This window comes from Nerophis ophidion, linkage group LG01 (genome assembly GCF_033978795.1).
Source record: "Nerophis ophidion isolate RoL-2023_Sa linkage group LG01, RoL_Noph_v1.0, whole genome shotgun sequence".
Classification (NCBI taxonomy): Eukaryota; Metazoa; Chordata; class Actinopteri; order Syngnathiformes; family Syngnathidae; genus Nerophis; species Nerophis ophidion.
Window position 1 is genome coordinate 29,181,624 of NC_084611.1, and position 72,089 is coordinate 29,253,712.

At 38.9% G+C, this 72,089-nt stretch overlaps 2 protein-coding genes and 1 long non-coding RNA gene across 5 annotated transcripts; 1 reads left to right on the plus strand and 2 right to left on the minus strand.

Moving 5' to 3' along the window:
- Positions 1–3,969: 3,969 nt before the first annotated feature.
- On the minus strand, positions 3,970–33,801 carry rnf180a (ring finger protein 180a). Its single transcript, XM_061900406.1, has 4 exons — positions 31,505–33,801; positions 10,551–10,800; positions 7,681–7,806; positions 3,970–5,100 (listed from the first exon to the last, which is right to left on the minus strand). The coding sequence occupies exons 1-4, from the start codon at positions 32,096–32,098 to the stop codon at positions 4,895–4,897; spliced, it is 1,176 nt and encodes a 391-aa protein (XP_061756390.1). The 5' UTR covers positions 32,099–33,801; the 3' UTR covers positions 3,970–4,894.
- Positions 33,802–34,454: 653 nt separating this feature from the next.
- htr1aa (5-hydroxytryptamine (serotonin) receptor 1A a) lies at positions 34,455–36,745 on the plus strand. The gene has a single exon (XM_061919813.1). It carries the CDS (start codon positions 34,715–34,717, stop codon positions 35,939–35,941), a length of 1,227 nt encoding a protein of 408 aa, XP_061775797.1. The 5' UTR covers positions 34,455–34,714; the 3' UTR covers positions 35,942–36,745.
- A 4,157-nt stretch (positions 36,746–40,902) lies between these two features.
- On the minus strand, positions 40,903–44,659 carry LOC133552864 (uncharacterized). Of its 3 annotated transcripts, none has more exons than XR_009806781.1 (3): positions 44,498–44,659; positions 41,544–41,759; positions 40,903–41,469 (listed from the first exon to the last, which is right to left on the minus strand). It is a non-coding gene; the product is annotated as an uncharacterized LOC133552864 (long non-coding RNA). The 3 variants fall into 3 exon arrangements; XR_009806780.1 differs by having other exon boundaries at positions 44,494–44,659; XR_009806783.1 differs by lacking the exon at positions 44,498–44,659 and adding an exon at positions 41,895–42,322.
- Positions 44,660–72,089: the final 27,430 nt, after the last annotated feature.

Below are 72,089 nucleotides of genomic sequence, written 5' to 3' on the forward strand. Positions count from 1 at the left end.
ATGTTCTTTTTTTTGCTAGTATTAGCTCATTTTAAATTTGATGCCTGCAACATGTTTAAAAAAAGCTGGCACAAGTGGCAAAAAGGACTGAGGGGTCACCACTTTGTGAACAAATGCGTGAGCAAATTTTCGAACAGTTTAAGAACAACATTTGTCAATGAGCTTTTGCAGGGAATTTTGGGATTTCGCCATCTATGGTTCGTAATATCATGAAAAGGTTCAGAGAATCTGGAGAAATCACTGCACGTATAAGCGGCAATGCCGAAAACCAACATTGAATGCCCGTGACCTTCGATCACTCAGGCAGTGCTGCATCACAAAACTGACATCAGTGTGTAAAGGATGTTTTTTTTTTTGCTAATATTAGCTCATTTAGAACTCGATGCCTGCAACATATTTCAAAAAAGGTAGCATAAGTGTCAAAAAGACTGAGTAAGTTGAGGAATGCTCATCAAACACTTATTTGGAACATCCCACAGACTAATTTGGAAAAGGTGGGTGCCATGATTGAGTATAAAAGCATCTTCCTTGAACGGCTCGTCATTCACGGATGAGGCGAGGGTCACCACTTTGTAAATAAAAACAGAATACAATTATTTGCATTCTGTCAATTTAGGTTTAAAAACCTTTTCAACCTGAATAGACTGCAGAGACAAGATACTTTATGTTGAAACTGGAATACTTTGTTATATTTCTACAAATATTAGGATCGATCCCTCAGGGGTTGCTGCATCAAAAACCGACATCAGTGTGTAAAGGATATCACCACAAGGGCACAAGAACACTTAAAAAAAACACTGTCAGTAACTACAGTTGGTCGCTACATCTGTAAGTGCAAGTTAAAGCTCTACTATGCAAAGTGAAAGCCATTTTATCAACAACACCCAGAAACGCAGCTGGCTTTGCTGGGCCCGATGGACTTATGCACAGTGTAAAAGTGTTCTGTGGTCTGACGAGTCCACATTTTAAATTTGTTTTGGAAACTGTGGACGTCTTGTCCTCCAGACCAAAGAGGAAAAGAACCATCCGGAGTGTCAGAGGAGCAAAGTTCAAAAGCCAGCATCTGTGATGGTATAGGAGGTGCATTAGTGCCCAAGGTATGTTTAACTTACACATCTGTGAAGGCACCATTAAAGCTGAAAGGTACATACAGGTTTTGGAGCAAATATGTTGTCATCCAAGCAACATCACACACACACACACACACACACACACACACACACACACGCACACACATGCACGCACACACACACACACACACACACACACACACACACACACACACACACACACACACACACACACACACACACACACACACACACACACACACACACACACACACACATCTTCCTTATCCTTCTCGATTTAGTTCCTACTATTAGGTACAGTTGCAGCAGGACAACACAAGCAGTGGACCCCCCAAAGGGCTGAAATACTTTAATGAAGCACTATGTCCTATAAGCACAATGCTTAAAAATCAATTTTTTTTTTTTTTGTGTGTTTATGTTATGCATTTCACAATGGACACGTCATTAGGTACACCTGCACGCAATAGTATACAAACAGCTCTCAGCATCATGCCGTGCAGTTTTACACCCCTTCATCGTTTGTGAATGCCAGGAAAATAAATAACAAAAATGTAAACTAATAATTATTGTGAAATAAGAAAACAGCACGTATAATTAGCACATGTCATAAAAGTATGAAATATTAAAAGTAACATTTTTTTCCCGACTTTTACCTGCTACTTTTAAGAGTGTCACTAAAACAGCCTTCTTTCATCTCGGTAATATCGCTTAAATGTGTCCCATTTGGTCCACCACAGACGCTGAGATCATTATTCATGCGTTCGTTACGTCTCATCTCAATTACTGTGATGTATTATTTTTCTAGCATTAACAGATTTGAGTTGGAACAAGAAAGTTTGATCATAGTAAGCCTTGACTGGCTCTCCTGCACTGGCTTCTTGTGCAGTTAAGTTGCAACTTTAAGGTTTTATTTAGAGATGACCGATAATGGCATTTTTTGCCGATATTCGATATTGTCCAACTCTTAGTTACCAATTCCGATATCAACCGATACCGATATATACAGCCGGGGAATTAACACATTATTATGCCTAATTTTGTTGTGATGCCCTGTAACAAAGTTTTCCAAAATAAATCAACTCAAGTGATGGAAAAAAATGCCAACATGGCACTGCCATATTTATTATTGAAGTCACAAAGTGCATTATTTTTTTTAACATGCTTCAAAACAGCAGCTTGGAATTTGGGACATGCTCTCCCTGAGAGAGCATGAGGAGGTTGAGATGGGCTGGGTTGGGGTGTGGGAGGGAGGTAAGGGGTATCAGGGGTGTATATTGTAGCGTCCCGGGAGAGTTAGTGCTGCAAGGGTTTCTGGGTATTTGTTTTGTGGTGTTTATGTTGTGTTTCGGTTCGTATGTTCTCCAGAAATGTGTTTGTCATTCTTGTTTGGTGTGGATTCACATTGTGGCGCATAATTGTAACAGTGTTAAAGTTGTTTATACGGCCACCCTCAGTGTGACCTGTATGGCTATTGACCAAGTATGCATTACATTCATTTGTGTGTGTGAAAAGCCGTAGATATTTTGTGATTGGGGTGGCATGCAAAGGCAGTGCCTTCAAAGTTTATTGGCGCTTCGTACTTCTCCCTACTTCCATGTACCACTCCGTAAAGCGCCGTTTTAAAAAGTCATATATTTCATTTTTTGAAACCGATACCGATAATTTCCGATATTACATTTTGAAAAGCATTTATCGGCCGATAATATCGGCAGTCCGATATTATTGGACATCTCTAGTTTTATTACTTACGTATAAAATACTAAAGGGTCTATATCAGGAGTCCCCAACGCAGTGCCCGCAGGCACCAGGTAGCCTGTAAGGACCAGATGAGTAGTCTGCTGGCCTGTTCTAAAAATAGCTCAAATAGCAGCACTTACCAGTGAGCTGCCTCTATTTTTTAAATTGTATTTATTTACTAGCAAGCTGGTCACGCTTTGCTCGACATTTTTAATTCTAAGAGAGACAAAACTCAAATAGAATTTGAAAATTCAAGAAAGTATTTTAAAAACTTGGTCTTCACATGTTTAAATAATTTCATTTATCTTTTTACTTTGCTTCTTCTAACTTTCAGAAAGACAATTTTAGAGAAAAAATACAACCTTAAAAATGATTTTAGGATTTTTAAACACATATTCCTTATTGCCTTTTAAATTCCTTCCTCTGCTTTCCTGAAATTTAAATCAATGTTCAAGTAATTTTTTTTCATATTTTATTGTAAAGAATAATAAATACATTTTAATTTAATTATTCATCTTAGCTTCTGTTTTTTTGACGAAGAATATTTGTGAATTATTTCTTCAAATTTATTATGATTAAAATTCAAAGGAATTATTCTGGCAAATCTAGAAAATCTTTAGAATCAAATTTAAATCGTATTTCAAAGTTTTTTGAATTTCTTTTGAAATTTTTGTTCTGGAAAATCCAGAAGAAATAATGATTTGTCTTTGTTAGAAATATAGCTTGGTCCAATTTGTTATATATTCAAACAAAATGCAGATTGGATTTTAACCTATTTAAAACATGTCATCAAAATTCTAAAATTAATATTAATCAGGAAATATTACTAATAATGTTCCATAAATTATTTTTTTTATTTTTTTTAAAAAGATTCGAATTAGCTAGTTTTTCTTTTCTTTTTTTTCGGTTGAATTTTGAATTTTAAAGACTGAAAATTTAAGATAAACTATGTTTCAAAATTTAATTTTCATTTTTCTCCTGTTTTCTCCTCTTTTAAACCGTTCAATTAAGTGTTTTTGTCATCATTTATTCTCTACAAAAAACCTTCCGTAAAAAAAAAAAAAAAATGTACCACGGAATGACAGACAGAAATACCCATGATATATACATATATATATATACTGTGTATATATATATATATATATATATATATATATATATATATATATATATTAAAGGTAAATTGAGCAAATTGGCTATTTCTGGCAATTTATTTATGTGTGTATCAAACTGGTAGCCTTTCGCATTAATCAGTACCCAAGAAGTAGCTCTTGGTTTCAAAAAGGTTGGTGACCCGTGGTCTATATCATATATATAAAATATAATATTTATTATATATAACAGCTGTTCGTTCGAAAATGCAGTTATATTTTGGAACTATATATATTTTATTTGCCGATCAAATGTTCAATAGTGAAGAAATTCACACGACCTCATTCTGGTTGGATCTCCCGTATTAATCATTTTGTAATGCGGTCTGCCGAAAAAGGTGGAAAGCGCCACTTTACGCTGTGGTCAAAATTGGTATTGCCACAAAACACATTTTAAGATATTCAACACTCTATTGCCATGCGGATAGTGGGTTGTGCATCCCCCCAACCCCCCCAATTCTTCCCGTTTCATGTCTTAGGTAAACTGACAACAAATAGGGCCTTTTGTATCCCCTTCCTTAATGCAGACGAAAGGGTTATTATGAAGCACCAACACAGCATCACTGCAGTGTCAATACAGCCAGTGAGTGTGCCACACACACACTGAGGCCTTGATTATTTATCACTAGACATTCAAGCAATAATGGCGGTATTTATTAGCATTAGGCTGGCACATGCTAAAGTAAAAATAATATTGATGATAACAACATGCTGCTTGAGTGGTCTAGCATGGCCATTTCTCGTAATCTCCACACATAAAAGCGTTATTATTCATTTTTGTTAACGCTCTTCTATTGAATGGACTGTAATTCAATTGTGCAGATGTACCTAATGTTTGTTGTTCTATGACATTGTTGTTGCTATGGTCACACAATTCCGTTCAAATATCCATCTCTCATTATTCATTCCATGTTTTCAAAAAGAGGGGAAAAAGAGGTAACACAGAATGCAGAAGATGAAGAAGCCAACGATCCAGTTGACCGAGTAAATGTAGATGATGACCATGTCCATGTCAAAGTGCCACCCTTGGGTGTCGTTGTCAAAGTCCAAAGCGTCCAGACGGTAGGCTCCCCCGCGGGGCAACTGGCGCCACGCTCCTGGACTGGAAGGTCTCCTGAAACCTGAATGAGACACTTTGATGTATCATAGTGTCATGTTTTGTGATCATGTTTTGTTTAGTTATGTTCTGTCTGGTTAAAATTCCATTAGTTGCTGTTTTTACGCATCCTTGTTTGTTTTGTCACCATGACGACCCACTAGTATCACCTGCCTCATTCAGGCACCAGTTTCAATCATGTCATTATTATTTAAGCCTGATTTTTCAGTTGGTCGTGCTGGCCTCATCACTCTGTTTATGCTCATTTCATGCTTGGCCAAGTATGTTTTTGTTTATTCGTGTCACAGTAAGTGTTTATTTGTTTCATGCCCATAGTTTACGTCTTAGTGTTCGTTTTGCTCCATAGACAAGTTTGTGTCTCTGCCTTGTGCGCACCTTTTGTTTGCACCTTTTTATAGTAAGAATTAAAGGTCTACTGAAACCCACTGCTACCGACCACGCAGTCTGATAGTTTATATATCAATGATGAAATATTAACATTGCAACACATGCCAATACGGCCGGGGTAGTTTACTAAATTGCAATTTTAAATTTTGCGCAAAGTATCCTGTTGAAAACGTTGCGGTATGATGACTCATATGCCTGTCCCCAGACCTCCGAGCCTGCCTGGCCCTTTTTGGACTTCCGCAGCTATCTCGACAGGCACCTTCAATATCTCCCGGTAACACTCAACATATAATCGCTTCACATAGTCGCACTACAAATATTTGGATTAATTACACAAATCATTGTTTTGTATAAATAAATACTCTGCAAGCTAAGCGACGTCCCTGTGTCCGTGTCGTCTCCTTCTCTACTGTACCGTTACAGTAATTGGAATTATACTTACTTACTGGATACTTTCTAATATGCTTTTGTAATATGCTTATGCTTTGTATCTATTAGTAATATGCAACTATTTCTTACCTGTTTATGTTGACAAATGTCATGTTTCCGACTACAATATTGTTTTAATTGAGGACACGTATTACATGCTGTATGTCCAGCACATGAGCTATTGTTTGCTTAGCTGTTGTGTAGCTGCAAGCTGTTTAACTTTTGTGTAAATGACTTCACTAAAATACAAGAAAATTGACATCCCACTGGGTTGTGAGTTTTTCCTTGCCCTTATGTAGGCTCTGAACCGAGGATGTTGTTGTGGCTTATGCAGCCCTTTGAGACACTTGTGATTTATGGCTATGTAAATAAACATTGATTGATTGAGTGACTGAAGAAAATATCAAACCTGGTATTTATTTGAGGACATTTGAATGTTAACTCACTATCGAGCTACGCACAAATAAAGGTGGTGTGGGAATGCTGGCACCGGAGCTTACAGTACATGGAACATTTTGGTTGCAAGAAGATATCATCCGATACTTTGATTACGGATCATATATCAATGTCAGATCAAGACACCTCAACTTGCAAATAAATAACCATGACATACAGTAGCTATGTTTTGCTTTGCACTTTATCATGCACTCCAAATCAATGGTAAATCAATGTCATTTTTTTTCAACATAATCCAAGGGTTAAAAAAGTAACATGTTACTTGTCGGAAATAATACATTTGTCGCCCATTTCCAAATAACACAGCATCCATTCTGTAGTTTGGATCAATAGTACATTTATAGCTTTTACATTAGAGGGAACATTTTATGTACCACACCCAAGGAAATGTTTTTGGCCTGTGTTTTTTCTTGTAGATTTAAAAACAAAACAAAAAACAAGGCACCACTGTGTATCCAACATAGAATACTCGGGTAAAAAAGTGCCCCGAGTAGCCGAAAAAGTTCCAAAGCCACTAGAGCAGTGGTTCTCAACCTTTTTTCAGTGATGTACCCCCTGTGAAGATTTTTTTAATTCAAGTACCCCCTAATCAGAGCAAAGCATTTTTGATACAAAAAAGAGATAAAGAAGTAAAATACAGCACTATTTCATCAGTTTCTGATTTATTATATTGTATAACAGTAAAAAATATTGCTCATTTGTAGTGGTCTTTCTTGAACCATTTGGAAAACAGATATAAAAATAACTAAAAACTTGTTGAAAAATAAACAAGTAATTCAGTTATAAATAAAGATTTATACACATAGAAGAAATCATCAACTTAAAGTGCCCTCTTTGGGGATTGTAATAGAGATCCATCTGGATTCATGAACTTAATTTCTTCACAAAAAAAACAAATCTTTAACATCAATATTTATGGAACATCTTCACAAAAAAATCTAGCTGTCAACACTGATTATTGCATTGTTGCATTTCTTTTCATAGTTTATGAACTTGCATTTGTATTTTGTTGAAGTATTATTCAATAAATATATTTATAAATAATTTTTGAATTGTTGCTATTTTTAGAATATTTTTGAAAAATCTCACGTACCCCTTGGCATACCTTCAAGTGCCCCCAGGGGTACGCGTACCCCCATTTGAGAACAATTGCACTAGAGTGTAGTTTTCTTTACTGTTGCCACCTACAGGACTGGGGTGGAACTGTAATTTTAAGCTTTTTCAGATGACCTTTGCAACAATATTGTGCACCTTTTGCGAAGGTTTGCTCTTCACTATGGTTTCTTTTTAATTAATGAGTTGAACAAATTACCTCCAAATATTCTGAAGAGCTTTCTGCAGCTCGGAAGAGGCCATTTCGCACAACTCGCCTTCTGGAAGTTCTGCTTCCGACACAGGTATTCCTTTGGGAAGAAGGTCCTCGCCATATTGTTTAACTCTGTGAGGAAAAACAAAACAAAATGGCGTTTGGGTTTGATTTTCACATGAAACTTGACAAGACTCTCGTCTTGTTGTGTCGGCATGACCTTGGTTTAGCTAATCAACGTAAGAAGCAAATTACCACCGCCATAATCACCATTGAGAGCTCTCGTCTCCTTCTGCGTTCGTCATCATGACCGCATTCCGCTCTGCCTTTTTGCGGCACACTTTCTCCAACACACATTATAATGTGACCCATCTCATGAATTAATCATACAAAAGGGGTCGAATCAGGCAACATCCACAATATTGACAACCACAATATTAAGTACAAATGCAATCAAAGACCATAATGCTCAGTTTTGATTGTCATCGACAGAATTAAGCAATATTACCTCAGCTAAGTGCAATCAAAAGTGTCACACAGGGATGTCTTGTCTTGTTTTGTTTTTTGTCTTGTGAATTGCATGTTTTATTTTGAAAAACAACTCGTCTTTTTTCAGATCACCAGTCTGACGTCATCCCTGACCCCTGATTGTTTCCACCTGTTTCCCACTACCCTCATGTGTCATATAAACCCATGCCTCCCCTTGTTCTGTGCCGGATTGTCTCGAGCTTTCGTGCCCGTCTGGCTTCCATGTGTATGTTCATGCCTTGCCTCGCCCCACACTTATTTTCCTAGATCCTGAGTTCCCACGCCGCTATTTTGAGTTTGAGCTTTTCTCTTCGTCAGAGTGAATTAAGTTATTTAGCTTTTGTTCAACTGAAGTGGTTAGTTATTTTTTCCTACTAATATTTCCTTCCTCAAATTTCTTGAGTGATTTCTGTTTAACTTAATTAGATTAAGATTAAGACTAGAAATGTTTACAGTCATTGTTTTCTTCCTCCTGTTGGAGCGTTTTATGTTAAGTTTCATAGCTGATACGGCGCAAATTATAGTTCGTCTTTGTTTTCGTATTTTCCTCCTTTTAGGAGTGATTTTCGGTTATTCGCTTTTTTTGGGAACCTTTTTCGCTGACCGTTTTTGTTATTCGTAGATTTTGTATTACTCTGACTCTGGAGGTGAAAGAGCTGTCAAAATAAAATGCCTTACTAAGAATCCCTACTCTGCATCTGAGTTCATTCCTTAGTCAAAGCCTGACAAAAAGACTCATATTTATTTGGCTCAGAAAAATTCTACAATCATGTAATATAACTTGAAAATATTGAATTAAACTCACATTTTGAGTTGAGAAAAGATAGTAAAATTAGTAATCATGCAAAACTACATAACCAAGTTCCATGAAACCTTGTTAAGTGTCAACATAGAAGCTATACAAATGATGTGGATCTGGATAAAGGTGTCAGAATATATACATAGTACAGACCAAACATTTGGACACACTTTCTCATTCAATGCGTTTTCTTTATTTTCATGACTATTTACATTGTGGATTGTCACTGAAGGCATCAAAACTAGGAATGAACACATGTGGAGTTATGTACTTGACAAAAAAAAGGTGAAATAACTGAAAACATGTTTTATATTCTAGTTTCTTTAAAATAGCCACCCTTTGCTCTGATTACTTTTTCGCACACTCTTGGCATTCTCTCAATGAGCTTCAAGAAGGTAGTCACCTGAAATGGTTTACACACTTCACAGGTGTGCTTGAAGCTCATCGAGAGAATGCCAAGAGTGTGCGAAAAAGTAATCAGAGCAAAGGGTGGCTATCTTGAAGAAACTATACTATAATATATGTTTTCAGTTATTTCCCCCTTTTTTTTGTCAAGTACATAACCACATGTGTTCATTCATAGTTGTGATGCCTTCAGGGCCAATCTACAATGTAAATAGTCATGAAAATACAGAAAACCCATTGAATGAGAAGGTGTGTATAAACATTTTACCTGTACTTTATATATATATATATATATATATATATATATATATATATATATATATATATATATATATATATATATATATATATATATATATATATATATATATATATATATATATATATATGTGTTATCATTTCAGCAACTGAAACCCATCCATCCATCCATTTCCTACCGCTTGTCCCTTTTGGGGTTGCGGGGTACACCCCGGACAAGTCGCCACCTCATCACAGGGCCAACACAGATAGAAAGACAACATTCACACACTAGGGCCAATTTATTGTTGCCAATCAAACTATCCCCAGGTGCAACGTTGGAGGAAGCCGGACTAATCGGAGGGAACCCACGCAGTCAAGGGGAGAACATGCAAACTCCACACAGAAAGATCCCGAGCCTAGGATCGAACCCAGGACTACTCAGGACCTTTGTATTGTGAGGCACATGCACTAACCCCTCTTCCACCGTGCTGCACTTGAAAACATGCTTTATTAATGCAATGTATCATTATCGTTTTGGTATTATTGCTGTTAAAGATGGGCAGGCACATCAATTATTGCAGTAATAATCTGCTTGCATTGCAGCCAAGTGGGAACATTGATCCACCAGATTCAGTCAAAATAAACATCTTTCTCCGTACTTAATTATGCACAATGATCACCTACTGGATCCGAGTGGAACTGCAAATTGCAAATTCTACTTTTATTTTTAACGTCATTTTAGGCAGAGTTCTCATGTTGACTCTCGTTCCAGTGCAATCATGACAAAAAAAAAAAAGCCAAAGCCAGAGAATTGTGTGTTTGTCTCATCTGCTGTGGACTTTATCCCCACTGGGACGCCGGCAGCTGCAGCCAACAAGCACATGACTGTGAAGTGTGGACTCACCCTTCTGGAAGAATACGTGCGTAATGGTGGTCCTGCAGAGGGGGCAGGGGGTGTTGGCGGGACAGTTTTTGGCCAGCGTTCTCAGACAAGGCTCACAGAAGACGTGCCTGCAGGGCTGACACATGTACGGGCTGAAGTAGACGTCCAGACACACGGCGCAGATGTAACCCTCTTTGTTGCTCAGCACTTCTTCCTCGTCGTCGTCGTCGTCGTCGCAGCTGTCGGTGCTGCTAACGTTAGCTGTGGAACTCTGAGGGAGGGAAGTAAAGCAAATGTGTTTATTCACATTTGCTAGGGTGAGGTCATTTTACATATTGTCGTATAGAATATAATATAATACAATAGAATAGAATAGAATAGAAAGGACTTTATTTTCATATTTGCGTATAACGAGATTAAGGACTCCAATTTAAGGTGCGGTAGTTGGAACAAATAAGGGATAAAAAAAATTACACAAGAAGTTATAAGGCTCGACTACTGCAACGCACTTCTTGTCAGGATCCCCAGCAATAACATCCGGAAGCTGCAGTACATACAAAATAGTGCTGCGAGGATCCTGATGAGAGTGCGGAAATATGACCACATCACACCAACTCTCAAATCTCTTCACTGGCTTCCTGTTCCATTCAGGATTGAATTCAAAATCTCCCTACTAACTCACCAGTGCCTCCATGGAAATGCCCCCCTCTACCTCAAGGAACTGCTCACCCCCAAATCCTCCACACGACACCTCCGCTCCATACAGGCTAACCTCCTCCAACCTCCACGGACATAGCTTCGAACAATGGGAGACCGGCGTTCTGCTCCGCTGCTCCCAATCTGTGGAAAGCTCTCCCTGACCACCTGAGGGCACCTCAGACTGTGGATGCTTTTAAAAAAGGCTTAAAAACCCATCTTTTAAAAAAAGCCTTTATATAGACATGCATGCTGGTTGTAGCTATTGGGCTGTTTCTAGTTTTATATCTTATTTATTTTTATAATTACTATTTTTTTACACTGTGGCACTTTGAGGTTGTTTGCTCAACGTAAAGTGCTTTTTACAAATAAAATCTATTATTATTATTATTATAAAGATAAAACTAAGAATTGAAATAAATAGACTACTATCCAATCCAGTCCTGCAGCATCCGGGGGTGACAACTCGCGCATTTAAAAAAATAAAGTACAACTTTATTTGCACATTTCCGATGTCCTGTCCAATATTTGATCGTAGTTAATCTACAGGACCAGTTATGGGGAAATAACAACCCAAAACCTCAACGGTGGAACAGGGGTAGGATGATTGTTAACCCTATGGAGAATCACAACGGCTGGGATGGCGGGAGAGGGCTGCAGCAGAAAAGGGTCCCCAGTCCTCTTGGACTTCATGCCACTGGACCCTTCCCCAGATCTGTCAAGGATGGTGTGGTGACCGTCTGTGCACCAGTTTCTTCACGTTAAACAAAGTCACGCACATGCATCCTTCATAAAGGGATACCCCCCTACCAGGAGGATCATCATACTCGTTTCGAGTAACCGCCAATGATGATGATATTTTAGGAGCCTCTCTTTATGCACCGGTCTCCAAAATGTAAAAATATTTCTAAGGAATTTAATAACTGGACTCTCAACTCGATTGACAAAATCTTCTCGATGAGGAGCAGGACCTGCATGTCCTGACGGAAAGTTTGCTGCTGGGTACATGAGGGACTTGTAGGGCAAATGGCAGGTCCTGAGACTCTCATTACTTCCCGTCGAGAACGTGGAAGCTTTCAATCTATTTGAAACTGTGATCTAAGGGCATCTGCTGCTTGGGCCGAGCATTGCTTTGGTGTATCGACAAATTCGGAAGACAATGGCAAGCGTGCAAGGAGCCCAGAGGCTGCCCGTCGCGATGGAGGACATGGGTCTGGCTTTGGCAATCTCAGAATTGAATCGCAAACGGATAACATAATGCAGAGGCTTTCTTCCAGAATGGAAGATTACGATCAGACAAGCTATAGGAGTGTGTCTGCATGCTTGGAAAAAAACAACAATCCTTATCTGCAGTTTGGCTCCCTTGAGCCCGTGCTGTAAACAAATCACTGTTAAAAGTGATTTTGGCTTTTAGTCAGAAGGCCTATTGTTGTCAAGTCTACAGAACAAATTGCCCGTCACAACTAAGCAAAGAAGATAGCTCGTGGTTAGCGCATTGTGTGTGTAAATTGGTGAAAATGATAATGTATATACTACAACTAACAGTCGTACGAACTCCATCCATCCAAGTCGCCACTTCATCACAGGGCCAACACAGATAGACAGACAACATTCACACCCACATTCACACACTAGGGCCAATTTAGTGTTGCCAATCAACCTATCCCCAGGTGCATGTCTTTGGAGGTGGGAGGAAGCCGGAGTACCCGGAGGGAACCCACGCAGTCACTAGGAGAACATGCAAACTTCACACAGAAAGATCCCGAGCCCGGGATTGAACTCAGGACTACTCAGGACCTTCGTATTGTGAGGCACATGCACTAACCCATGTTCCACAGTGATGCCCTCGTAGGAACTCCATCCATCCTTTTCCTACCGCTTGTCCCTTTCAGGGTCGCTGAAGCCTATCTCAGCTGCATTCGGGCGGAAGGCGGTCCACACTCTGGACAAGTTGCCATCTCATCGCAGGGCCAATACAGATAGACAGACAACATTCACACCCACATTCACACAATAGGGCCAATTTAGCATTGCCAATCAACCTATCCCCAGGTGCATGTCTTTGGAGGTGAGAGGAAGCCGGAGTACCCGGAGGGAACCCACGCAGTCACGGGGAGAACATGCAAACTCCACACAGAAAGATCCCGAGCCCGGGATTGAACTCAGGACTACTCAGGACCTTCGTATTGTGAGGCACGTGCACTAACCCATGTTCCACAGTGATGCCCTCCACAAAACACATTTTTTAAATATTCAACACTACTGTCATCCGGCGGCTAAAGTGGGTGGTGCGCCTTCCAATTTGTCATGTTTCATGTGTCAGGTAAACCGTGACAAATTGGGTCATATGAATCCCCTCCCTACTGTAGACACATTTTTGTAACCTTTCAGTTCACTTCTTTAGCTTTTTAATATCTTAGCGAGGTATGTATATATATTTTTTCCATTCTGTAAACTTTAAAATGCATTTGAATCTTGAGGTATTACATCTCCACTTCGATTTGTATTTCTCCCGCATGGATTTGTCACCACAATACCATCAACGACAGCACAGATGGGATTTAAAAACAGACACCATCGCGACTGAAAATATCATCTTTAGTTTCGAGGTTGACGTACTTTTTTCTCTCTATTATTCCACGCCTACATGCACGAAATAATGTGTTGGTCAAGTGAGACTGCAGCAGAGTGAGATGACTGTCCCTTATGTTTTCGCACATTCTGTAATGTATTAGACACCTGATCCAGGGAGTGTTGGGGGGAATGTACATTTGGAAAGAAATCTTGCTTGTGGCGAAGGGATGAAAACTCATTGCACCGAGAGATGAATACAAAAAAAATATATAGCTTATGTTTAGAATACGTCACTAAAAAGGAACTTGCAATTCACAAATGTCTCGACTTTGTACAAACCCCATTTCCATATGATTTGGGAAATTGTGTTAGATGTAAATATAAAAGGAATACAATGATTTGCAGATAATTTTCAACCCATATTCACTTGAATATGCTACAAAGACAACATATTTGATGTTCAAACTGATATTATTATTATTTTTTTGCAAATAATGATTAACTTTAGAATTTGATGCCAGCAACACGTGATAAAGAAGTTGGGAAAGGTGGCAATAAATACTGATAAAGTTAAGAAATGCTCATCAAACACTTATTTGGAACATCCCACAGGTGTGCAGGCTAATTTGGGAACAGGTGGGTGCCATGATTGGGTATAAAAACAGCTTCCCAATAAATGCTCAGTCTTTCACAAGAAAGGATGGGGCGAGGTACACCCCTTTGTCCACAACTGCGTGAGCAAATAGTCAAACAGTTTAAGAACAACGTTCTCAAAGTGCAATTGCAAGAAATTTATGCATTTCAACATCTACGGTCCATAAAATCATCAAAAGGTTCAGAGAATCTGGAGAAATCACTCCATGTAAGCGGCATGGCCGGAAACCAACATTGAATGACCGTGACCTTCGATCCCGCAGACGGCACTATATCAAAAACCGACATCAATCTCTTAAGGATATCACCACATGGGCTCAGGAACACTTCAGAAAACCAGTCACTAAATACAGTTTGTCGCTACATCTGTAAGTGCAAGTTAATGCTCTACTATGCAAAACAAAAGCCATTTATCAACAACATCCAGAAACCCCGCCGGTTTCTCTGGGCCCGAGATCGTGTAAGATGAACTGATGCAAAGTGGAAAAAGTGTTCTGTGGTTTGACGAGTCCACATTTCAAATTGTTTTTGGATGACATAGTGTCATCCGGACCAAAGGGGAAGTGGACCATCCACTGTTGAATGACTGAAGCTATGCATAAAACAAGAATGATAAAGAATTCCACTTTCAAAGCTTCGACAATTAGTTTCCTCAGTTCCCAAACGTTTATTGAGTGTTGTTAAAAGAAATGGTGATGTTACAGTGGTGAACATGCCCTTTTTCAACTCCTTTGGCACGTGTTGCAGCCATGAAATTCTAAGTTAATTATTATTTGCAAAAAATAATGAAGTTTATGAGTTTGAACATTAAATATCTTGTCTTTGTAGTGCATTCAATAGAATATGGGTTGAAAAGGATTTGCAAACTCCGTTTATATTTACATCTAACACAATTTCCCAACTCATATGGAAACGGGGTTTGTAGGTCATCCTGAAGAATTTGGAGGTAATCCTCCTTTTTCATTGTCCCATTTACTCTCTGTAAAGCACCAGTTCCAATGGCAGCAAAACAGGCCCATTGCATAATACTACCACCACCATGCTTGGCGGTAGAAATGGTGTTCCTGGGATTAAAGGCCTTACCTTTTCTCCTCCAAACATATTGCTGGGTATTGTGGCCAAACAGCTATATTAAGGTAAAACCTTCTCAAACAAAAATTCAGCTGTTTGGAATGAATGCATGTTTTTAGTGACCAACCAGTGTTTGCTCCAATCACTCTATCACAAAAAAATAAGAGTTGTAGAAATTTTTGGAAACTAAAGACAGCCATGACATAAAGTTATTTACAAGTGTATGTAAACTTTTGACCACAACTGTGTATTCTAGTTTGTATCATGTCCACAGCATGTCCCTCATCTCCCAGACCACTGTCCCAGGAGCCCACATACACTCGCACACATTCTCCATGGAGCCACGTGGAAAGATACAGCCCCCTGGAGCCCCCCCTCCCACCCCTCCTTCACCTTGAAATAGCACCACATAAACACAGGTGACACTTCATGACACCTCACACCTGGATGGAGTGAGTAATGACGGGCGGTGGAGGGGTGTATTCAGGGTAATCACCGATTTGTCACCCATGGGGAACTCCTGGGACTTCCCGGTAGCGAAGGTGTGTCATTAACACACAGCAACAAGCTCCAATGGGAAAAAGCAAGAACCTACAATAACTACTCTGACCTTTGTCACTTTTTGGAATGAGGCTCTATTATTTGGACAACGTTAAATGTTGTAAAGATTCCCTTTCAAAACCAAAGCAAATATAGTTAGAATTTTTTTTTACTTCTTAGTTGTGAAATGTGTAAGTAACCAGGGAAGGAGAAGTGCGGCTCCTCTTTGACTCTCGGTCCATTCCGTAGAGAGGGAACATGTAATTCTGTTCAGTTACTGTGGAGCTTGTCCTCACAGGGGACACTGTGGAAATACGACACTGCAAAAAGTCTGTGTTTAAAAACAAGACAAAAAAATACATAAATGAGGGGTATTTTAATAGAACTAAGCAAAATTATCTGCCAATAAAACAAGACAATTTGGCTCGTCAAGACTTTCCAAAATTAGCTAACCTCAAAGAACCCAAAAATACCTTAAAATAAGTATATTCTCACTAATAACAAGTGTACGACTATATGAGCACCTGTTTTCGATTGTTTCATTGGAAATAAAACAGCAAAGTCCATTTGGCTGTCATCTGTTTTAATTATGATACACAAACGTGTCAAAGTCATGATTTTTGTTTTTACATGCTTGAAATAAGAAATGCTGACTTGAAAAAAATAGTTTTTGTCATGATCTGTGGCAGACCTATTACTGTACTGGGGCACACCTGGGGCACAAATAATTCATGTGAGCGTGCAAAGCGCGCAAGCAAAAACATTTTTAGCACTTATTTATCATAAAAAATACATAAATAGTGCTTTAAACTATGAAATCATATCAGATTATGTTGTATGGATCTTTGATTAACCACCTGAAATTAACTAATGCATTTGACATACTTGTGCACTTTTTTACTCCAGACTTCTAAACTGCTACTGGTAAAAGCAAAAAGGAGGAGCAATTAATCTTTTTGAAATATATATTGCAGTAATCATCTGCAAATTTAACATCTACAAAAGTAAAACAAAAAATAAAGCACCCCTACATCTCTGGGTTATTTTATATTATTTAATTTCCATTTATGGCAATGTGGCTAATCCTATTTCAGATACACAAAACAATAAAGCCACGGTAGTAGAATAAATGAACAACTGTTGTGTGTCTGTTCAGGGAATCATTTTCTGAGAAGTACACTGTAACGTCTCGTTTTCATTTTTGCAAAGTGGTCAATCACTCTGGACAGACATGGAAATATTACAGAAACTGTTATACAGTTGACCAGTGGTTCCCTAATGGGTGCGTCGTGACATAAAAGTGGATTGTGTGTCATTTTCAGTGAGTCGCAGTCAGATGTGTGCATGAAAAAAAAAAAGTTTAGGGAGAAAAAAATCTAATTGTGGCAACAAAACCAGATATTTTAAGCCATTTTTCTAGTGACTATTTTAGCAAAAGGCAAACCGACTAACAAGTTGGAGGAGGACTCAGGACAGACATGGAAATATATTTTTTTAAAATCTAAATGGGGCAACAAAACCCGATATTTTCAGCCATCTTTCTGAAAACAAATACAGAAATGTTACTATTTTTTCTGGAAACAAAACCAGATGCTTTAGCTGTAGCCATTTTTCTGGTGACAAAACAAGATTATTTTAGTCAAACTCACACCGATTAACAAGACAAGTCTACTGTGCTATTTTTCTGTGAAATAAACTTGAATGATTTAAAAATTTGGCTCACGACTTGATGATATGGAAAAACGTTTTTCTTCCTGAAGATAAACCATTTGAGAAGCACTCAACTCACACATGCTTACTCCAAATCATCATTGATGCAGAACCAGCAGACAATAATCAACATTATGTTTCATGTTCATTGGAAATTCCCCCGACAGCTCGTACAGCAAATGAATATGTTTGTCTTGATACAAGGAATGACGTTAGCTAACTTAGCATCAATTTAAGACAATGATGTTGCTTAGCTAGCTAGGACTTCACTTACATCTCTCATTCCTCGCTTCTTCTCTGCTGCGGGCGAATAACTTTCTTAAATCCATCTAGGAGTTACAGTTTGAGTCAAATCAAAATCAAAATATTGTAATTAACAAATTGTTGTTGGCTAACGTCACCTACCTCACGCAATGATTTGAATCCCCCCTCTCTCTCTCTCTCTGTCTCACTCTCTCACTCTCTCACTCTCTCGCTCTTTCTCTCTCTCTCAACCGAAGTCTCAAATAAATTACCATATTAATTAGCCATGTGCTCATTGTTAGTGGAATGAATACAGTAGCAATCAATTACCATACTAAGTAGTATGTGCGCTGTTGTCTATGTTATGTAGACTTAAATCTCTGAAGCGTTTTTTTTTTATTGGTGAAATTTTTACTGGGGCACTGCAGATCAACAGTGGGGCACGTGCCCCAGTGAAATATGTCTGGCAATGCCCCTGATCTGTGGTCTGGATTATGTTTTTGTTATATTTTGTTAATTTTTGGACTCTTTTAGTTCCTGTTTGCGCTCCCTTGTTTTGTTCGGTTACCGATTTAAGATTTTCACCTGCCTCTGGTGTTCGGACTGCGGACTTAGTAACTCAATTCTAGCTGATTTTGAGAAAACAAAGGAAAACCAATCTATCTTGATGCTGTCTTACAAAGATCTACAAAGTCATCAAACGTATAGATGTTTTCTTGAGCTTTCATTTTCTTGCCGATTGAGCCATGGATTGAATCTGCTCTCATGAATGTGTGCCCTTTCTCCAGATATTTTATCACAATCTCGGGTGGGCCCCATTCTGCGTTTGCACATTGGGCAAGAGCCGTGTACAGCGTACAGTTTTTATTTTGACCTCCACAGTTATCTGCCCAAAAGAGTATGCAAGGGGAAGAATCAAGAACAATACATTTAATGAAGGTGCTTGCAACGTCCTGGGCCAATCTTCCAAATATCCCCTCGTGCCATAATATCACATAATCAGGTTGACCGTTGGCCCCCATTCGTGCAAATGACTCATTAAAGACAATAAGGCGACTGACAAAGAAGCTCCGATTGGTCCCTTGAGATATTAGGTTTTTCTGTTGTATCTACGCGGTTATGTGGTAGTTGCTAGGTCCTGCCATGCGCGTAACAGCTTACTTACGAACAAATTACAATATCGCATACACTAATATGAATCATATCACCTAGGAACTCCAAAATTATTATCAGCTTAGTTTTGACCAACATTGAGTTACTGGGTTTTGCCTTTGGACGGGAGACCTGTCTCTAATCAAGACCCTTACGTAAGCCTGTCTTTGCCAGTCAGTCGGCCTGGCGCTATTGCTGGTTTCCATGCGTTACCACAGTTCATGTCGCTCGATTCACGCCGTGTCCACGTAAGTCCTGTTTTATCTCTTGCCGCAGTTTCTTGTTTGTTCCAAGCCAGTGTTTATGTTGTTTGTTCCATGCCACAGTTTTGTGTTTCTTCCACGCCGTAGTTTATGTTTGTTTACCTCATGCCATGCCCAGATTTGTAGTGGGATTAATAAATATGTTCCTACCTTCACGCCTTGTCCGGAATAGTCCGTTTGCATCCCGGGAGAACAAACCCCGCAGCAAGCTACGACCCCCCCATCTTGACAGTTTTATACTCGTGAGCTTTTCAACAGTTGATATTCTAGTTTCAAGCATGTTTTACTCAATATAGGTTATCAAATCTCAACAACAAGCTGTAATGTCTTACTAAGATCATTTAGGATCAAAACCCTTAAAACAAGTAAAACACTCTAACATAAAATCTGCTTAGTGAGAAGAATGATCTTATCAGACAGAAAATAAGCAAATAGCACCCTCATTTGAGATATTTAATCTTACTTAGATTTTAGTTTTTGCAGTGCAGGTCAAAAGCCATGGCCCGACATGACAAGACGACTCTATCTATAATCGCCGTGAGACGACGTCATTGGAACGAGAGCGTGCTGGCAAACGTTGCTGCTTGTTGAGTGCATAAATAACATAAAATGTAAATTGTTTCGCTAACTGCTTGAGTAAGATGGAATAAAAGCTGAACGGAAAAGAACGACAGTAAGCAAGAAGTCTACCGTCATTTTGTTATTGGAGACAAATCCATGCAATAATATTTTTTTATAATGGTAAAAGAGTTATACAAACCCCGTTTCCATATAAGTTGGGAAATTGTGTTAGATGTAAATATAAATGGAATACAATGATTTGCAAATCATTTTCAGCCCATATTCAGTTGAATATGCTGCAAAGACAACATATTTGATGTTCAAACTGTTAATTTTTTTTTTTTTTGCAAATAATCATTAACTTTAAAATTTTATGTCAGCAACAAGTGAAAAAGAAATTGGGAAAGGGGGCAATAAATACTGATAAAGTTAAGAAATGCTCATCAAACACTTATTACGAACATCCCACAGGTGTGCAGGCTAATTGTGAACAGGTGGGTGCCATGATTGGGTAAAAAAAAGCTTCCCAAAAAATGCTCAGTCTTTCACAAGAAAGGATGGGGCGAGGTACACCCCTTTGTCCACAACTGCATGAGAAAATAGTCAAACAGTTTAAGAACAACGTTTCTCAAAGTGCAATTGCAAGAAATTTTGGGATTTCAACATCTACGGTCCATAATATCATCAAAGGGTTCCGAGTATCTGGAGAAATCACTCCACGTAAGAGGCATTAGATTAGATTAGATTAGATTAGATCAGATAGATTAGATAGTACTTTATTTATTCCTTCGGGAGAGTTTCTTCAGGAAAATTAAAATTTTCAGCACAATCCCATTCAAGATCAGACAAACATTACAGGGAGACAGAACAGGATCGCTGACGGGTCTGGCAGCTTCCAGCGCCCCTTACAAAAAAGGTGAGATACAGGTAAACAAGTGGGGGAATGGGAGAAAAAAATAGAAGATTAAAATAAAATAAAATAAAATAAAATAAAAACATGGGTCTAAGCCTGGGCCCCTGGAGAGGGGGTCCAGACTGAGGCCAAGGGAAAAAAACAACAACAACTCATAGCCATAGTACACATCCCTCTCACATGTCTGTAAAAGGGAAACATCAAACATCAAAGAACTCAAAGGACATGAAAGACATTAAAGCAGCGGATACAACCAGACACTTCTACATACAGTTATGAATAAAAACTAAAAGAAACATATACACTGTGGTGGCCTCTGCGGTGTTCAACGCCATCGTCTGCTGGGGTGGAGGGAGCATGGCCAGAGACAGGAGCAGACCCAACAAAGCAACAATGAGAGCCGACTCCACTCTCAGCCAGTGTCCAGTCCGCATGGATGAGCGAGGATACGTCCAAGGAGCCTTAGGTGTCCGAAAACCTGCTCACCCAGCCAAGACACTAGGAAGCCTCTCCGTCCCGGCGCTCAGTGCGAGCTCTGCAGCCCTGCCTCTCATCCGCATCTCATCCAGTCCCTCCAAACCAACTCTGGTGTGGTGGAGAGCCAGCAGCTGGTCTCCATGGCCAAAAGGCTCCCGGGAGACAGATCCAGAAGTCCACAAAAAAGCACCGCAGAGGTCACGGGAGTGCCACCCCTTGTCACACAGTCCCAAAGGGTCCCGGACCAAAAGGCAAAAAAAATATAACACATGAAAACAAGAGGGAAACACAAAAGGATGACACAAAGGCACAGAGCTCCTGCCAACAGCAGCCACTGCAACAGCGCCATCTTGGAAAAAAAACAAAAACTAAAAAAAAACAAAAACAACATTGAATGACCGTGACCTTCGATCCCTCAGACGGCACCGTATCAAAAACCAATATCAATCTCTAAAGGATATCACCACATGGGCTCAGAAACACTTCAGAAAACCACTGTCACTAAATACACTTTCACTATTTCCACATTCACCCATTCACACACTGATGGCGGGAGCTGCCATGCAAGGCCCTATCCGCGACCCATTAGGAGCAAAGGTGAAGTGTCTTGTTCAAGGACACAACGGACGTGACAAGGTTGGTAGAAGGTGGGGATCGATCCAGGAACCCTCAGGTTGCTGGCACTGCCACTCTCCCAACCACGCCACGTCGTCCAGCCCCGTTACTGATTGTAAACATACCAAGTGTGGGTTTACTGTGGCAGTCTTGTGTATGGGGGTCTAGAATTTGGTACAACACCCCTGGGTGGAACATTTGAGTGGAATTTTTTGTGTTTTTGAGGGTGTCCAAAATGTTTCTACTAAGGGCAACAGACTGAAAAATCAAAGCTTGTGTCCACTATTTTGATATTTTTTAATTTCAAAACCCATCCATAAGCAGATCTTTTATAGGGAAAAAAAACAGCTTGAATGTCAGCGTTATGTTATTGGTGTCAAACTTTTAATTGTTTCTCCTTACATTATAGCTGTTTGCTTGTTGTTTTATTGTTCTTAGTTGTATTTTTAGAAGGCTAAATCAAAAGTTTGGAGACACTTTTTCATAAGCATGAAGTGTCTCCAAACTTTTGACTGGTACTCTATGGAAATTTTCACAGCTGGATGGGAATTTAGACTTTGTGTTTTTTTAAGGGCCGTTAAATTTCACACATTAACTCAAGTCATGGAGAGGCTTCACGGTGGCAGAGGGGTTGGTGCGTCTGCCTCACAATACGAAGTTCCTGCAGTCCTGGGTTCAAATCCAGGCTCGGGATCTTTCTGTGTGGAGTTTGCATGTTCTCCCCGTGAATGCGTGGTTCCCTCCGGATACTCCAGCTTCCTCCCACTTCCAAAGACATGCACCTGGGGATAGGTTGATTGGCAACACTAAAAATTGGCCCTAGTGTGTGAATGTGAGTGTGAATGTTGTCTGTCTATCTGTGTTGGCCCTGCGATGAGGTTGCGACTTGTCCAGGGTGTACACTGCCTTCCGCCCGATTGTAGCTGAGATAGGCGCCAGCGCCCCCCGCGACCCCGAAAGGGAATAAGCGGTAGAAAATGGATGGATGGATGGAACTCAAATCACAGAAATTAATGCATTCACCGTGTATAAATAAAGATTCATTAAACTATTTGATTTTAACACAGTGAAAGGTGCAGCTAGTTGTCAAATGATTAGTGATAAGATGAGTAAGGAGACTTTAACTTGTGTGTTTGGTTGCAATTTTTTCACTGTTATTAAACTTGAGATACATCTGATATCAAGTTTTGCATAAATAAAAGTCAGGTATTTAATAAAAGCAAAAATATGAATGGCATTCTGTCAAAAAAAACTTCCTTTGTCTCAATATTTTGGTTCTTTTTTTCAAAGTTAATTTAAACTATGCAAGCAAGTGATTTAGTATGATACATCACTATTAATCAAAAACCATAAAAATAGGATTGATTTGAATAAAAAACTAATTATTTGACCGCACTAATTTGTGACTATAAATTTTAAATACCATGCCCCTTAAAAACAAAAACAAAATCATGAAACATACAGTATGCCCTTCAAATATAGCTTGTGCTGCACATTGTGACTTTCCAATGAAGAAACCTTTATTACCGGACTATATTTCATGTTGTTTTGTTATAGTTACATATATTTTTTCTTTTTGAATGGAAAAACAACCAAAAATGATATTTGCTATGTGAGTACATTAAATAATTTAAAAGAAAAAAAGTATTTTAATTGTTATAAATTGCACTTAAAGGGAAAATGCATTTTTAAAAATGTATTTATTTAATCTTGCCTGTCATTTACAATCCCTATGCAAGACAGGAACACCATTTTCTTTTTTTTATGTATTCTAAGTTGTTAAATGAGGTGGCAAACAATGCAACTAATGGGAGTACACAATCCCGCCCATAAAGCCCTTTAAAAAAAACTTCCGGAAGTTGCCAACAATAATCTAGGTAACACTTTAGTATGAGGAACATATGCACCATTAATTAGTTGCTTATTAAAGTAACAATGACTTAATTTAGAGTTATTTGGACACTAGGGGAACATATAAGTGTTAGGGTTAGAGTCAGGGCTACTAATAAGCAATAATTCAGAGGTTATTGAGGGAAGACTCTTAGTTAATGGCTTACTGCTTGTATACAGAATAAAGAATTAATAGGTATTTAATAATGACTAACTGAGAGCCAATATGTCACTAATTTTCTTATTAATAAGCAACTAATCAATGGTGAATGTGTATTCCCCATAATAAAGTGTTACCATAACCTGTTTACATATTGTGACCTAAATATTAATCTAATATTGTTATTATGAGTGTAACTGCATATAGACTATTTTTAAGCACATCCTGATCATAGAAAGCTAATTATCTTATGCAGCTACAGAATTGACATACGGAGGTGCAGCTGCTGCATCGCCTTAGAGATGGTGAAAGTTAATTCCAGATTATAAATCCCAATCTTCTATAGTAGAAGATTTTGGCCCTAAACCAAGAAGTAGGTCAACGTTGACACGTTTGTAGAACCGTTTTTGTTCTTAATTTTTTTTAAACCTGCATGAGAATTATGATTAATTTTTCATCGAAATGGAAAGATATGACCATTCAAACAGTCGGCATCCCGGTGAGAGCAGGCATTGTACAGTAGGTGATTGTTTTAAGTTCTTAAAGTTTGTTTTTCCTATTTAACGTTCAGCAATACTGCTGCATGACTATCCAAACAGTCGGCATCTCAGTGAGAGCAGACATTGTACAGTATGTGATTGTTTTATTATGTTCTTATAGTTTGTATTTCTTTTTCAGCGTTTCGCAATACTGCTGCATGACCTTTCAAACAGTTGGCATCCCAGTGAAAGCAGACTTTGTACATTAAGCAATTGCTTTATTATATTCTTATAGTTTGTATTTCTTTTTCAGCGTTTAGCAATACTGCTGCATGACCATACAAACAGTCGACATCCCAGTAAAAGCAGACTTTGTACAGTAAGTGATTGTTTTATTATGTTGTTATAGTTTGTATTTCTTTTTCAGCGTTTAACAATACTGCTGCATAATGCTTAGCTATATATCTGTTTGGCACACAGCTTCTAAAGCTTGTTACTCAGGATTTTTTCCAAGTGTCACAATTTTAGGGTACTAGCACTCAAAAAGTCTGGATTTTTTTTAAATGTCTAGGTGCATGTTTCTTTAAGATCCTCATTACATTCAGGCTCAAAAATAAAAAGGTTCTGGATCATCATTTGTCCCAAAGTATTTTTTGTTGTGCCCTAATGAAGTCTGACGTTTGAAAAGCAAACGTATGAAAGAAAAACACGTGTTCTTGTCTTACAAACGTTTGTACATAAGGATTGTGAATGATAGACAACATTCCCAAAAAAGTGGCGTTCCCCTTTAAATAGACTGAGCAACTGAAAAAACAAGGCCTTCATTGCAGGATGTTTCTAATTTTATTCAGAAATGTTAGTACGGTAGTAATCTTTTTAACGCTATACTGTAATGTTACAAATGTCTTGTTTGGAGTGTAACTTATAAGAACCTTTGCTAAAATTACCAAGATTGAATCTGATACAGTCTTTATAGAATTTGTTGAAAGGACTGAGATACAGTTGGTATTGCTCCTGGGGACTCTGCATGGCAGGGGCGTCCTCCTCCCTGAACCAAGGCTTGCACCTGACCGCATACCTAAGTGAGGCTCGGTGACACTGCTGGTAGGCTTTTCCACCATTTGGACACATCTTCAGTTGTGTGCCCCAGCGTCATGGGGTGTTTCGGCCCGTCTTACCGCAAGACACCCTGTGCCGAGGAAGGGCCAACCCCAGGGTGATCAAATCCCTGGGTGTGTACGTCCATTAGATGTTAGCTTTAGCAGCCCTGCTACTGTCACTCCTCTTCAACCACAACCAATGGCTCGTCCACTCTGCTGTGTTGGCCAGCTCTTTAATGGCCTGTCTTTGAGCCTGCTTCCTGACTCGGAACTCCCTAAGAAGATTTGCTGTTGTGCTAGCTACAAAGCCCCTACACCCAACCTCCACTGCACCCTTACACTCCAGCCTCTGTCCTGTGCCTCCGCTGCAAGGTTGGAGTACCGCAGCTTCTTGCTTTCATACGCTTCTTCAACGTTATCCCACCACGGAACTGTCAGTTGAATTATGTAAAAATGCTGGCAGGTTTCAGACCATAGGACAAGGTTTGGACGCAGGGTGGTCGTTGCGATCTCCGGGGGGGGAAATGAGCCTCTGATCCAAGTCGACTCACATCTGCCAGTATCTGGCTGCATTCAATGGGCTTGGATCAGGATTTGAAGGTCTCGTTCTCAGCTTTTCCACCTCCCGGCACACATCCTGGTTGTTGATGGGTTGGGCATTGATGTATACTCTCCTGCACTCAAGTTTGTCAGCTAGACATCTGAGGACCTGGTTATGTCTCCACGTATATCTGCCTTGAGTGAGGCTGGTTCTATAGCCAACCATTGTGTGCTTAAATGTTCCTGAGGTTGTACTTGGGGAACAGGATGCATTCCTTCCAAACCATTGTTGCAGATTTATGGGAGATGGTAGCGCATCAAACGTTGCTCGAACGATGAAACAGCCCCAAATTTCGCTCCACATGAGTTTCTCCTATTCAACACCCTCCCACCTCGTCCAGTGGCCCTGTCTGGCTTGTGTTGCGGCTTTGGAACGTCTGGCTGTTTCCTCCTGACGAGGCACTTCCTCTACAACCATAGTTCGACGTTAGGTTGCAGATGCCTTTTGCCAGAGAGGAGTTACGGTTCCAAGGCCAAATCCTTCTCTGCCTTGTTGGATGTGGCCCACTTTGTCACGATGGAGCAATTTGGCCTGTAGCACAGCTGTGACTGGGGTTCAATTCCGCCCTGTTACGAGGTTAAGAGCGGCGTCTCTCACAACAGGGTCCCGGGAGTCAGTGAGGGACAACTCCAGCCTCACCTTGGTACATTTGAACTCTTCGACCAGGCTAGAGATTGGCAGCGACAGGGCTCCGTCACTGTAGAGTCCAACGCTGCTGAAGCACTACGTGCAAGTTCACTAGCCTTTCCAAACGAGTAGCATGGCATATTGAGACCTCATATATAGTTAACGGCCACCGGAGTCTGGGTAGCAACCCAAACTGGAGGCACCAGAGCTTCAGTTTCCCTGTTAGTGCAGTGCTATTAATCTGCCTGAGGCCATTAGCTGTGTCCTGCCGCAGTTGTTCAAGTTGCTGTGTGTCTCTGAGATCTGCATTATACCATCTTCCAAGGCTCTTGATGGGCTTCTCTCAGAGTGTTGAAATTAGGTCCTCGCTGATGTGGATCTGGCTTGGACAGAGGCTTGTGGTTTCACGTTGGTGGCGCAGCTTCCTCTTGGCTCGTTGTTCGATCCCTCCGCCTCAGAGCTCGACAGACTCGCCATGCTTTCTCCTGATGCATTCCCAATAGTCTCGATGCTGATGGGCCTTCTGACGAGCGCCCCTCTGTCCTCTTGTTCTCTCGTCTTAACTTGTCTTGTGACTCTGTGGACTTTCCGTCCCGGCATTGGGGGTCTCCCCAGCTTCTCCACACTACAATCCCCGCTAGCCCCAGCCTGGGAGCTCATGGCCGCAACCTTCAAGCCCGCTTGCCGGTTCTCCCCCTTTTCGTCCTCACTCCTTTCTACGCGTGTGATGCTTTAATGTGATTTGGGAGTTTCGAGGGACTGTTCCAGTGAGCGGGAGGTCAACCCGGCAGCTCCATTCGACCCCCACCCAAAACCGCACCAGTAAAAGCCCCCTGGGACATTCCATGCAGTTGTTCAAGTTGCTGTGTGTCTCTGAGATCTGCATTATGCCATCTTCCAAGGCTCTTGATGGGCTTCTCTCGGAGTGTTGAAATTAGGTCCTCGCTGATGTGGAACCGCTCACCTGTCAGTTGGACTTTTATGATGGAGATGCTGCGTGACTTGCTTGGCTTGAAGTATAGTATTATAGTGTAAAGGAATTGATAGGTTCTTAATATTGTGTCAATACAGTAAAGTATACAAAGGCAATAAATGTACTAAAAGGCATAAAACAGTATGTGGGATTTTTTTTTTCAGTCGACCGGCACACACCGACGTGACAGAAGCTGTGCGGCAGCCAATCCAAACACCTTATGCTCTTTTGTCCGCGTGCCAGTGAAGGGCTCTCTGCAAGCCCAGCCTCATCATGCAAGCTAATTCAGAGACGAGCCCACTTCAGGCTGCACTGATAAAGACTATTGAGATGAGCTGCGTATTGACCAGGCTGTGGACGGCCAGTGTGTGCGGTCCAACCAGCTGATGGACACTACAAATATACTGTAGGAACATTTCTATATCATGTATATTATGCACTGTTGAAAGGTTCATTGGAAGAGTTATATATATGTAAAAACGTGACAAATCTTGACTATTTTATCATTTTTGGTTGATGTGATGTGGTACGTCATTGAATAGACTAAAAAAATATTTATATTAGATTCTTCAACCCTGGCAACCCTATATCTCCACTCTCTAAGATCAAACTACATTTTTCGACAGCGTTCACCCCACAAATCTCCTGTCCAACGGCAAAACCCAGTAACTCAATTTTGGTCAAAACTGAGCTGATAATAATTTTGGAGTTCCTAGGTGATATGCTTTACATTAGTGTATGCGATATTGTAATTTGTTCCGTAAGTAAGCTGTTACGCGCATGGCAGGACCTAGCAACTACCACATAACCGTGTAGATACAACAGAAAAACCTAGTATCTTAAGGGACCAATCGAAGTTTCTTTGTCAGTCGCCTTATTGTCTTTAATGAGACATTTGCACGAATGGGGGCCGACGGTCAACCTGATTATGTGATATTATGGCACAAGGGGATATTTGGAAGATTGGCCCAGGACGTTGCAAGCACCTTCATTAAATGTATTGTTCTTGATTCTTCCCCTTGCATACTCTTTTGGGCAGATAACTGTGGAGGTCAAAATAAAAACTGGACGCTGTACACGGCTGTTGCCCAATGTGCAAACGCAGAATGGGACCCACCCGAGATTGTGATAAAATATCTGCAGAAAGGGCACACGTTCATGAGAGCAGATTCAATCCATGGCTCAATCGGCAAGAAAATGAAAGCTCAAGAAAACATCTATACGTTTGATGACTTTGTAGATCTTTGTAAGACAGCATTAAGATAGATTGGTTTTCCTTTGTTTTCTCAAAATCAGCTAGAAGTGAGTTACTAGGTTTTGCCTCTGGACAGGAGCAATGAGGTGGTCATCAAAGGGATTTGGGACTTTCAAAAGTCCATCAAATTAACTCTTGTGGGATCTCTGGGTCGTTCCCAACTGACAGACTGACCGGCACACATGTGTAAGTTAGTTGAGGAGTGGAATGCCCTCCCACAGCAGTGTGTGACCAGCATGAGGATGTTGCTATTGTTATTTTACAGTCTACCTAGCAGGCACAAGACATTAAAACGACTTTGAGAACTACTTGAATGAGGTCCTGATGTTGAGCAACTCAAACATTACATTGGAACAACCTGCTTTTTGACAACGTTTAATCGATGTTGGGTCTTGACGTGGATTTGCCAGTGAATTTTGGTCATTTTCCAAACATTTTATTTTTTTACAACGCTTATACAACGTTGAAACAACATGCTTTTTGACATGGTTTGTGACGTTGATTTGACCATTGACATTTGGTCATTTTCCAACCAACGACGTGTAGCCAACATTAGCAACCATCTCGCAAATACCACTATTTTGCAGCTTTGTTTCAAAGTCACTTTTAAAGGACATATCTGTATAATCAATGTTGCACCAATGTCTTGTGCCTGCTGGGTACTGAAGATCCTTGTCATCTTTTGTTAGATACATTGTAAAACTCCCAATTCAATATGTATTTTTGATACATATATATTTAATACATTTTTGATGAAAAATGCACTCCAGCAAACAGAAAGCAAAAGCATAAAAGGGCTGTTACAGTCAAACCATCGCCATGTACTTCGCAGTTTGCAGCTTCACCATATCGCTGGTCTTTTTCCTGAGCATATTGTACGTATTTCTGTGCTGAATTAAGCATTTTCAAGCACGAAAAATGGTTACAGTTATGGTGTTGGTTTATTCTGAACATGCATACAAATACAATATAGTACAGCACATAATTACAGTTTCTCATGACAGCATGTCCAAAAGAGGAGTCAGAAGAAATGGTAAAATGAACTTAAAATATCAATACTACAGAATTGTAGTGGCCACTAAATGAGGGCTAACCGATCAGAACGTGCTGTTCAGTATTGTGGCCACTGATTGGCTCAGCATAAGGCAGACATTTTTTTTAACATTTAGAGGGCTCTGATAATGTTAAAAAGACGTATTTAGAAAGGTGTAAACCGTTTTTTAAAACCGCAAAAAGGTAATGAGCTACGAACATGATAAATTTATGATTAAAAATACTATTTCTCGGAAATTCATTACCTACGGACACGTGTAAGCAGTTAAGATTTTGATACATTTTACATGGGAACAATTTGTAAAGCATTACATGTATTTATCGGTACTAAAGAGCAGTGGTTCTTAACCTTTTTTTCAGTGATGTACCCCCTGTGAACATTTTTTTAATTCAAGTACCCCCTAATCAGAGCAAAGCATTTTTGGTTGAAAAAAAGAGATAAATAAGTAAAATACAGCACTATGTCATCAGTTTCTGATTTATTAAATTGTATAACAGTGCAAAATATTGCTCATTTGTAGTGGTCTTTCTTGAACTATTTGGAAAAAAATATATAAAAATAACTATGAACTTGTTGAAAAATAAACAAGTGATTCAATTATAAATACTGTAAATATTTCTACACATAGAAGTAATCATCAACTTAAAGTGCCCTCTTTGGGGATTGTAATAGAGATCCATCTGGATTGATGAACTTAATTCTAAACATTTCTTCACAAAAAAAGAAATCTTTGACATCAATATTTATGGAACATGTCCAAAAACAATCTAGCTGTCAACACTGAATATTGCATTGTTGTATTTTTTTTCACAGTTAATGAACTTGCATTCATATTTTGTTGAAGTATTATTCAATGAATTTATTTTTACAGGATTTTTGAATTGTTGCTATTTTTAGAATATTTAAAAAAAATCTCACGTACCCCTTGGCATACCTTCAAGTACCCCCAGGGGTACGCGTACCCCCATTTGAGAACCACTGCTATAGAGAACTGATCGACTAATCGAATATTTCTTGGGGTAATTTAATGAATATGTGTATTAGGTTTTTTTTTAAGTATCAATGCGACTCCCAACTGGGTAAGGGGTAGAAAATGGATGGATGGATGGATGGATGGATGGATGGATGGATGGATGGATGGATGGATGGAGGCATTCTCACACATACGTCCAAAGAACAATAATTCAAATGAGATAAATAATTGTTTGACATTTACAAGTGTGTATTGGAAGTTGAAAAATTATAAGAGACTTAAAAACAACAATTAGGCAAAACAAAAAAAATGCTTGTTTATATAATGTGATGAATATGTAATAATGTAACAGCATAGTTTTAAATGTTACAATGGGTTTTTATGTGTGCCTCACCTGCAGCTGACTCTGTCTCCATCGCTCCTTCCTCCTCTGCCTCCTTCTCAGACATTTTATCCTTTTTCTCTCTCTTCTGCTCATCCTCCTCTCCCCGACCAACGACACCAGCGGTGTCGGGGTCAAAGGTGGGCTCATCGCGTCAATCCCCCCACTTGCCCCCGCCTCCTCCTCATCCACCTCCTCCTCACATGACCACCCTGTCCTCTGCACTTCCAGCCAGAAAGGATCAGGGTCTCTGCCAGGACAGCTGCGGGGGTCCACTGCATGTGTCCTGGATGACAAGAGTCTCTGAGGGGTCGCTGGAGTGGATCTGGCTTGGACAGAGGCTTGTGGTTTCACGTTGGTGGCGGAGCTTCCTCTTGGCTCGTTGTTCGATCCCTCCGCCTCAGAGCTCGACAGACTCGCCATGCTTTCTCCTGATGCATTCCCAATAGTCTCGATGCTGATGGGCCTTCTGACGAGCGCCCCTCTGTCCTCTTGTTCTCTCGTCTTAACTTGTCTTGTGACTCTGTGGACTTTCCGTCCCGGCATTGGGGGTCTCACCAGCTTCTCCACACTACAATCCCCGCTGGCCCCAGCCTGGGAGCTCATGGCCGCAACCTTCAGGCCCGCTTGCCGGTTCTCCCCCTTTTCATCCTCACTCCTTTCTACGCGTGTGATGCTTTAATGTGATTTGGGAGTTTCGAGGGACTGTTCCAGTGAGCGGGAGGTCAACCCGGCAGCTCCATTCGACCCCCACCCAAAACCGCACCAGTAAAAGCCCCCTGGGACATTCCATGCTATGTGAAACAAAAAAGAAAAGGCCCACCGGCCCCACCGTTTCACAATAGATGACAATAGCATGAGGCCCGGCCATGGTTATTTGTGTCAGAAGAGTGCAGTATGTAAAATGAACAAACTAGATCAGTGGTTCTTAACCTGGGTTCGATCGAACCCTAGGGGTTCGGTGAGTCGGCATCAGGGGTTCGGCGGAGGTCAAAACACAACCTTCTACCTATCGGCGTATTACGGATACGGCAACAGCAGAAGTCACATTGATTTGCCGGTGTGTAATTTGTTGAGTTTATGCACTGTGTCGGTTTTGTTATTTGAGAAAGGTGATGTTCATACACGGTTCATTTTGTGCACCAGTAAAAAAACATGGTAACACTTTAGTATGGGAACATATTCACCATTAATTAGTGGCTTATTAACATGCAAATTAGTAACATATTGGCTCTTAACTAGTCATCATTAAGTACCTATTAATGCCTTATTCAGCATGGCCTCATTATAACCGTAACCCTCTAACCCTAACCCTAACCCAGGGGTCGGGAACCTTTTTGGCTGAGAGAGCCAAGAAAGCCAAATATTTCAAAATGTATTTCCGTGAGAGCCATATAATATTTTTTAACACTGAATACAACTAAATGCGTGCATTTTTAAGTAAGACCAACATTTTTAGAGTATAGTAAGTTTCTTCCATCCATCCATTTTCTACCGCTTATTCCCTTTCGGGGTCGCGGGGGGCGCTGGCGCCTATCTCAGCTACAATCGGGCGGAAGGCAGGGTACACCCTGGACAAGTCGCCACCTCATCACAGGGCCAACACAGATAGACAGACAACATTCACACTCACATTCACACACTAGGGCCAATTTAGTGTTGCCAATCAACCTATCCCCAGGTGCATGTCTTTGGAGGTGGGAGGAAGCCGGAGTACCCGGAGGGAACCCACGCATTCACGGGGAGAACATGCAAACTCCACACAGAAAGATCTCAAGCCTGGATTTGAACCCAGGACTGCAGGAACTTCGTATTGTGAGGCAGACGCACTAACCCCTCTGCCACCGTGAAGCCAGTAAGTTTCTTATTCTTTGTAATAAAATTGTTATTCTAAAAGTTAACCAATAATAAGTATAATACTTCTTACCATTAATGCGACATCTTGAACAGGTGCGATAGAAAACGGATGGTTGGATTAAAATGCATGAGAATGTTTTATAATTTGAAGGTTATTTTTAACACTGTGATTACCAGCGGAATTATTAATTACTTATCGTGTTAAGCAATGTCAGCTAAGATTTATCTGATAGCCAGATACAATCATCAAAAGAGCCGCATCCGGCTCTAGAGCCATGGGTTCCCTACCCCTGCCCTAACCAAATAACTCCAAATTAAGTCTGTGTTACTTAGAATATGTTCTCCATACGAAAGTGGTACCAAAAACACTTAACTTTGTCTTGAATCTAAAAAAAAAAAACATTTTATTTTTCACTAAGAAGGGTTCGGTGAATGCGCATATAAAACTAATGGGGTTCGGTATACCTCCAACAGGGTTAAGAACCACTGAACTAGATCCTGCATGTAAACTCAAACCATGCTTGGCTAAATAAAGAAATTCAAATGTGTGTACAACTTAATTAAGACATGGAGTTCAAAGTTACAACACGAAGCGTTTACCAATTTCTTATCAACAGTTGTTGTTTATTAAGCCCGGCCGAAATAGGGTGCAATGCTGTCTGTGAACAGCAGATGGCAGCAGCTGCCCTCACTCCCTTCCTATTGGCGCTGTCCCAGGTCCTGAAACCACCCTTATTTTCCCACCCCTTTATTTAACGCCCTTTTACTTCAATCCAACCTTGTCCAATTTCGGCACATTTGAATATTACATTTTAGTACTACTCGCAATTAAACCCATTTTCGACCTACACGTCACGTCTTGTGGCGCTTTGGAAAAAATAATAATAATAAATCCACTAAAGAAGTATGTTTTGAGAGTGAGAGAAGCAGCCACTATTGGGGTGAGGGGAATAAATGAGAGAAAGAGGAGAGGGAAGCCTTTTAAAAGTGTGGGAGCGACCTCCACGCAGTCTGACGCGTTTAGACGCTGCCGCTATAAAAAATCCTCCGCGTCGTTACCGAGCTCAGATTGACTCCAAACACCAGTGGGCGCGCACGGCTGTCAACTCACACATGATCACGTGCACGCATGTACAGCGTGCGCACACACACACACACACACACACACATGCACTCACACACGCGCGCACGCGCACACACCCGGCGTGCGTCATGCGTCCTGAAAGTAGCTCGCTTCCTCGGCTGGAGCGCGTCAAGACGCACACGATGAGCTCCTTCGGCGGCAGCGGCTGAGGGGCTGCCCAGCCCGCCTCTCCACCCCTGCATGCCCTCCCCGCACCGCCCCGGGAAAGTTGCACACCAACTATGGATTACCTCACCGCCACGGGCAACCACAGCAACGCCACCGGGGGCTACCCTCCAGGGGTGGAGGTGGTCGCGGACTGGCTGGGCTCCGACAACGGCACCGGTTCTGCGGGGTTCTCCCCCCACATGGAGCTGGGCTATCAGGTGCTCACCTCCCTGCTCCTGGGGGCCCTCATCTTGTGCTCCGTGTTCGGCAACGCGTGCGTGGTGGCCGCCATCGCCCTGGAGAGGTCCCTCCAGAATGTGGCCAACTACCTGATCGGATCCCTGGCCGTGACAGACCTCATGGTGTCGGTGCTGGTGCTGCCCATGGCGGCCCTGTACCAGGTTCTGAACAAGTGGACTCTGGGCCAGGGCATCTGCGACTTGTTTATCTCCCTGGACGTGTTGTGCTGCACGTCCTCCATCCTGCACCTGTGCGCCATCGCGCTGGACCGCTACTGGGCCATCACGGACCCCATAGACTATGTCAACAAGCGCACCCCGAGGAGAGCCGCGATCCTCATCAGCGTCACCTGGCTGGTGGGCTTCTCCATCTCCATCCCGCCCATGCTGGGGTGGAGAAGCGCAGAAGACCGCGCTGACCCGGACGCGTGCATCATCAGCCAGGACCCGGGCTACACCATCTACTCCACCTTCGGGGCGTTCTACATCCCCCTCATCCTCATGTTGGTCCTCTACGGGCGGATCTTCAAGGCGGCTCGCTTTCGGATTCGGAAGACGGTGAGGAAAGAGAAAGTGAAAGCCGACAGGTGCTTGACTTTGTCCCCGGCGGCGCTCCACAAGAGCGTGGAGGCAACCAGGCCGTGCGTAAACGGCGCCGTGCAGTTCGGCGACGAGGGCGAGTCCCTGGAGGTGGTGGAGGTGAGCAGCTCCAAGAGCCACCTGGCCCTGCCCAACACGCCGCAGTCGTCGTCGCACGAAAACCTCAACGAGAGGAACTCTGGGGCCAAGCGCAAGTTGGCCCTGGCGCGGGAGCGCAAGACGGTGAAGACGCTGGGCATCATCATGGGCACCTTCATCTTCTGCTGGCTGCCCTTCTTCATCGTGGCCCTGGTGCTGCCTTTCTGCGCCGAGAGCTGCTTCATGCCGGACTGGCTGGGCGCCGTCATCAACTGGCTGGGCTACTCCAACTCCCTGCTCAACCCCATCATCTACGCCTACTTCAACAAGGACTTCCAAAGTGCTTTCAAGAAGATACTCAAGTGCAAATTCCACAGGCCGTGAGCGTGGCGCCACGGCATTAGGTACACCTGGCAGAGCGTTGTCTGTCAGGCTTGACGAGGCGATTATCGCTGGCGTGGCATCACATGTTGCGCGTTGACATGTGATGTCAAACGTTTGTTTACGCAGCGCAGCTCCCCCTGCAGGTGCCTTGTTGAACTTGCAGGTACAGAGGGACACACGTTTGACAGAGAGGTAATCATTTTTTTTTTTACTTTCTTTAATTTTTACTTTGGGTAATATGTTTTTCATTCAATACTGCTCAATTCTTGTATTTTTTTTCCAGTAACTCTTTAGTATGGGGAACAAAGACTTAATTAAGAAAGTTAAAGTTTAAAGTTAAAAAGTTAAAGTACCAATGACAGTCACACACACACAATAGGTGTGGTGAAATTTGTCCTCTGCATTTGACCCATCCCCTTGTTCACCCCCTGGGAGGTGAGAGAGCAGCGGTGAAAGAGGTAAACAAAAATATGACATGCAACTTTTGACACAGGTGCATGCATGTCCTATACTCAACAACACCCGTGCTCACATAACCAGCAACACCCTCATCTCAGCAGAATCATTTTTGGTGATTTAACCCCCAATTCCAACCCTTGATGCTGAGTGACAAGCAGGGATGTAATGGGTCGCAATTTTATAGACTTTGATATGACTCAGCCGGGGTTTTGAACTCACAACCTACCGATCTCAGGGCGGACACGCTAACCACTAGGCCACTGAGTAAGGGGAGAGTTATTTGGACACTAGGGGAACATATTGTAAAAAACAAAGACTTAATTTAGAGTTATGGCCATGCAGAATAAGGTATTATTTATTACTATATATATATATATATATATATATACATATATATATATATATATATATCCATCCATCCATTTTCTACCGCTTATTCCCTTTCGGGGTTGCGGGGGGCGCTGGCGCCTATCTCAGCTATATATATATATATATAGATATATATATATACATATATATATCTATATATATATACATATATATATACATATATATATATATATATATATATATATATATATACATATATATATATATATATATATATATATATATATATGTATATATATATATCTATATATATATATATATATATATATATATGTATATATATATATATATATATATATATATATATGTATATATATATATGTATATATATATATTTATGTATATATATATATATATACATATATACATATATATATATATATATATATATATATATATATATATATATATATATATATATATATATATATATATATATATATATGGGGGCTTCACGGTGGCAGAGGGGTTAGTGCGTCTGCCTCACAATACGAAGGTCCTGAGTAGTCAGGGTTCAATCCCGGGCTCGGGACCTTTCTGTGTGGAGTTTGCATGTCCTTCCCACCTCCAAAGACATGCACATGAGGATAGGTTGATTGGCAACACTAAATTGGCCCTAGTGTGTGAATGTGAGTGTGAATGTTGTCTGTCTATCTGTGTTGGCGACTTGTCCAGGGTGTACCCCGCCTTCCACCCGATTGTAACTGAGATAGGCACCCACGCCCCCTGTGACCCCAAAAGGAATAAGCAGTAGAACATGGATGGATATAGATATAGATATAGATATAGATATATATAATTATTATTATAGCATTACTTACTTAAGTACTACAGTACTTAGAAATGTCCAATTAAGAGCCAATATGTTACTAATTTGCATGTTAATAATTAATGGTGAATATGTGTTCCCCATACTAAAGTGTTACCATTTTTTCTTTACTGCATTTTATATTTTATTTAAAAGATGTATTGCAGTGGTTCTCAAACTTTTTTTCCACCAAGTACCACCTCAGAAAACACTCAAAAGTAATATTTTAATGACAGTTATTAAAATACAGTAGCGTAGCAAGCCTAAATATTAATTAAAAACAAGGCAGATGATAGAAGTATATTAAATATGTTTGGCCACTGTTACATTACAGCCAATTTGAACAGTAACACTGTCTTTGACTATAGGACAACAAAACACTGTACTTAAATACGGAATCAAATATTTGGCATACCACAGTGATTTAATACTGATTTATACTGATATAATACTGTTGAAGAGGTATGAACCAATAAATAATTGCTTTTATTTGACCACAGTAGTCCCTCACTATTTTCATTTTCATTTTCAATCTATGATTGTACAACTGTTTGTTTATTTTGTTGTCCATTGACCGAAGAACAATAATAAACTATTAATTGGTTTTGTACATAATTGCAATATAGGAATTCCCGCAAGTAGGAATCATTCATTTTAAATTGAATATTTTCATAGTTGGAGTACCTGTTTATAACCATCCAAATAATATCTATATATATATATATATATATATATATATATATATATATATATATATATATATATATATATATATATATATATATATATATATATATATATATATATGTATGTATGTATTTTTATTTATTTATGATGTGAGTTTTCTAGCTCCAATCCAATGGTTCTCAATCTTTCTTTTTCTTTCCTTTTATTTTTTTTTACCAAGAACCACCTCAGTAAACACTTGGCTCTCCAAGTACCAACCTACTGACCAACTTTGTAATACAAACGCATAGTAGGCCTAAGTATTAATTAAAAACGAGGCAGAGTTTGTTTCTTTTTATATATTTTTGGCCACTGTACCATTTGAGACAATTTGAACAGTAACACCGTCTCTGAATATGAAATTAAATTAAATTAAATTATTTTATCTCCGTCATATAATCAACCAGTGTGTGTGAGCTATTAAACAGCACAGATTATGCGTATTAACAATCATAGACATACACACAACAAGAAAAGAATGACCGAAAAAGGAAATGGCTGAAGCCATGACTTACATTTCCCTATCCTATACATTCACTGAAAATTATTATTTTTATTTCTATTTTTATTTCTTTTCACTGAAAATACACAGAAAATTAGATTGCCTGGAACATTAACATAGGACAAGAAAACACTGTGACTAAATAACGAATCAGATCTTTGGTGTGCCACGTGTGCCACAGTTTCACTGATTAAATACTGATATAATACTGTTGGAGCGGTATGAACCAATACATACTATTTTTTTTTTTTTTTTTTTTAACACAGTAGCCCCTCATTTATTGCTATTAATTGATTCCGTTCATGACTGCAATATAGAAATTCCCTCAAGTAGGAATAATAAATTATAAATCAATATCTTCATCGTTAAAATACAACAACCCTGTTTATAACCAACCTAATAAGTTTTTTTTTTTACATTATGAAAGCTTTCTAGACATGACATAACACCCTTTAGTCAACTTTGCACTCTTTTAATCCAATATAACATTGTTTCCCTAAAAAAAGAACCACCTCAGAAAACACATTGCTCTCCGAGTATTAACAGACTGACCAACATTGTAATACAAATGCTTAATAGGCCTAAGTATTAATTAAAAACAAGGCAGAGGTTTTATTTAAGAAGTATATTTAATATTTTTGGCCACTGTAACATTACACACAATGCATACCCATGATCAACAATGATACTCTATATACAGCACATATTTACACATTTCTTTGGCATACCACCAGTGGTACACATACCACAGTGTGATTATCACTGCAATATTTATTTATATATGAATATATATATATATATATATATATATATATATATATATATATATATATATATATATATATATATATTAGGGCTGGGCAACGATTAAAAATTTTAATCAAAGCTAATCGCATTATTTCTCGGATTAATCACGATTAAGTGCATTGTACACGCAAAGCCCAATAATGAATTCAAAAGTAGTGTGTAATGCACCTTTATTGGAATATTCTCTCACATGAACAAAAGCGCCAAAACATTTGTTGTGCAAACACAATTTAAATCAGTCCTTGTTAAACAGTAGCAGTTAAATAGCATATTTTATGAAAATCAACTCAAAAAATGTAAATACAAACATTTAAGCTTATTGCCACTGCCAGGGTATTTAAGTTATCCTGTTTGTTATGGAAAATAAATATAATCTACATACAAATCTCTGAGCCACAATCATAACATCTGAACAGGCAATTTCTGAGGTAACAGCAGAAACATTTTTTTTATCAGGAATCTTATGTTTGAAAAACCTATATTATAGGTAGTGGGCTGTTTTAGGGAATTTTTGATCAAATTATCCATAGTAGCAATATTAATAATGTTGTGTTTATTCTGCCTAGTGCACTTAAAATAATTATGACCATATCTAGGAATTGATATGATGGGAATTTTCCGATTGTTTGCTTGGTTCTTTGATAAACTGAACGCATCATATACATGGTACTATATTGTGATGTTATGAGCCAGGGAAAAAAAGAACTACCCTACCCAGCATGCAACAGGAGTGAGGAGCATGCACGGTAGCCCGGTATAGGTTGTGTGTCGCCATGACGGCATCTTGTATGTTGTGATATGCACGCTCTGAAAGCAAACGTTAAGAACTCAGCCAACACTCCTGGTCTGCATGATTCATAAATAGACAGACAACACATATACTCCGCTGCTTCACAGGCCGCTGGATGTAGCCGGCAAAGTATTCCCATGCTAGCTAGCCGGTCTAGCAAGCACGCGTCATTCAGTCCAAAACGGCCCAATCTATCCACATTCAGAATTGTCTGGCGGTCGTAAGTGATCCCGGAGTGACCACGCTGTAAGCCAGCCATGAAATTTGCAGAATTGTCCGGTATTTTTGCCAAATGTTCCATCTTTACCAAGAGCCCCTCGACCCCGAAGCCCATCCGGGCGACGCCATCTTTTTAAGAAAAGGCGTTAACAAAATAAAAGTATGAAAACAACATACGCAAATGTGCGATAAAATAATTGTCGGCGTTAATAGATTGATGAGTTAACTCGTAATTAACGCATTAATTTGCCCACCCCTAATATATATATATATATATATATATATATATTCTGATTCAATCAGTGGCCACAATACTGATCAGTTTGGTCTCATCTAGTGGCCATGCTTTAAAAATGTTCATTATAAATTCACTGCAAATTTTCCGGCTCATAACTGCATTACCTAACAGTGGCATGTATAATATTTTACTGTGAAATAAAAGGGTATGACAATTCTTAGAGTCACTTGTTGTGATGTTACAGTTAGTTTTGATTACGGAACTTTATTGTAAAAAAAATGCTTTAAAATTGGTAAATTTTTTACTGTGCAGTATTGATAGTTTTAGTTTATTTGGTCATTTTATGCTTGGAAATGCTCAATTTAGTCCTACCACGTGATGACGTGGTGAGGAACGATTGTATCCGGAAAAACAAAACATAACACATATCAATGATTTATTTGATGCCATTCATTTCAATGTAATAATTCAACCTTCATTTGGCTTTTTACTTTGTGTCCTTTGTGATGGGTTCCATGCCTGCAGGTGTACCTAGTAAAGTGTCCACTGAGCTTTCATATTGAAGGAATCAGCCACACGTTGGAAGTTCCTAAAAAGAACAAAAAGGACATGTTAACTGACTGTATGGAGAGCAAAAGACTATGACAATAACAATGCACATACTTGAACTCAAGCTCGGTCCATGTGCTATGTGTGTGCGTCTCCCAGGCCTCCGCTGCCAACCAACCACAACTAATTGTGCCAGCTCGCAGCTTCGTGTCGTGCCCACTGTGTGTGTTGTATGCGACCAGCAGTCAGCGTTGACGTATGCTCAATCCATGCATTTTTTTTCCAGGTGGGGTGGAGTGTGGGGGGTTGGTCATCATGAGCTTTGTAGCACTGAATCAACAATAAAAAAAAAGCAGTCCAAATCAGTCTGCAAGCTGATTGTGTGTGAGGAAAAACAAGGAGGAATGAGCCAGAAGAAGAAATGCAGGGCTGGTTATCAACGTCATGTATCTTCATATGCATTACAGGGCATTCATCTTGTACAGTACTGCTGGGGGGGTGCAGAGTCACTTATCATGCTGGTGATCAGGTTATCAGCGTGTCTGAAGCTTGTCTGCAAATAGACACAAACAAAGCACAGGCCGTGCGGTATGAGGGGCCGTTAGGGACATTATTCAAAATTACCTCTTACATACACTACTGAAATGCTCTCACATTAATAACTGAAATGTTTTTTCCTCTCACACACACTACTGAAACACTCTTTTACACACTACTGAAATGCTCTCACATAAACAACTGACATATTTTCTCTCACACACACTATTAAAACACTCTTAGACACACTACTGAAATGCTCTCACATAAACAACTGAAATGTTTTTCTCTCACACGCACTACTGAAACACTATTATACACACTACTGAAACACTCTTATACACTACTGAAATGCTCTCACATAAACAACTGAATTTTTTTTATTTCACACACTACTGAAACACTCTTATACACACTACTGAAACACTTTTATACACACTAGTGAAATGCTCTCACATAAACAACTGACAATTTTTTCTTTCACACACACTACTGAAACACTCTTATATACACGACTGAAACACTCTTATACACACTACTGAAACACTCTTATACACACTACTGAAATGCTCTCACATAAACAACTGAATGTTTTTCTCTCACACACAATACTGAAACACTCTCAAACACACTACTGAAATGCTCTCACATAAACAACTGAAATGTTTTTCTCTCACACACACTACTAAAACACTATTATTCACACTACTGAAATACTCTTATACACACTACTGAAATGCTCTCACATAAACAACTGAACTATTTTTCTCTCACACACACACTACTGGAACACTCTTATACACACTACTGAAATGCTCTCACATTAACAACTGAAATCTTTTTCTCACACACACACACACACACACACACACAACTGAAACACTCTTTTACACAATACCAAAACACTCTTACATACACTACTGAAATGCTCCCACATAAACAATTGAAATGTTTTTCTTACACACACACTACTGAAACATTCTTTTACACACTACCGAAACACTCTAACATACACTACTGAAATGCTCTTACATAAACAACTACAATGTTTTTTTTCTCTCACACACCCTACTGAAACACTGCTGTACACACTACTGAAATGCTCTCACATAAACAACTGAAATCTTTTTCTCACACACACACACACAACTGAAACACTCTTACATACACTACTGAAATGCTCTCACATAAACATCTAAAATATTTTTCTCTCACACACCCTACTGAAACACTCTCATAAACACTACTGATTTGTTTTCTCTCACTTACACACACACACCTGGAATTATTTGTCACTAGTGATTGTCACCAGCGCCCCCCCGCGACCCTTAAGAGAATAAGCGTTAGGAAATGGATGGATGGATAGTATGTATTAACGGATTTCACCTGTGTATGAGCTTTTTACACGTGCATGTGAGAGACAACAATTTCAGTAGTATGTGTGCAAGGATTTCAGTTGTTTATGTGAGAGCATTTCAGTACAGAGTGTATGTGAGAGGTAACTCTGAATAATGTTCCTAACAGCCCCTCATAGGACGGCATGCGGGTAACACGCACACAGATTTGCATTGGTTTTGATAAGCCACAATATTAGGGACGTCTGCACAGTCAAGTGAGCGCTTATGCAACAGTTGTGTCAAACTAGTTGACACAGTCAGAGAGAATGTATCCTTTATAGGGAACATATTTAGTCATCTGCATGCAAATTGTGAAAGGTCCTAGTTAAACATAATTCAATACATTTGCAGCCAGTTGAAAATATTCTTATGAATGGAGTCATTTAAAAGGTCATCCAGCCTTTTTCTGCTGTTCATCCGGTTACAAATAAAAAACAAAAAAAAGAAAAAAAATATATATATGTATAAATACAAAATATGATTTAAATGGCACAAATAAAGCATCATTCTGTAAAAAAAAGTAGGGTGTGACAGCCTCTTATGTCCAACAGTACTTGTGGACCAGCCAGGACACCTCTTGAGCAATCTCAGAAGTAGCGTTTTCCATCCATCCATTTTTCTACCGCTTGTCCCTTTTGGGGTTGCGGTGGGTGCTGGTGCCTATCTCAGCTGCATTCGGGCGGAAGGCGGCGTACACCCTGGACAAGTCGCCACCCTATCGCAGATGTAAACAGTTAAGATTTTTGAATAAGTTTAAAAATATAAACTTTTAAGTCGTTTAACAAGCTGAACAATGCGCTACTGTATTTTATTATTGCAGGCGTGCAGCTCGGCATCACATAATTTGGTAAACATAAACAGCTGTCAGTATGATGCAATGCAAACTACAACCACAATAATAATCCACACTGAGCAATAATTATTCTTGAAAAAGGTGTGGATCTAATTAGGTGTTCCTAATGTTGTGTCCTGTGTGTGGCCTCATATGTGGATGATAATGAAGTCACAGTATATGCAGTAAAACCTCTCACGTCAACCCCGGGTACAAATCTACTTAGAGTGGATGAAAAGATTAATACAAAAAATGGAGAACGGGGAAAAAAAAAAAAAAGTGTTAAGAAGGAGCCCACCCACTGAGAGCTGCTCGACCGACAAGGCGGGGTGGCTCCTTGGCTGGTCGTCATGGCAACTTATCAAAGCCAAGGCATCAGGGGTCAGGGAGAGGCGGGGACAGACGGGAACACCAGGCGGCATCGCAAAGTAGAGACGACACCTGTGGCATACAAAAATAATGATGCGCTACAGACGGAACTGATGATGTCCTACAGTACATAACACTGCAATAAATGATGCACACTTTTATTGACACTGTCACAGACAATTTTATTACACAATATCTTTGCTAAAGTGCCTGTCCTTTGCACAGCATCACCCCAGGAGGGACACGTGGTAGAAAATTAATGGATGGATGGGCAATTTATATATTTACTTGTAACCTATACGTGCTACAAAGCAATGCAATATATATATATATATAAGAGGTGTTATGGGCTAGGAACAGAAGACTAGTTTCAACTCATAGAGAGAGACAGAGCTTGAATTGTAGTTTGGTTGACACCGTGTATTAGAGAATTAGTGATGGACAGCAGATAAATACACACACACACACACACACACACACACACACACACACACACACACACACACACACACACACACACACACACACACACACACAATGAGTTGAATGGCCATTCAACATGATAAAAATTTTAAGAGAAAAAACACAAGTACTATATACATGTATACAATTCCATTTAACTAATCAGTCTCTGGATCTTGTTTAAATATCAGTTCAGATAATACCGGTAGTTCTTGGAAAAAAAAAAGATGGCAGTATAGTCCATGTGCTGCAGGTAAAGTGATGATTGTAAAGGGTTGGCTCGAGAGCCTCCTACCAGCTCAGACAGAGCAGGTGGTGAGGTTCCTGGCTGGAATCTTCCAAACTTGATCCTTGGACTAGGTGATTATTTTCCTTAGCTCGCTATCAAAAAGAGAAGCCTGGCCTGTGTAAGAGCCAGAACCATTCTTATAAATCCATGTGTACACAAATCTTCATTAAATAACACAAAAATGCGTTATCTAGTATTCATAATATATTATCTAACAATATACCATCACATATTCATAATATATTATTCAATATTATATTATCAAGTATTCATAATAAATATTTGATAATTTCTAGTTCTTTCCTCAATATTGTACAATATAAATCAATAAACAACAGAATCACAATATGCAATAAAATGCTAAAATAACCATTAGCAGCATAATTATGACCTATACAAAGCAGTCAGTGCACTAAATGTGCTTATTATCTAAACACATAAAAGTACATTCAATACACAAATGTGATCATTAGTTTAAGTCATAAAGCTTTTATATGGACGATTGAAAATATGCCACAAAGACTGTTGCAATGAAGAAAGATGAATGCTTAAAGTGCAATTGTCATAAATATGGACTCACCAATTGAGCTTCTACAGTCAAACACAGCTTAATGACAAAGAATCTGGCGCTGGAAGTCGGCTCTATAAAGTTACAAAATAGGCATGTAGTTTAAAAAACAGTCAGCACAATATTTCAGGTGAAAACAAGGTTTAAAGCCTACCTCGAGCCGAAATGCAATCCATCTCTCATGTCCTGTCTCCTGGCTACTTCCTGCTATCAGATTATAAACACCACTAATTGGACCGCGGCGGTCACGTGACAAGGGAGGAGTGCGCCGAGTTGCCAAAGATTAACTAGAGCAAGAGCATACCTGTCACTTTCGGCTACCGATATATACCTACAGCTGATTGGACTGTGGCAGTCACGTGACTAGGAAGTGTGCAAAGAGTAAATAGAAAGACAAGAGCCTAATAGTCTCCGCAAATGTATTTGACACATGTGTTACACCCATCTCCTGGTTGGAGTTGCTTATTTGCTCAACTGCAGAGAGTATCAAACATATTATTATTATTAGAGTGATGGCATTAATTAGCAAACATGCTTTTAAAGTATATATTTGTTTCTCCTACAAATAAAGTAGATCAAAATAAATTATCCATCCATCCATCCATCCATCCATCCATTTTCTACCGCTTATTAAATATAATACTATGATAAAATAGCAATCGGCACACTCTAGTATTAATCATTTAATCATATAGTTACATGTAATTATTTATTTAAATATGTACTTTATTTCCTATATACTGTATATAATTGCCTTTTATTTATTATTATTATCCATCCATTTTCTACCGCTTATTCCCTTTTTGGGGTCGCGGGGGGCGCTGGCGCCTATCTCAGCTACAATCGGGCGGAAGGCGGCGTACACCCTGGACAAGTCGCCATCTCATCGCAGGGCCAACACAGATAGACAGACAACATTCACACTCACATTCACACACTAGGGCCGATTTAGTGTTGCCAATCAACCTATCCCCAGGTGCATGTCTTTGGAAGTGGGAGGAAGCCGGAGTACCCGGAGGGAACCCACGTATAATAAATAAAATAAAATCCCCATACACAGTATATATATATATATATATATATATATATATATATATATATATATATATATATATATATATATATATATATATATATATATATATATATAGTATATATATATTGGGGGTGTGGGAAAAAATCGATTCGAATATGAATCGCGATTCTCACGTTGTCATTTTAAAAAAAATCTAATTTTTTATTTAATTTATTTTAAACAATACACAGCAATACCATAACAATGCAATCCAATTCCAAAACCAAACCTGACCCAGCAACACTCAGAACTGCAATAAACAGAGCAATTGAGAGGAGACACAAACACGACACAGAACAAACCAAAAGTAGTGAAACAAAAATGAATATTATCAACAACAGTATTAATATTAGTTATAATTTCAGCATAGCAGTGATTAATAATCCCTCATTGACATTATCATTAGACATTTATAAAAATAATAAAAAAGAACAATAGTGTCACAGTGGCTTACACTTGCATCGCATCTCATAAGCTTGACAACACACTGTTTCCAATGTTTTCACAAAGATAAAATAAGTCATGTTTTTGGTTTGTTTAATAGTTAAAACAAATTTACCTTATTGCAATCAGTTGATAAAACATTGTCCTTTACAATTATGAAAGTTTTTTTTTAAAGTCTACTACTCTGCTAGCATGTCAGCAGACTGGGGTAGATCCTGCTGAAATCCTATGTATTGAATGAATACAGAATCGTTTTGAATCTTAAAAATATCGTTTTTGAATCGAGAATTGCGTTGAATCGAAAAAATCGATTTATAATCGAATCGCGACCCCAAGAATCGATATTGAATCGAATCTTGGGACACCCATAGATTCGCAGCCCTAATATTTACAATATATAACAATTACATAATACAAAAATGATTGTCGATAAGGCTACCTTATGGGAATATCAGGTTTAAAGTGCAGTCTGTCAGGTAATCGATCCCAAAGATTTCAATTACCGTCCATTTCTCATCATAAAAAAAACAGCCCAGCAATTAAACCCTCGAGATGTTATACCTGCGAAAATAATGCTGGAGGTTATTGACACCATTGGTCCAGGCCTTGTTCTCCTTATTAACAGCTTCTTCAGGCTGGGTATTGTCTCCACTGCCCTGCAGCATGCTGTTGGCAGAAACAACTCTAAAAAAAACATTACCTAGACCAGGGGTCACCAACGCGGTGCCCGCGGGCACCAGGTAGCCCGTAAGGACCAGATGAGTAGCCCGCTGGCCTGTTCTAAAAATAGCTCAAATAGCAGCACTTACCAGTGAGCTGCCTCTATTTTTCAAATGTTATTTATTTTCTAGCAAGCTGGTCTCGCTTTGCTCAACATTTTTAATTCTAAGAGAGACAAAACTCAAATAGAATTCGAAAATCTAAGAAAATATTTTAAAGACTTGTTCTTTACTTGATTAAATAAATTCATTTATGTTTTTACTTTGCTTCTTATAACTTTCAGAGAGACCGTTTTAGAGAAAAAATACAACCTTAAAAATTATTTTAGGATTTTTAAACACATATACCTTTTTACCTTTTAAATTCATTCCTCTTCTTTCCTGACAATTTAAATCAATGTTCAAGTAAATTTATTTTCTTATTGTAAAGAATAATAAATACATTATAATTAAATTCTGAATTTTAGCTTCCGTTTTTTCGACGAAGAATATTTATGAAATATTTCTTCAAACTTATTATGATTAAAATTCCCAAAAAATATTTGTCTTTGTTAGAAATATAGTTTGGTCCAATTTGTTATATATTCTAACAAAGTGCAGATTGGATTTTAACCTATTTAAAACATGTCATAAAAATTCTAAAATTAATCTTAAAAGGAAAAATTACTGATGATGTTCCATAAATTCTTTTTTTAATTTTTTCAAAAAGATTCGAATTAGCTATTTTTTTCTTGTTTTTTTCCAGTTGAATTTAGAATTCTAAAGACTCGAAATATATTTATGAAAATATGTATATTTTTCTATATATATTTATTGTGAGAAATCAATAAGATGATCAGTGTTTCCACAAAGATAAATATCATGAATTATTAATAATAACATAAAGTTAAAGGTAAATTGAGCAAATTGGCTATTTTTGGCAATTTATTTAAGTGTGTATCAAACTGGTAGCCTATCGCATTAATCAGTACCCAAGAAGTAGCTCTTGGTTTCAAAAAGGTTGGTGACTCCTGACCTAGACCCATCCATTCCATCCAAAATCCGTCCAATATCACATCTCCCCTTTCTCTCCATGATCATGGAAAAACTTCAGTTATATCTGTCATTACTGACAAGTTTCAATCAGGATTCAAAAGTCCAAATAACATTATTTTGGCCCTTGACACCAACAAATCTGTTGTGCTAGTCCTTCTGGACCTCACAGGTGCCTTCGACACTGTGGACCATGCAGTTCTCATGTCCCTCCAACGTGGATCTGTGCTAAAATGGTTTTCCTTATACCTCTCCAAAAGGTCCTTTCAGTAATGATTCATGATCTCTACTTTATTCTGGTGTACTCCAAGGTTCAATCCTTGGTGTCTATTCTTTGTTCTCTTTCCATGCTCCCGTTTGGTTCAATCATATCCAAATACAATGTTAACTTCCACTTTTATGCTGATGATGTGCAGCTTTATTTGCCCATTATAAGTGACAAAAATGCACTCCATTCCCTCCATAGCTGTATCAATGACATTAAACTAGCCGGCTCGGTGGACTTGTGGTCAGAGTGTTCGCCCTGAGACTAGAAGGTCGTGAGTTCAAACCCCAGCCGAGTCATACCAAAGAGTATAAAAATGGCACTCAGCATCAAGGGTTGGAATAGGGGGGGTTAAATCACCAAATGATCCCCGAGGGTTGTGCATGCTGCTACTCACTGCTCCCCTCACCTCCCAGGGGGTGAACATGGGAATGGGTCAAATGCAGAGGACACATTTCACCACACCTAGTGAGTGTGCGTGACTATTATTGGAACTTTAACTACGGCTGTCACAGAATTTTCTGCATTTAAATGAGCGCAAAAAAGAGTTCATTGTTTTTAGCCCTGATGCACGTCATCGTGCACGCAGCTTTAGCGCCCCAGCCCTCGCTCCTGCAGCGACCTTAAATTAGAAAAACAAATTAACTCGGTGGTTCGAGCGGGTATTTTTCCAGCTGAGACTTTTGACAAAGGTGAAGCCTTTTCTGCCTAAGGCAGACCGTGAAAAATCCATTCATGCTCTCATCAGCTCTAGACTGGACTAGTGTAATGCCCTCTGTAGTGGACTCAATCAGTCACTCCGCCGCAAGCTCCAGTTAGTACAAAATCTTCACTCATGCTCCAAAACATGTCCATGTTACCCAGGTTCTCTTTAATCTCCATCGGCTCCCAGTCTGTTATAGAATCCATTTTAAAATCCTTCTTTTCGATTTTATGTCCATCAATGGTCTGGCACCAGCATACTTGGCTGATATTTTAACTGTTAGCCACCCACCAATAAATCTGCACTCATCTTTACACACATCTTTAGAAGTACCAAGGACTAGAGTTATGGAACTCCCTCTCACCTGATTTGCGAGCCATCACGGCGCTAGAAGCTTTAAAATCTCAACTAAAAACATAATTATTTAAATTGGCTTTTAACAAACAATTGCCATAATGTATTATTACTTTTTTAATATGCATGGTTTTACTTTATTTGTCATGTGAAGCACTCTGTGCACCATTTTCAGAATCAGAATCCGAAATACCTTATTAATCCCAGAGGAGAAATTAAAATATTCAGCAAAATCCCATTCAAGATCAGAAAAACAATACAGGGAGACAAAACATGATCGCTGACGGGTCTGCCAACTTCCGGCGCCCCTTGCAAAAAAGGTGAGATACAGGTAAACAATGTAGGGGGAATGGGGGGATAAAAAAAATCGGTCCAAGCCTGGGCCCCTAAAGAGGGGTCCAGACTGAGGCCAAGGGAAAAAACAACTCATAGCCATAGGAGACATCCCTCTTACACACATGTAACATCAAAGAACACAAAGGACATTAAAAACATCAAAAGATTTTGATTTTATAAGGTGCTCCACAAAGTAGGGCTGAGTGATATACGAAAAAGTATATCTCGATATATTTTTGCTTAAACTCGATATTCGATATAAATCTCGATATATTTTTTTTCGGTGAAAATATACATTTTTGTGTTTTACCTGCTACATGGCTTATCTGTGTACATTTTTCAATAATTTTTTAGTACTTACTAATTGTTTTTTTCTTAAAGCACAGGCCAGGAGTGGCAACCATAAATCATGAATTATTTATTACAATGTCAATAAAGTTTTTTATTACATTCCAACCTAATTTTTGATTATGGTAGACTACATGTAATATGGAAAATTGTTCATTGAGTGCAACAAGAAAAGCCCAATGTGTTTAATGCCTTTTAATTTTTATTTAACCTTCTATCATTGTTCTTTGAGTGCAATAGGAAACAGTAAACCTACTGTATTGTAAGATTTTCTGTTAAAATAAAGCCGATATCGATATTTTTCGTAGTTCCCTTTATTTAGAAAAATAAAGCCGATATCGATATTTTTCGTAGTTCCCTTTATTTAGAAAAGTATCGAAAATTATCAATATGCATATGTGTATATATATATATATATATATATAATATATATATATATATATATATATATATATATATTATATATATATATATATATATATATATATATATATATATATATATATAGGGCTTCACGGTGGAAGAAGGGTTAGTGCGTCTGCCTCACAATACGAAGGTCCTGCAGTCCTGGGTTCAAATCCAGGCTCGGGATCTTTCTGTGTGGAGTTTGCATGTTCTCCCCGTGAATGCGTGGGTTCCCTCCGGGTACTCCGGCTTCCTCCCACTTCCAAAGACATGCACCTGGGGATAGGTTGATTAGCAACACTAAAATTGGCCCTAGTGTGTGAATGTGAGTGTGAATGTTGTATGTCTATCTGTGTTGGCCATGCGATGAGGTGGCGACTTGTCCAGGGTGTACCCCGCCTTCCGCCCGATTGTAGCTGAGATAGGCGCCAGTGCCCCCCGCGACCCCAAAAAGGGAATAAGCGGTAGGAAATGGATGGATGGATGGATATATATATATATATATATATATATATATATATATACATATATATATATATATATATATATATATATATATATATATATATATATATATATATATATATATATACATATACATATATATATAATTATAAAGATAAGACAATAATTGTCAGGACGTTTGCAGGTCATAATGAAGTCTGAATAGTGTCAGGTTAAGATTTGTTTTTTTGACTTCTAACATTTTATGTTTTCTGACTTTTCTTTTGGGAAAGCTTATCACAGATCATGTAAACTGCATGTGAAAAAAAAAACCCCATAGCCTCAAACAGTGGTCGGCATGATGAATTCTATTTTGTCATTTTCCAGCAAAGAATAAACATTCAGATCATCACATTTGGGTCTCAGTGATGGATTATCATCATTATTGTTATTATCAAAGGGATTAATTGTGCGGGTTTGTAATGTAGGACTGCATTTAATCCCACCCACTGTGGGATTTTTCGTGCAGGTGGTGTCAGAGTGATAATGCAGGATCCTTTCCTTCACCTCCAACATTACATAACTTGCAGGGATTACAGGCTTTGTTTGCCTTGCATTGCCCTCCTCTCCAGTCTTAAAACCATAATAGAATCTGTTTTATATTTAAATATTATGAACATTTTATGAACCTATTTTAAGCCTGTGGTGTTAGACATCCAGCTGCCTCTTCTTCATGATAAAACAAAATTAAATCAAATAGTAAAAAAGGTAGCGTGAATGAGGATACATTTACTTTACTGTTAGAATAATCATGTATATATATCATCACACGACTTTAGTATGCTTAAAGTCCGTACTATAGTTTTTAGCTATTGTACTCAAGTTTGACTTTTGTATCTGTGCAAGGACGAAATTTTTTGTCTGAGGGGTGGCCTCAGCCGCAGAAGTCATCTTTGTTTTAGCCCGCTAACAGCCAAGGATTTCAAGGACCTCAACGCAAATAAGATGACAGCACGCAGGCGAAGCAGAGACAAGAGGAACTCACAAGGCCCCCGCACATTCCGTCACTTATTGTGCGTCCTGGTCCTGCTTTGCATAATATATGTGACCACTGCTTTTAGAGGCAGCCTGAGTGATGTTGACTGTGGAACTCCTGACTAAATAGAGGGTCGCGGGAGCTGAACATTAGAGCGTAGGGCGAGACTGTGACTAAGTGTGCAGCTCCATGCGTTCTCCTCATGAGCTAAATTGAACTCTGTCTCTGTATCAGTGTTTGAACCTGGCATTTACCAAGGGGATTAATAATAAATAGTAACAGTTTTATTTATGTATATGTATATATTCTTTACCACTTATACAAGAGGGTTAGGGCTAGTGGCTAGTGTTAGATGATGTATTTATTTGTTCATTGTAACATTACAGTATTTTGTGGCTAGTCACTTTTATGTTTTTTTTTCAGAATTTTTCTAGGTTTTTTGTTTGCAATATCAATGATTTCATATTCAAGTCTTATATATAGTCATAGAGCATTTCAATTTCCCTATCTATACTGCATGATACTCCGTTGTTTTTGTGCCTTTTCTGCTAATTACTTTCTTCAGGTTTCTGATTGGCTAACTTACGGTAGGTGTCTGCTAACTGATTTTTTTGTGGAAATAGATTTTTTTCAATCAATCAATCAATCAATGTTTATTTATATAACCCTAAATCACAAGTGTCTCAAAGGGCTGCACAAGCCACAACGACATCCGTGGTTCAGCGCCCACATAAGGGCAAAGAACAACTCACAACCCAGTGGGACATCGATGAGAATGACTATGAGAAACCTTGGAGAGGTCCGCAAATGTGGGTGACCCTCCCCCACTAGGGGAGACCGGATGCAATGGACGTCGAGTGGGTCTGACATAATATTGTGAAAGTCCAGTCCATAGTGGATCTAACATAATAATGAGAGTCCAGTCCATAGTGGATCTAACATAATAGTGAGAGTCCAGTCCATAGTGGGGTCAGGAGACCATCCCGAGCGGCGACGGGTCAGCAGCGCAGAGATGTCCCCAACCGATGCACAGACGAGGGGTCCACCCCGGGTCCTGACTTCGGACAGCCAGCATTTCATCCATGGCCAACGCACCTGTGCCCCACCCTCCACGAGGGAGAAGGGGGCAGAGGAGAAAAGAAAAGAAACAGCAGATCGACTGGTCTAAAAAGGAGGTCTGTTTAAAGGCTAGAGTATACAAATGAGTTTTAAGATGGGACATAAATGCTTCTACTGAGGTAGCATCTCTAACTGTTACCGGGAGGGCATTCCAGAGTACTGGAGCCCGAACGGAAAACGCTCTATAGCCCCCGCAGACTTTTTTGGGGCTCTGGATAAGCTGGAGTTCTTTGAATGCAGATTCCTTGCCGGGACATATGGTACAATACAATCGGCAAGATAGGATGGAGCTAGACCGTGTAGTATTTTATACGTAAGTAGTAAAACCTTAAAGTCACATCTTAAGTGCACAGGAAGCCAGTGCAGGTGAGCCAGTACAGGCGTAATGTGATCAAACTTTCTTGTTCTTGTCAAAAGTCTAGCAGCCGCATTTTGTACCAACTGTAATCTTTTAATGCTAGACATGGGGAGACCCGAAAATAATACTTTACAGTAATCGAGACGAGACGTAACAAACGCATGGATAATGATCTCAGTGTTGCTAGTGGAAAAAATGGAACACATTTTAGCGATATTACGGAGATGAAGGAAGCCCGTTCTAGTAACATTTTTAATGTCTGACTCAAACGAGAGAGTTGGGTCGAAGATAATTCCCAGATTCTTTACCGAGTCGCCTTGAGTAATTGCTTGGTTGTCAAATGTTAAGGTGGTATTATTAAATAAATGTCGGTTTCTAGCAGGACCGATAATCAGCATTTCTGTTTTCTTGGTGTTGCGTTGAGAAAAGTTAGCTGACATCCATTGTTTAACTTCATTTAGATACGCCTCCAGGTGACTACAATTTGGAGTGTTGGTCAGCTTGAGGGGCATGTAGAGTTGGGTGTCATCAGCATAACAGTGAAAGCTAACACCGTATTTGTGTATGATGTCGTCTAGAAGCAACATGTACCGTATTTTTCGGACTATAAGTCGCAGTTTTTTTCATAGTTCGGCCGGTGGTGCGACATATACTCCGGAGCGACTTATGTGTGAAATTATTAACACATTATCATAAAATATCAAATAATATTTTTTATCTCATTTGCGGAAGAGACGAAGAAAATGTCAGCAATCGTTACATACACTTCAACCAATAATAATTTGGGTGCATTGTGGGTCATGGAATGCTAACTGCTATATGCTACTGCTATTAAGCTACTGCCGTAGCTATTAAGTTGGACCATTTCATCGTAGGCGGTAACTTATAAAAACTGAGAAGGGCTGAACAGAATTTGCATCTAAAAGGAGATCATGTACTGCAGATTACAAGCTGGACGTAGTGAAATATGCAGCAGAAAACGACAAGAGGAAGTGGCGCATACCTTTGGAGTTGGCAGAGTTGTTTAGAAGCGACATCGAGGAAGAAGATTTCATCGGATTTATTGTTTATGAGTGACAGATTGTTTGGTAAACGTATAGCATGTTCTATATGTTAAAGTTATTTAATGACTCTTACCATAATATGTTACGTTAACATACCAGGCACCTTCTCAGTTGGTTATTTATGCATCATATAACGTACACTTATTCAGCCTGCTGTTCATCCATCCATCCATCCATTTTCTACCGCTTATTCCCTTTGGGGGCGCTGGTGCCTACCTCAGCTACAATCGGACGGAAGGCAGAGTACACCCTGGACAAGTCGCCACCTGTTGTTCACAATTCTTTATTTATTTTAAATTGCCTTTCAAATGTCTATTCTTGGTGTTGGATTTTATCAAATAAATTTCCCCCAGAAATGCGACTTATACTCTAGTGCAGGGGTAGGGAACCTATGGCTCTAGAGCCAGATGCGGCTCTTTTGATGACTGCATCTGGCTCTCTGATAAATCTTAGCTGACATTGCTTAACATAATAATTTATAATTCCGCTGGTAATCACGGTGTTAAAAATAACGTTCAAATTATTAAACATTCTCACACATTTTAATCCAAGCCTCCGTTTTCTATCGCACCTGTTCAAGATGTCGCATTAATGGAAAGAAGTATTATATTTATTATTGGTTAACTTTTAGAATAACAATGTTATTAAAAATAATAAGATACTTATTATAGTCTTAAAATGTTGGTCTTACTTAAAAATGCACGCATTTCGTTGTATTCAGTGTTAAAAAATATTATATGGCTCTCATGGAAATACATTTTGAAATATTTGGCTTTCATGGCTCTCTCAGCCAAAAAGGTTCCCGACCCCTGCTCTAGTGTGACGTATATATGTTTTTTTCCCTTCTTTATGCTTTATCCTTTTGCATTTTCAGCCGGTGCGATTTATACTCCGGAGCGATTTATAATCTGAAAAATACGGTAGATTCTGAAGAGTGCAGGGCCAAGAACCGAACCCTGAGGAACTCCACATGTTACCTTAACATAGTCCGATGTCACATTGTCATGGGAGATACACTGCATCCTGTCAGTAAGATAAGAGTTAAACCATGACCAATGTTATGTGCCTTAATGCCAATTGGCCAGTTGTCAACTCACAATAAATATTTCAGATTCAATATAGAGTATTAGAAATCAAGGGAGTAGGTTTGATTTTGAGATTGGTGGGGACACAAAAGTACTCCAAGGCAGCACTCTGAAAGTTTACTTTTTTTTTTTTTTTTTTACATTAGCAATCATAATTTCACGTCATGCAGATATTATAGGGTAAAACAACTAAAATGAAAGCAAAGGAGACAACTTGGAAGAGTTGTCATCTTTACTCTTTAGTGTAGGGCTGTAGTGCAACTGTGCATCATACTGTCAATTAACATAGCCTACTGTCCATCAACAACATCAGAAATACATTCATGCAATACAACATTATAAATAAATATAAATGAACTGTAATAATCTTTTCCCCAACTTGTGTTTAAATCACTCACAATTTTTCCCCTTCAACTACTTCTTTCTATTGCTGCTTTTGTACTGTAAATATGTTTGTCACTAATACTCAAATACAAGCAGATTAGTGTCCACTGGTTGTTCCTATTTGAAAGAGCCAAACACATGCCTCCGCCGGTCTGTCACAGAAATGAACTGCTGGCCAAAAATATGTTGATGCGTGACAGATACATTAAGGACAATGACCATAGAGCTTGATGGTACAGTTACTGCCTGAGCAAAAAGGCTTTTACTAAATATGAATATTACTTCATATTAATGAATTATATTTTAGCATTGTAAAATCACATGATCATCTAGTGAGGGTTTATTGTATTTCCACCACTTTGGTATTTTCAAACCGTTGCTCACTTCTACCCAAATACATGAAACTAAAAAATAATTTCAAAAATAAAACGGAAAGGTGAAATCCGGCGATCTGATTGGCTGTTGACTGTGGTTTAAATATTCTAAAGCCTTATCACAGCGTAGGCTATCACTCCGCCTCAGGCACGTATGACTGGTATGAATGGAAGTTTGTCATGTATCCATGAAAACGGACTGTTGCAGTCCGTAGTAAAAGACAGCTGATGTTTTTACGATGTTAAAAAACGGACTAAAGTAGTTGAATTCACATGTTTAAGGTTAACTTTCACCTCCGGGGAGGGTTAACTATGGTAAAGGGGACTGAGCATTGACTTTCACCTGAAAAAAAGCGGAGGAAAAGACGAGATGCCGTGCTAATTTGGAGCTAACATCTGGATAGGTGGGACTATTTTCCACAGTGAGGCTATTTTATTGGATAATATGTATTTCTGGTTGAATAAAACTACATTAAATTGCTTGAGTATTCCTATTTTATTTGTAACCGTTTTATAAAAGCAATATATCACTCCAGTCCATGGTATATGCTCATTATAGCACTCTAAGGGGCGTGACTGGAGTGATATATTGTTGAATTATTCAATATTGTTGAGCCTATATACACCCTTGAAGTAACTTACAGTTTGACTCCTAAAGAAGTCTCTTATATCCAGTTTTCTTTTCATTGACATCCTTCCAAACCTACAGCACACACGCATGCAAATAGACACAAACACAATGTAAATCACAGCACTGATATTAAAATCCATCTAACTACCGTGTGCCAGGAACAACAAATGCCAAACATGTTGACAACTTACTTTTACTTACAACTTACACTTACTTACAACTTACACTTACTTACAACTTACAACTTACACTTACTTACAAGTTAGAACTTACAACTTACACCGAGTTGCACTGCCTCTCGTACGCTCGCTAGCAACTAGCATCAATGAATTCTGCCTAGCAACAACATTCCAGGGAGCTCCTGCTAAATTTGATTGCTCATTCATTCGATAGCTGAAAAATAAAAGAAGACACAATACAGTATATTAGTTGAGATGTTTTTTTTTTTATCCCATAAGTATTTATGTTTGTGTTGTTTACATTATTACATGGATGTCAGAAAAAATACATAATCTTAAATATTTACATAAAAAAACAGTGCAGGACTATGTAGTGTTCCTGTAACAGTATGCTGAATATACTGTAAATAAAAATTCAACTGAATAATTGCATGAAAAGTGTTGGGCAAAAAAATGATCTTGCTTCAGAACGTCTCATTTGCCAGTTTTTAGCGGGCTTTTTGCTTTTAGTTTTAAGCCTAAAATGTTATGGGGCAGTCATTAAGAGATGGGAGGAGCGGCAAACCTCCTTCTGACGTGGAGAAATAACGATTTGGCGGTTTTAAGACAGGGCATTTTTATGTATTTTTCGTAGCATAACAAATGGAGATAGAGGACAGGCACGGTACGGTGCGTTCAAGGACAGCAAACAGAATAAACCATGTTTAATGCAGCCTGCCAAATCGCGCCAAACATTCCAACGCCCGGCGAGCAGAGATGAGGTGTGTCACGGCTTTATCAGCATTTACAAGCACTTACCTTGCCTGACATACTCGGTTCCCCCTTGCAGCACACATTCAGAACATAAAAACAGCATAACAAAACACTTAAAGGGGGACTTTTTATGCAAAACCAACTTTTACTACTTATTAGTATTTGTTTTTGTGTGTTTGTGATATGCAAGTCTCGAAAACTTGAAATGAAACCATGGAGGCATGGCGAATATTAGGGTTGTCCCGATACCAATATTTTACCAATACCAAAATTTATATAGTTACTTTTTCATTCTTTCCAAAATGAAGGGGACTACAAATTCTAACTGAAAATCCTACGAAACGATAAAGATATTTTTTAGAAGATTGGATTTATAATGAAAAAGGTATTAAACAAACCGGGCTTTTCTCGTTGCCCTCAAAGAAAAAGTTATAATTTTTCATATGGCATATAGTATAATATACAGAGTAAAACAAAAAGATGAGCAATTGCTAAATAGCAACAGGAGAACACTGTAAAATCAAAAATAGTTTATCACAGTAGTAAGTGCATAGCAAGAATCTGTCACGGCGGTGTTGCAGCTTACTGCTCGGTTCGTTCCCCTGGGATGCAAACGGATGACTCCGGACAGGGCTTGCAGGTAGGAACATGATTTAATCTTGGCAAAAAGCCAAAGCACCACCAAGAACAGAAAACTCGAAGCTAACTTAGCATAGGCTAGGAGACAAGCCAAACTTACGTGACGAGAGCATGAAGCAAACAAAGAAGCCAGGACGAGTGTGGGCGAGAGAGTTGGATAAATAGCTCTCTGAATAGTGGCAGACTGCAGGTGAGCGTGCCAACCACTAACCAGAGGCAGGTGAACCAAATAAATCCCCATAGAAACCAAAACAAACCCAGAGATGCACAAAACAGGAACTAAGGGAGTCCAAAAACCATCAGAAAATAACAAAACATGATCCGGGCCACTGATCATGACAGAAACAGTAGTTAACCTAAATTACTATGAGTATGATATGTAGAAAAGGTAATGGGTCCCATTTTTATAGTCTATGGTATAAACTCACGACCTAGCGATCACATAGAAATGACCATAGAGCAAAAATTGTGCACAATTTACAGCAAAGCATATTAAATTCATTTTATCTTGACCGTCCTGGGCATGATGTTAAAGTGCATCCGGCAGTGGAGGCTCCTCTATGGGGGTCTTGGGGCACTAGGAGGGTAACCCCTTTTACTACTGTTACCCCAGGTGGTCCTTGGCAAAGGCCTAGTACAGTACCTGACTGCCCCCTATCCAGGAATACGGTGAAGACCTCAACGGCGCAGCAGGCAGAAGACGGTAGATTTAAGAACTACCACAACGGCTGCGATGACGGAGGAAGGCTTCAGCAGAAAAGGGTCCCCAGTCGTCTTGAACTCCATGCCAGTGGACCTTGACCCGATTCCGTCAAGGATCATGTAGTGACTGTCTGTGCACCAGTCTCCCAACGTTAAACCAAGTCACGCACAGGCATCCTCCATAAAGGGATACACCCCGACCAGGAGGATCATCATACATGTTCCAGTGATCGCCGATGATCTAGATCAGTGGTTCTCAAATGGGGGTACGCGTACCCCTGGGGGTACTTGAAGGTATGCCAAGGGGTGCGTGAGATTTTTTAAAACTATTCTGAAAATTGCAGTTCAAAAGTCCTTTATAAATACATTTATTGAATAATACTTCAACAAAATATGAATGTAAGTTCATAAACTGTGAAAAGAAATGCAACAATGCAATATTCAGTGTTGACAGCAAGATTTTTTGTGGACATGTTCCATAAATATTGATGTTAAAGATTTATTTTTTGTGAAGAAATGTTTAGAATTCTTTTCATGAATCCAGATGGATCTCTATTACAGTCCCTAAAGAGGGCACTTTAAGTTGATGATTACTTCTTTGTGTAGAAATCTTAATAATTGAATCACTTGTTTATTTTTCAACAAGTTCTTAGTTATTTTTATATCTTTTTTTCCAAATAGTTCAAGAAAGACCACTACAAATGAGCAATATTTTGCACTGTTATACAATGTAATGAATCAGAAACTGATGACATAGTGCTGTATTTTACATCTTTGTCTCTTTTTTTTTAACCAAAAATGCTTTGCTCTGATTAGGGGGTACTTGAATTAAAACAAATGTTCACAGGGGGTACATCACTGAAAAAAGGTTGAGAACCACTGATCTAGATAACAAGATAGTATTTTGAATGAAGATTACAATTAAGCATCTTAGGTACTCTTTGACACAATATTTGCACTCTACAGAATAATTCACAAAAAAGAAAACTTTGGTTAGAATGTTCACAGTGACATTCTAACCAAAAGGAAGGAAATGTACATTCGTGTGTGTTTGAAATATTACCTGCTGTTGCCTCACAGTGGGTATAGAGGATATATATTTGTATGCGTACTGTCTACTCGCTGAGTGCCCCCCCCCAGTGACAACCCAAAGTAATGCTCATCAAATAAGATGAAGTCCAAAACAAGTCGGTTTGGACTTTTATCGCCTCAGGCAAGTTGTTTTTTTTGTTGTTTTTTTTACCCTGTTTTCGTTGCGGGGATGAGAGACGAAGAGACGTTGCTGAGGAAACATGGCTCGGCTTATTTCATCATGTCCACCGCCCGTCATCATGCAAAGAGCGTTGCCAAGACTTAAGATGTACTGCTTTTAAATGAACTCTGCTGGAAACTGCTGCCAACTCTTGCCGTGTCCTGTAAAGAGGTTCACTTTTTTAGCCTTTGGCTTCAGGGGCAACTCCAAATGTCATTTCCTTCCTGTCATTTATTCCCGTTAAAATCTCCAAATCAATGATTTTAGCTGTTAGGCCTGGCCCTTTTTTATGTCTGCTGTGTGTGTGTGTGTGTGTGTTTGTGTGTGTGTGCGTGTGTGTGTGTGTGTGTGTGTGTGTGTGTGTGTGTGTGTGTGTGTGTGCGTGTCCTTGTATTTCTACCCTTCTTGAGACATCAACAAGGAAAAGTACCTTCCATATGAGGACCTGTGAACACGTTTGGACAGAAATCATGGTCCTAATATAGAAAACCATTGCATCGAATAGAGAATGTCTCATAAGTACCGCTGGTGGTAAAATCTATCAAAATTAGGGTGGTCTCCAATTGACTGTCGGTTTACAAAGTGCTCTCTCTCTCTGGTCAACATATGAAATAACAAGTGTGTGTAAAACATTTTAAGTGCTCCCTCTCAAGTCAACATATACAATAACAAGTGTGTGTAAATATGTTAAGTGCACACCATCTGGTCAACAGTTGAAATAACAAGTGTGTGTAAAAAATGTTAAGTTCCCCCCATTGTGGTCAACATATGAAATAACAACCGTGTATAAGAAATTTGAAGTGATCCCCATCTGGTCAACATATAAAATAACAAGTGTGTGTTGAAAAAAATTAAGTGCTCCCCCTGCTGGTCCTAAAGAGGTAGGCATTTTTTACAGGTCTCAAGAAGGTAGCAAATACAAAAATGTGTGTGTGTGTGTGTGTGTGTGTGTGTGTGTGTGTGAGTGTACTTGTATTTCTACCCTTCTTGAGACATCAACAAGGAAAAGTACCTTCCATATGAGGACCGGTGAACAAGTTTGGACCGAAATCATGGTCCCTATATGGAAAAATATTGCATCAAATGGAGAATGTCTCATTTGCACCCCTGGTGGTGAAATCTATCAAAATTAGGGTGGTCCCAAATTGACTGTGTGTCGGTTTAAAAAGTGCGCCCTCTCTGGTCAACATATGAAATAACAAGTATGTGCAATGATAATAATAATAATAGATATGTTGTACTTGTATAGCGCTTTTCTACCTTCAAAGTAATCAAAGCGCTTTGACACTACTTCCACATTTAGCCATTCACACACACATTCACACACTGATGGAGGGAGCTGTCATACAAGGTGCTAACCGGCACCCATCAGGAGCAAGGGTGAAGTGTCTTGCTCAAGGACACAACGGACGTGACGAGGTTGGTACTAAGTGGGGATTGAACCAGGGACCCTCGGGTTGCACACGGCCACTCTCCCACTGCGCATGTTTAAGTGCTCCCCCTCTGGTCAACATATGAAATAACATCCATAAAACCATTTTCTACTGCTTTTTCCCTTTGGGGTCGCGGGGGGCGCTGGTGCCTATCTCAGCTACAATAACAAGTGTGTGTAAAACATTTCAAGTGCTCCCCCTCTGGTCAACATAGGAAATAATAAGTGTGTGTAAGAAATTTAAAGTGCTCCCGCTCTGGTCAATATATGAAACAACATGTGTGTGTAAAAAGATTTAAGTGCTCCCCCTCTGGTCAACATATAAAATAACAAGTGTGTGTAAAAAAAATGTAAGTCCTCCTCCTCTGGTCAAAAAAATGAAATAACAAGTGTGTGTAAGAAATTGAAATAGACCCCATTTGGCACAAATAAAAAAAACATATATTTAAGTATATGGAGACATACTGCAATAACTTGAAGTAAATAATGAAGATTAAAAAAACAATTACGAAACAAACAAACAAAAAAACAAAAACTAAGAGCTTACCTTGGTTGTATTCCCATAGTCCATCCATCCATTTTCTACCGCTTATTCCCTTTCGGGGTCGCGGGGGGCGCTGGCGCCTATGTCAGCTACAATCGGGCGGAAGGCAGGGTACACCCTGGACAAGTCGCCAGCTCATCGCAGGGCCAACACAGATAGACAGACAACATTCACACTCACATTCACACACAATGGCCAATTTAGTGTTGCCAATCAACCTATCCCCAGGTGCATGTCTTTGGAAGTGGGAGGAAGCCGGAGTACCCGGAGGGAACCCACGCATTCACGGGGAGAACATGCAAACTCCACACAGAAAGATTCCGAGCCTGGATTTGAACCCAGGACTGCAGGTACTTCGTATTGTGAGGCAGACGCACTAACCCCTCTGCCATCGTGAAGCCCGTATTCCCATAGTATGTACTATAAATATTATCAATGTTGTAAATACAATTATTTATATATCTTGAAAGGGTGGTCCTTAAGAGGTAGGCATGTTTCACAGGTCTCAAGGCGTGGCGCAGTGGGAGAGCGGCCGTGTGCAACCCAAGGGTCCCTGGTTCAATCTTGTCCTAGTACCAACCTCGTTACGCCCGTTGTGTCCTGAGCAAGACACTGAACTCCCTCCATCAGTGTGTGAATGTGTGTGTAAATGGGTAAATGTGGAAGTAGTGTCAAAGCGCTTTGAGTACCTTGAAGGTAGAAAAGCGCTATACAAGTAAAACCCATTTATCATTTAAATACAGGAATGTGTGCGTGTGTGTGTGTGTACTTGTATTTCTGCCCTTCTTGAGACATCAACAAGGAAAAGTACCTTCCATGTGACGACCGGTGAACAAGTTAGGACATAAATCATGGTCCCAATAAGGAAAACTATTGCATCGAATAGAGCAGTGGTTCTCAACCTTTTTTCAGTGATGGATAAATAGATAGTACTTTATTTATCTGTCACTGAAAAAAGGTTGAGAACCTCTGCTCTATGTGAACATTTTTTTAATTCAAGTACCCCCTAATCAGAGCAAAGCATTTTTGGTTGAAAAAAACGGATAAAGAAGTAAAATACAGCACTTCTTCATCAGTTTCTGATTCATTAAATTGTATAACAGGGCAAAATATTGCTCATTTGTAGTGGTCTTTCTTGAACTATTTGGAAAAAAAGATATGAAAATAACTAAAAACTTGTTGAAAAATACTGCGATGAGATGGCGACTCGTCTAGGGTGTACGCCGCCTTCCGCCCTATTGTAGCTGAGATAGGCACCAGCGCCCCCCGCGGCCCCAAAAGGAACAAGCGTTTTTCATACTTAACCAAACAAACTTTTTGGAATTTGCTCAATTTGTGACCTTTTTCCAATTGGTGACGTCAGCTGGTATCTCCATATATGGTTAAGTTTTACCCAAAAAGCTTTGCGCGAGTCCGACTCTGTAATCAATGAGCGTCTTCTTTTTCTCTATCCTCTTGTTGTGGGGAAGACTGGCTCGTACATGCACATGCATCCTCCGCTGTTGCCATTTCTAATACAAAAGTAGCGTATAGATCTAACTTATATAAACTCGAGGAAGCGCTAAAAACTACAACATGCTTCTCAAAGTGGAGGCACGTAAATAAGATCGCCCACATAATGAGGCACCCCGACGAGTCGTTTAGAAAGTAGCTTGGAGATGGTCTGTAAAACATCATTTATGACAGATTTTGACCCAAAAATCAGCATTACATGCGATGTAGAAACCAAGGAAGTGTTTTAAATATCATAATATCACCTCTTTAAGTGCAGTTTTTCCATGTTCTGTCACTCATTTACTATACAGTCATCATCCAGGGTATCATGTGGCATTTTTGCTATGTTGGGGAACATGAATCACACATCTGTATGCTTCCCCAACTTTTTCCGGCCGTTACAAGCACTACTCCAGTGGGAACCAAACAACGAAACCGACTTTATAGCACAAAATGTTGTGCAAAAAAGTGATCATCTGCAACCAAACAACAACTTTACATGAACACTAACTGCGATGGAATCATCCAGATTAAAGAAGATTAGGTCAAAGAAGACCGCCGAGAAGAAATAGCGAAGACACCCACCAAATACGAGAAAAAAATCAGAAACATGACCGACTGTGTAGCGACGCAAATCGAGCGCCAGCCGGAGAGGCCAAAACAACATTAAACGGCAAACATGTATCTATGAAAATAAGGAGAAGCTGCCGATGGGGTGCTCAATGTGTTCTATTTCGTTTTTTCTCCTGATTCTACAAACTGGAGGATGGAGCACACCCTTGTTCACAGGGTCATTTTATTTCTCAGGTTACACAACTTATCACTTGCTATCAACTCTGACCTGCGGTCCGCAGGCCCAGCCCTGCTGCCTATACGCAGATCACGCACTGTCTGCAAGGCCCCGTGATCCGTGGTAGGCCCCGACAAAGCACATGTAAAACATCAATTAATAAATCCCAGGGTTTTTTAACATGAACTTTAACCGCAAATGTATTTCTAGCCTCTTCCTGCTCCATCACTGATAAGAATATATGAAGAAATATCGACTGAATTTTAATTGTTTTACTGCCATCTATTGTCTACTTTAGTGGTTCTCAAATGGGGGTACGCGTACCCCTGGGGGTACTTGAAGGTATGCCAAGGGGTACGTGAGATTTTTTTTTTTAATTCTAAAAATAGCAACAATTCCAAAATCCTTTATAAATATATTTATTGAATAATACTTCAACAAGATATGAATGTAAGTTCATAAACTGTGAAAAGAAATGCAACAATGCAATATTCAGTGTTGACAGCTAGGTTTTTTGTGGACATGTTCCATAAATATTGATGTTAAAGATTTCTTCTTTTGTGAAGAAATGTTTGGAATTAAGTTCATGAATCCAGATGGATCTTTATTACGATCCCAAAGAGGGCACTTTAAGTTGATGATTACTTTTATGTGTAGAAATCTTTATTTAAAATTGAATCACTTGTTTATTTTTCAACAAGTTTTTAGTTATTTTTATATCTTTTTTTCCAAATAGTTCAAGAAAGACCACTGTTGTACAATTTAATAAATCAGAAACTGATGACATAGTGCTGTATTTTACTTCTTTATCTCTTTTTTTCAGCCAAAAATGATTTGCTCTGATTAGGGAGTACTTGAATTAAAAAAATGTTAAAAGGGGGTACATCACTGAAAAAAGGTTGAGAACCACTGGTCTACTTTAAAGTCTGCGTGGTATATCATGAGTAACATAATTTCTGCTTCATTCAGATTTGTTTTCTTACAAGAAACACTTTAAAACATGTACAACACCCAAAACCAGTGAAGTTGGCACATTGTGTAATTGATTTGGAAATCCTTTTTGACTTATATTCAAATGAATAGACTGTAAAGACAAGATATTTAATGTTCGAACTGAGAAACTTTTTTTTTTTTTTGCAAATACACATTGCAAAAAAGTTGGCACAGGGGCATTTTTACCACTGTGTTACATGGCCTTTCCTTTCAACAACATGTTACCCATGCCTTGGGCACTAATACACCCCCATACCATCACAGATGCTGGCTTTTGATCTTTGCGCCTATAACAATCCAGATGGTTCTTTTCCTCTTTGGTCCATGAGGACACAACGTTCACATCAGTCCATCTTAGATGAGCTTGGGCAAAGCCGGCAGTGTTTCTGGGTGTTGTTGATAAATGGCTTTCGCCTTGCATAGTACAGTTTTAACTTGCACTTACAGATGTAGCGACAAACTGTAGTTACTGACAGTGGTTTTATGAAGGGTTCCTGAGCCCATGTGGTGAAATCCATTATACACTGGTGTTCTTTTTTTGATGCAGTACCGCCTAAGGGATTGAAGGTCCAGAATATCATTGTTTATGTGCAGTAATTTGTCCAGATTCTCTTAACATTTTGATGATATTACAGACAGTAGATGGTGAAATCCCTAAAGTCCTTGCATTAGCTCGTTGAGGAATGTTGTTCTTAAATTCTTGGGCAATTTGCTCACGCATTTGTTCACAAAGTAGTGACCCTCGCCCCATCATTGTGAATGACTGAGCATTTCATGGAAGCTTCTTTTATGCCCAATCATGGAACCCACCTGTTCCCAATTAGCCTGTTCACCTGTGGGATGTTCCAAATAAGTGTTTGATGAGTATTCCTCAACTTTCTCAGGCTTTTTTGCGGCGTTTGCCAGTTTTTTTTAAACATATTGCAGGCATCAAATTCCAAATGAGCTAATATTTGCAAAAAATAACAACGTTTTCCAGTTAAGTATCTTGTCTTTGCAGTGTAGTCAATTGAATATAAGTTGAAAAGGATTTGCGAATCATTGTATTCTGTTTTTATTTACAATTTACACAACGCGCCAGCTTCACTGGTTTTGGGGTTTGTACAACGAATGCATAAAGCTTTAGGCTGTTTCAATGTTATTGGAAAAAAGCCTAAAAACATTTGAGCTTTTGCCGCAGTTTTTTGAAAAACATGCCAATTTAGATATTTTAAGCCGAGAGTGTGAAATATTTAGAGAGTGAATGAGAGAATTTACTATAAAAGTGTGACCATCTGCTCCAACAAAAATGGAGTAAAACAGCAATAAGCATAAACATTAAATAAAAAAAAAAAAAAAAGGAGGCCTTCATAATAATCTGACATAATTCCTTTCCATCAATTATTAAAGGGGACAGTACTTGTTGCAGCAGTCGAAGAATTAATCAATATGAATTAATGAATAATTGCACAAGACTTCAATATACAATCCTGTAAATAATGTAATTATAGCTAAGGTGTTTATTTACCTAGGCCGTGAAGAAGACGTAGCATAATTGGACTTTTATTTTTCTTAACTGCACCAATAATCATTCATGAAAAAACAGGGCAGGGCATCCGCATGACCAATGTTGTAAGTGCAAGATTTATTCACTATGGATACAAACTGACCGTTTTAGTTCAAAGAAATTCATATTTGGTGGTCTAAATTCAAATGCACCTCAGTTTCTTGGGGTTACGAAACAATATTAGAAAAATATATAATCTCCTTTTACTGGTCACCGAAGAGAGAAATCTTCAGCGTCCATAATGAGTGTCCAGCTCAAGGCTTAGCTGTAGGAGATAAGGATGCTGGCTGCCTCTCTCTGTGACTGTTTAGTGGATCCCCTTTCAAGCTCTAAACGCATACACATACAGTACATACATGTATGCATTTATATTTAACGTCACTATTTTTTAGAACACCCAATTACCAGAAGCATTTATTCAGATAGAAATATTACTGATTACCTTAGCAAACATATCTGACAATGAAATCATTAGTAACAATCCGCATTTTGTGCTATTATTGCATGAAACTGGTATCTAAACATCTTCTAGAGCAGGAATAAACATTCTGTTTTCCTTCAATATACGGAATCTGGCAAGACACCAATGCACTGCAGGTATTTAATTTTACATATTCTCATTAAAAGCAGGTTAGCTCTTAGTAGGAATATATATATATATATATATATATATATATATATATATATATATATATATATATATATATATATATATATATATATATATAATCCATCGATTTTCTACTGACATATAGATATAATTGAAACTAATTGCAGTTAGCTCATGGTTAAATCAAATTTAATGGTGACAAAAATCGCAGATAAAAACAATTTTTTGTCATTAATAAGTGTACCCTAGACAGATAATTTTATCCATTTTCTAACATTAGTCCATTTTGAAGTCGCATCTTTTTAATGCGCGATTAACACACCCGACTTCTTTTTGACCCTCGAGCCATTTTGTGGCATGGGAAATGTAATGACTTCTAGTTACTGTTAAGCCACGAGCGAGAAAATAACGAGGGTAAATCTACAAAGAAAAGGTTACATTATGGAAATTCGATGTCCACAGCCATGACAAGCCATTTTACCGACAATACAAGAACATTTTATCTTACATTACCGTGAGACGTCACTGGAGCAAATGTGGGCTGGCGTGCTTTACCGCTCACAGAGAGGAGCTTCTTTTCTGTGTTTAGATGCAATTTACTGCATTTAGTACTTAAAATGTGGATTGTTACTGTAACTGCTTTAGTAAGATGGCATACAAAATCAAGAGAGACGAAAGACAGAAACAGGAGGCCAACTGTAGGCAGTAAGTATTTATATTTATTTATTCTTGTCATCAAGACACCTTCTCAAACCAATCACACAATTTCAGGTTTACAATAAAAGCGCTGCGCGTCACATCTGCTACAGTTACAGAATGAAAAATGTATTTCATTGCAATCACGAATTGATTGTCAAATATTTTTTACAACATGCTCGATTGAAAGTCTTTAATTACTGAGTGTTTATCAAGCTAAATATATAACTTTATTGATAAAAAAAGAAGGTTAAAACCATGCAGAGGTATGAATACCACTTACTCCTACAACACGTAATGTACAGAATATAATAGGCATTTATTTGGGAAGAAATATCACATTTTACATTACCAAATAATATTTGACAATCAAACCATGATCTTAGCAACTAACATTTTGTGTTAATAATGCATGAAACTGGTATCCAAACATGGTGTAAATCCTCTTCTGAATGCAAGTGCACCTACAGCAGGAGTACAAATTCTGTATTCCTACAAAATACAAAATCTGGCAAGACACCAATGCAAGGTATTTTTTTTAATTCTCATTTTTATGTCTTTTTTTTGGAGCTGTTTAAAATATGAAAAACATTTAATTAAAGCAAAGCAATTGTCCAGTGATGGTAATAAAATACTTCAAAATCATTGTCTAGGGTACACCTATTAATGACGTAAATGATGTTTATCTGTGATTAATCCCGATTCAGTCTGCTATGAACAAATTGCTATATCACAATAAAAATGTATATATAAATATATATATATATATATATATATATATATATATATATATATATATATATATATATATATATATAAATATATATATATATACATATATATATATATATATATATTGTATTTTGTAGGTGTGGGAAAAATCACAAGACTACTTAATCTCTACAGAACTGTTTCATGAGGGGTTCCCTCAATCATCAGGAGATTTTAATGGAAGCATTCACATACAATGGTTTATATAGGGCACAGAGTGGGTGGGTACAGGCAGGCGTAGGGTGTGGTGATTGGCTCATGTGTTACCTAGGAGGTGTTTCCGTCTGTGGTGGCATGTTGAAATGATTTCACTGCGCTTGTTGAGGGATGAGAGATCTGGATGATATATAATAAACAGTTTCTCTTTTAAGCATAGGTTGCATCTTTTATTACCACTGTTGTAAGGTGTGCTGGATGCAAGAATTTGCCATGTTATTGAATATTCAACATTATTGTCTTTGAGGTTCCAAATGTGTTTGCTGAGTTCTGTAGAATTCCGCAAAGTCTGGTTTCTAAAGGAGGCGTTTTGATTATTCCATCTTGTTTTGAACGCAATTTGAAGGAGCGTTCAAAACAAGATGGAATTATCACAACGCCTCCTTTAGAAATCAGACTTTGCGGAATTCTACAGAACTCAGCAAACACATTTGGAACCTCAAAGACAATAATGTTGAATATTCAATAACATGGCAAAAGAGAAACTGTTTAAAAGAGAAACTGTTTATTATATATCATCCAGATCTATCATCCCTCAACAAGCGCAGTGAAATCATTTCAACATTACACCACAGACAGAAAAACCTCCTAGGTAACACATGAGCCAATCACCACACCCCACGCCTACCTGTACCCACCCACTCTGTGCCCTATATAAACCATTGTATGTGAATGCTTCCATTAAAATCTCCTGATGATTGAGGGAACCCCTCATGAAACAGTTCTGTAGAGTTGAAGTAGTCTTGTGATATTTCCCACACCTACATATTGCGCTCTACCACGGTATCGAGCACTATTCTCTGGATAATCCAATCAAGACATATATATATACATGTATATATATATATGTATATATATATATATATATATATATATATATATATATATATATATACATATATATATATATATATATATACTGCATATATATTTATAAACATACCGTATATATGTAAACATATACATACAGTATATATATATATATATATATATATATATATACATATAATTTTATATAGATATATGTATATATTTTTATATATATATGTACATATATACTGCATATGTATTCATACACATATATGTAAACACTTATATATACACACACACACACACACACATATATATATATATATATACTATGTGTCCCTGGGAACGCCTCGGGATCCCCTGGGAGGAGCTGGACGAAGTGGCTGGGTAGAGGGAAGTCTGGGCTTCTCTGCTTAGGCTGCTGCCCCCGCGGCCCGACCTCTGATAAGCGGAAGAAATTGGATGGATATATATCTATCTATATCCATCTATCTATCTATCTATCTATCTATCTATCTATCTATCTATCTATCTATCTATATATATATATATATATATATATATATATATATATATATATATATATATATATATATATATATA

Coding starts and splice junctions, on each gene's coding strand:
- rnf180a (XM_061900406.1), bottom strand. CDS start 32,098: ATGAGCTCCCAGGCTGGGGCCAGCGGGGATTGTAGTGTGGAGAAGCTG. Junction 7,807..10,550: donor GCACGTATTCTTCCAGAAGG/GTGAGTCCACAC, acceptor TTTTCCTCACAG/AGTTAAACAATATGGCGAGG. Junction 5,101..7,680: donor GCTCTTCAGAATATTTGGAG/GTAATTTGTTCA, acceptor TGTCTCATTCAG/GTTTCAGGAGACCTTCCAGT.
- htr1aa (XM_061919813.1), top strand. CDS start 34,715: ATGGATTACCTCACCGCCACGGGCAACCACAGCAACGCCACCGGGGGC.